The following is a 60,948-nucleotide window of genomic DNA, read 5'->3' as shown; positions in this document are numbered from 1 at the left end:
TATGCTGAAAGGTTAATATGGTATTTTTGACCAATAACGCCAAAGAACATTCTGCCTACTGCAGGTTTTATGGTGAACAAAGTCTGCTGTATTGTTTCATTAGATTCTTCTGTAGTGAATTGGTATTTTAGTAGTGCGAAAAAGCAAATGGATACTCACTCTAGTGACAGGGAAGCCAATGGAAGGCATTGAGGAAAAGAAGCACACAGTTGTCAAGTGGAACACAAACACACAGTGCGAACAAACCCAAAAAAACATGCTTTTAGATTTCACACATGGGGAAATTTCCACACAAAGTAATGCTTAAGATTAGTGCATTTGACTGTATAATCTAACATGTATACACTACCACAAAGTGTGGTTAGTCCAGCACAAAACTAAGACCTCTAAATATTAAAGCCTGTAAGAGTCAAATATACACAAGATCTGTTCCTGTGCTGTGAATACCTCCTGCCCGTCATGTTGTGCCAAGGACACCGAAGCATTCATATGTCTGAAATGATTTGTATTCAAGTATTATATGCACATAGAAGAAAAGAAAAAAAAACACTGGATATGAATAATGTTGATGACCAATGGCCTGAATCATATTAAATAAAAACAGAAAACACTTTGATTCAAAGGGTTTATGAGTGTATTTTTTCCTTGAAGTAAAAAAAAAACAACATTTTGGGTTTCTTATTTGCAATCCAAGTTCAGTGTTGGAGTATTAGTATTTTATTTTCTTAGGATTTTTTTAATTATTACTGTCCTTTGAATCAAACGCCATGGAGATGATTAACGTACAAATCATCCCCACTCGGTTCCGTCTCCAAAGCAAAACACAAATAAAGTTAATGAAAGTCAAAACAAAAAAAAATCAATACAAACATATATATCCTTAAAAATGTTAGAGGAAAAATGTTGTTTTTATATTTTCTGCACAAGCAAATAGTGGGCACACCTCGGATGTTACGCTTCAGCAAGACCGTTTAGGAAAAGCATCTAGAGATGAGCAAAAAAAAATATCTTTTTATCATATTGAGGTAGCTGTGCTCCGCCCAGTGCAGACAAACTGGCTTATTTTCAAATCATTATAGTGTAAAAAAACAAAAACATCCATGAGGTTAATTTATACTCTAACATTGGAAGGGGTTGGGGGGGACATACACAATTAAATTAGGAATGAGAACCCACATACAGTTCATGCTTGGTCACAGGACATGCGGCTTTTTGTTTTTCAAGATTTCTTTTTTTTGTTTGTTTTTAAGCGGAGCATTCAAAACGTTCACTCCCAAACCTTTCCCCGGTTCTCATTCTGCCACACGGAGCTGCTTGTCCTCTCTGAAAGAGTTCTGAGTTTTTATACTGAAGACACAATGGTAAACATGAGAAAATAATAAATGAAGGCGGTATGTCTAAGCCACACTGGTCAAAGAATTGACGAAGCCGTTTAAAAAAAAAAAAAAATTCAGTTGCATAAAATTCAATCTCTGTACAGATCAATGGATTTATGATATCTTAAATTGCTTTTCATGAAGAGGGAAGCTAAACAAAACAGTGTGCTGTTGTTACTGTAGTGATGTAAGACAACTGAGGTTCCCAAAATTATTAAAAAATATAAACCTTAAAAAGGCAATATTGACAATAATAATAATAATAATAATAATAATAAAAAAAAACTGGCAACAGTATATTTTCTTTCAAACCAGCAACAAAATCCACAGCTACGGGGAGTGATGCTCTTCTCATTTAAAGCCTCACCCATTCCAAAAATCCTATCCCAACTCAAACCAGGTGACTTCTCAATGTTAACATTTTTAAATTATTTGTTACGTTTTCATGTGTTAAAGTTGGTCCTTCTCGAAACACCCGCGGTAGGCACGCACAAGTACACACTAACTCTACAAACACGCACGCACGCAAGCTATGCACATGTGGGAAGGCGAGAGAGGGGAGGGGAAAGAGGGAGAGGACAGAGGGAGGTGGTGGTGGTGGTGGGAGGAGGGGGAGTGGAGGTGGGGGGGAGGAAATGGAAAGAAGTCGAGGTTGTGCTCAAGTCAGTCAGGACCAGAACATGTCGGCCATGTTAGTGTCGGTGCTGTAGATCCAGAGGACCAGAGGGAGGGAAACGGCCACGAAGGGCCAGGAGATGCCCTCCACGCATGCAGACAGCCAGCAGCCTTTGCTGCTGTCGGGCTTCTCCAGTTCTTTACCGGGCTCCAGGTAGTTCCTGGCCGCGAACTTGAGTATCTCGTCGAGTAGGATGACGGGCAGAGAGATCTTGAGCACCATCAGCCATTGTGTCAGATTCAGAGGAGTGATCTGGAAGATGATCTGAAGAGAGAAGCACACGAGAGGAAAAAAGTCATGCATTTCAAATTTGAGAGACAGATTCTGCATTCAATCTGTAGGCAACGGGACAAGATTTTGGAATAAGAAGCGTTCTGGTTTCCGTTTGTAGTATGAGCAGTATTGACCAATCACGTTCGGGCAAAATGCAATCTTGGGAACCCACCGACTTCATCTGAAGATGATTTAGCTTTTTATTGGTTTAAAATTAGCTTGTGAACTGGCTACTTGTGAAGCAATCCAATCATACACGTCGTCTCTGAACTCCCAACTCCAGTCTTACATTTAAAGTTGCTAATTGGACTGGAAAGTGAGGCTTATCCATCGTCAGCCCAATCTCCGATGGGCTCCGAGATCGGAGAAAACAGCGGACGTGACTTTTGTTACTCATTTCACAGTATCTTACTGTTGTGTCAAACTAAAAAGAAATGTTTCTTACTGGAAGTGGCTCCACATAGAGGATGAGGAAGTGAAGGGACATGGAGAGGCAGATGGCTCCCAGCAGCCACACGTTCTCCCAGGGAGGCATCCTCAGCAGCGACTGGTTCTCTGACACACTGAGCAATAACAAAGACAAACGGACATGCTTGTTAAAAACTCACTCGCTGAATTCAGAGCCTGTACTTAAAAAATACTTCATTGTATGTTTATTAGTCCATATAAAACACAGGGTCAGTGTATGAAAGTGGAAATTGAGCGTAGTCACTGAGAAATACTAGTAAAACAACAGTTAAGCAGCCGACACGAATGTACCTGTTCGGTTTCAGTTAGAATCTGCTTCTTGAGCTCAGTGGGTGTGCTTTGCGCTACTGCGTTAGCGCCCTGAGCAGAGGTCATCAGAGCTATGTCTCGTTCTCTGGCTGAGTGGGCGTGTGCTCATGAACAAGTTAACTTCTGGACTTCACTGTCGGTCTATTTGTCCGTGTTTTCTTCCATTTATTTTGTTATGAACTGTTGTCTGTGTTTAGTGTTGTCTGTTGTTTACACGGCTACCGTTTTTTTTTTATATTTTAAGATTATTTTTTGAGCTTATTATTTTTTCTTTCTTCTCTTTCTTGTTTTTAATTAATAGAGACAGTGATAGTTATGAAAGGGGAAGAGAGAGGGGATGAAGTGCAGCAAAGGGCCAGGGGTCGGATTCCAGCTGCAGGGGTAAGAACTGAACCTTGGTACATGGTGCGCACGCTCTACCAGGTGAGCTATCAGGGCACCCCGGCTACAGGGGTTTTAAAAAATGGCAGTTGCCGGTGCTGCATTGGCTCATGTGTTCGCCCAATCACGGTACACGTGTGTCACTCACAGATCCTCTTGTGCTGGGAGAGTACCTACTCTGAAATAGGAGCTAAAAATAGTCCCTCAAAACGGCGTTCTAAGAACTACAATCGTTCCTAGTTCTTGTGGTGCGGACACAATAAAAAAGAGGGGTTCTTAGAACTATGAAAAAGTTCCTCTGGTCCGAAAACATCAATTGAGCATCATCTTGGGAAAAATATTTTTTTTATGTTTCTATTGACTAAAAAAAAATATTCTGAAACATGTTGGACCTACTAATGAATTGGTAATAGCAGTTGGGAGGATTCCTTGCTCAGACTAACCTGTTCAGGGCATTGCACATCTCAATGGTGACCAGCACAGACAGGGCCATGGTCATAGGGTAAGGGGACTCAAACACCTTACAGTCCAGATCCATGAAATCTGGATTTTCTGGACCACACTGCAAGAAGTGGCTCTGTAAGAAGTGATAGGGGGGAAAAAAACAAATTAAAGCAGCAGAACAGCAGATTAAATTCAAAGTGTTTTTGTTTAAGTGTGCATAATTAGCATGATATTGGCTGGAATTCATACCAGTTGGTAAAAGGTGATCCTTGGACCATCCTCAGCAGCAACAAACCACCAGGCAGCAGCACCAACAGTGGCAGCTCCTACATAACCTGGTGATGCAAACCAAAAATGACATCATTCACACACACGCGATGACACAGACGCCTGGCTACTTAAATCCACGACAATTAGATGACATGGCGAGGAAAGGGAAAACACTACATATACAGCAACCACTTACATCCAATGGTGAGGTATCTGAAGAAGAGCCATCCAGAGATGAGGGGCTCGCGGGCGTTGCGTGGCGGCTTGCTCATGATGTCCAGGTCGGGTGGGTTGAAGCCTAAAGCGGTGGCAGGCAGACCGTCGGTCACCAGGTTGACCCAGAGCAGCTGAACGGGGATGAGGGCTTCAGGGAACCCCACGGCTGCGGTCAGGAAGATGCTACACACAAAAGGCAGCGTGATTATGAAAGAGTAAAAGAAACTGTGATGTTACAGGTATGACGTGTACGGAGGAATGTAGTGCGTCTTTGTATAAAACCAGCCATCCTTACCAAACAACTTCGCCCACGTTTGAAGAGATGAGGTATCTGATGAACTGTTTCATGTTGTTGTAAATGGCTCTGCCTTCCTCGACCGCAGCTACAATGGTGGAGAAGTTGTCGTCGGCCAGCACCATCTCAGAGGCGGTCTTGGCCACAGCTGTGCCTGAGCCCATGGCAATACCGATTTCAGCCTTCTTTAGAGCAGGAGCGTCGTTTACTCCGTCACCAGTCTGAAGGGAGAGGGAAAACAAGGAAATTCTTAAGAGCTATTTTACAGTGTATTATAAACTTTCCACTTTATCTGGTTCATTTTGTTTTGGAAGAAAGTGTGCATGTTTAAAAAAACAACTACTAAACTAACTTATGGTAGATAGTAATGTTTTATTAGAATGCCAGAGGTCTGTGAATAGGTTATTAGGCTTACCATAGCTGTAATCTCATCATGGGATTGCAGGAACTCAATAATCTTGGATTTATGTGAAGGCTCAACACGGGCAAAGCAGCGGGCCTTGATCACAGCGTCTCTTTGTGCAGCAGGCGACAGATCGTCGAACTCTCGGCCGGTGTATGCCATGCTGGAAACATCGTCGTCCTCTCCGAAAATACCGATACGTCTGCAGATAGCCACTGCCGTCCCTGAGATGCAAATGAGAGCACATTTACTTCTTAAGGCTTCCTGGAAATTTTGTGTAGTTTAATGTTCTCTTGAAAGAAGTTATAAGGATTTGTGCGAGTCAGATTTTCTCTCCAAGTAGATATGACTTTCTCTACGTACCCTTGTTGTCTCCGGTGATCATAATTACTCGGATGCCTGCAAGGCGGCAGAGTCTAATAGAGGCTGCTACCTCTGCCCTGGGAGGATCCAGCATGCCAACGCAGCCAACAAACGTCAGGTCAGTCTGGATGATAAAAGAAAAAAATGGTGCAACATTCAGATTATTTTGCTTATTCTCACTTATAACCGTCAGACGCTGACAGCCAACAACGTCACACCTGAAAAGGAACCCAGACACCAAAAAGTGAGACGAACCTCGTATTCGACAAAGCGGGTGCAGTCCTCCAGCTTCAGCTCTTCTTTGACCATGCGGTGGTCTCGCGTGGCGAGAGCCAGACAGCGCAGGGTGTCCCTGCCGGTTCCATATTCCCTGATCACAGACATCAGTTTGTCCTTGATGCCAGGGGTCAAGGGCACCTTGTTGCTGCCTACACGGATGTGTGTGCACCTGTCGATCACTCCCTCAGGGGCACCCTATGAGCAGGAACGGACAGGACAATGAGGATACAAAGGGAAGGACAAAACAGTATCTAAGAGAAACACTTACAATAAGCAAAACATTTTATTTTGTAACATTTTTAGGGAAAAAAATAGGCTACTCAAAATGCACATTATCCTTTAATGATAAAGACATATTCGAACATGATTATAGTACTATCAAAAGCATTTATTTTAATAGCATAAGCCCCGTTTCTACTGCAGGAACTTTCCCTTGGAAATAAGAACCTTTTGAGGATCTCATTGAGTTTCAACTGCAGGGACCAGGGTCTAAATTAAGTTCTGGGGACATTTTACGGGGCCTTTTTACCCCCCAAAAAAAGCTCTGTTTGAGGGGGGAGTACTTTCTGAAAGTACCAGAACTTTCCGGGTAGAGTTCGCAGGGATGATCATCACTGATTGGTGAAACTCAAACGCAGCGCCGCTGCTTCAACTGTACCGTTTCATTCATAAAACAAGGAAGTACTGAAGACCATTTTAGGATGAGGGGAGAGCATTTCTCTTTTATGATAACATTAAAAGTTAAGTTAGGCTCTGCTGTCGGCTTCCGGACTCATTTAAAAAAAAGATGGAGAGAAAAAGAGTGAGTGAGCTAAAAAAGAGAGAAACGTAGCGCGGCGGTGCTGTGAATGAGAGACGGAAAAGTTATTTTCTGATTGTTTCACGCCGTCAACGTTCTAAAGTACTTAATAAATAACCCTCAAACATTCAACAGATGATTTACTGTGGAGGCAGACGCTCTTAGTTTAATTTTCCTCTGCTGCATTTCATTCATTACATCCAACGTGCATCAGCAAATATATACAGCAGTAAAAATTGTCGCAGTGAGACAAAACCTAAAGTTTTTTCCCCAGTGTTTTAAGGTGAAATGTGCAGACACACTGAACTGCTGTTTACCGTCGAGACCATCAGCAGCCCTCGTCCCACGTCATGTTGCTTTTTCATACGTCAGCAGACTAATTTGACTAATCTTCGCAGGTCTTTAGACCACGGTGGAAACACAGACAACAATGCGCTAAAGGAACCTTTTAATTCCTTGAAAAGTAGTTCCAGTGAATAAAAGTCCTGGGAACCTTTGGTGGAAACTCAGCTATAGATAGACTTCCAGAAAAAAAGCTGGTCAACATTATCTAGACACCAGCAATGTCATGTTTTGTATGTCACCACCATTCAAATCCTAGCAGTAATACTCAATTTGTCTATTTCTTACCTTTACAAACATCTTGCCAACAGAGGAGCGGGCCTTGTTAGCAGTGCAATACACAGACATAGACTTCCTGTCTCTGGAAAATTCCAACGTAAACTCTTTCTTCATCAGCTGCTTGATCACCTAAAGATTTGATAAAAACACAACGGTAGTTTGTTAGTCTCTCTGCATTTTGCTCTGTTTCAGCTTATTTGATAAAAGTACAGAACATGGTTTCTAATGAAACTGGAAATGACTTTGAAGAACAAGAGGGTTACGTACGGAATTACAGGCGTTGGCTCTCTCGATCTTGGACAGGCCTTTAACATCTGTGTCAAACACGTTCATTTTCTCCACGAGGCATGTGAGAGCCGTCTCTGTGGCCTCACCCACCTTCTCGTACACACCTTTGGTCTGGAAACACACACACACACACACAGACAAAAGGAAAATGGTCAATATAATCAGAGAATGTCACACAAAACATGTAAGGCATTGTTAACAGAGCCACATTGGTTCTTAAGGAATTAATGAGCCATATAACATGCAAAAAGATTCACCACCAACCTCATTATAGTCCAATGAGGAATCATTACAGAGAGCACAGATAGAGGCCAGCTCCACCAAGCCATCATACTGGGAACATCTGACTGGTTTGCCATCTTGGAACCTAAAGAAAAACAGATGGAGACAGGAAGCAACAAGTGAGAAACAAGGAGGGGGAAGGGGTTTGTATTTGTAACCAGTTGAGACCCCACATGATCCCTTTCCAAGTAGTGGGATTCATTTTGTTATACATTCATTAGTTTCATCTTATAGCACACAGGCGTATGAGACTGAATACTTACACTTCTCCAACCGGGGCATATGTGGAGCCAGTAATAGTGAATTCCTTTAATGAACAGTTATCGCCCTCTGCCTGATCAATGATAACCATCTGGAAAACACAAATATGGTAGAGACAAACTATTAGTACTTAATACTCACACAAAGCATCTGTTGACTTGGTGGGTAAATAGCCAAAAAATGAGAGTTGCAAAAATATTTTTGTGCAACATTTTAAGTCGTGTATCCATTCCGTTGTATATTTAGGTCTAAATTCAGAAATGAAAAGATGGGACAGAAAAAAAGCTGAGATCGTGTTGGACACACTGCAATCCAGCAGGTGGCAGCAGACTACCATCCACAGGAAAGAAAGCTTTATATCATGAGTCCGCTTGAAACTCAGAGCAGCAGAGGATAATAATGAAATGCTGAGCCAAAGCAGACACGGAGCACTCTGGTGGGAAGGGTCCATAAATGTCATCTTGCAGCAAGGCAGACGCAGAATTCCTCTGTGTGCACTCACACTACGTGAATACGTTGTATAAAAGTGAATCACTCTAAGGCGGAAATAGTTTGACCTTGAGTATCCAAACCTTTGGGTAAGGAGACTGGTTTCAGTGTCTGGTTTATTGAATTCAGTTTTTCAATTGAAAGTGCAAGGGGAGGAGTTTTATTACCCACAAAAAATAGTCATATTATATTCATATTTTGTTCCCCATCCAAATATAAGAGATGGCGGGGGGGGCATTTTGATATCAGCAACACTTGGAACGGGTACCATAGATGTCAAGGTTATGCATTCACTCGTTACACATTCTTACACACAAAGCATCACATTTGCCAAAATTTGAAAGGGGCAGGACAGAGATACACGAGGGATGAAAATAGAAATATTTGAATAAAACGATGAGCTGGCATAATGGCTAAGGCACCAGCAAGACTACAAAAAGCAGTGATGTCAGTGGCAAAACACAAGAGCAAGTAAGGGACTGATTTGAGGAGAAACATCCAGTCACTCGGGGCACCGCATTTTGGTACTGCTCTATTCGGACAGGAGTGGTTTGCATGCCTCAAGCACACGCTTCTCTGTCTCTGTCAGCGAGTGGCTACCAAATAACCAGGAATAGCATTTTATGGTTTCCAAAAATGAGGCCTTTCAACAACACATTATTGACTTAAAGAAAATTGTGCAGGATGAGCAAGGGAAGAGGAAATAGACGGGGGAGAGACAGAGAGAGAATCTTTCAACACAAGGTCAGTTATGCAACTCTACTGCCGGTTCTGCTGCAAGTGACTAACTACTGCATACTGATCAGCATGCTGCCTGAACAAGAAGGGGGGAGGAGAGAAGAATGGGGAGGGAAGAAAGGAGGAGGGGAAACAGAAGATCGGCGAGATAAAAGAGCTGAGGAATAGCACTGAGAAAGATGGAGGGACGGAGCAGGAAGGAGAAATACAATGTCAAAAAATGAGCTAGGAAGGAACACGCAAATCATACACGCTTTGTGAGACTAAAATAGACAGTAAATGGATAATAGTTCATTTAGCTTTAAGTTGTTCATGCACATAAGGGATGGGAAAATAAATATACACATAACATGTCATTTTGAATCTAATTTCATCTCTACTGGTGTACAACTAAATCCTTCATTATCCGTTATTAGCCATTCAACGTCAGCACTGCTTAGCGCTCAATAAATCCCGACTATCAACAACAGGTCGTCTTTTTTTCTCAAATAAGTTTAAATGTGAAAGGTTCTCAGATGTCAGGAAAGTAGCCAGCTTTTGCTCTTAAAATTCTACTTATTTTTGGACTTTTCTCCCGTTTTCCTTCTAGTTCCTATGCACGGCAGACCTCCTCACGGTACTGTTGCCCTGGTGAGGATGTAGACAGCCATACATTGCCTTCACGGCCATACTCCGTTTCACTGAAGCTCTTGAATACTAATTGTTGTTTCATGCAAATTTGGGTACTTAAAAATGTTAGGAGACAAAGCTTTTTAAGAAACGGATAACTCTATTTAAACACTGGCAGCTTCAACTCAAAGGGCCAACTGTGTCTTCTGTTTGAATATTATGATGTGCCACTTAAAGATTTTCCCCTGATGCAGCCCTTTTCTACGGTACAAAAAAGAACACTCACTTGCCCCATCTGCAATTTACTTTCAATCAACTCATCCACTGAGACTGAGCGTGAGTGCTCATTTATCATACTCTGCTGGTAGGGATTTAACTTAGTGGAGTAATTATTACGACCATTGCTGCTCTATTCTTTTTTTGTCTGATAATTGATAATTTCTTTCATGACGCAAGATTTTTGTTATGCTTATATAATGAGAACTAGTTAGTAGTCGGGCACTCTCACCTGTTGACATTCTGACGTACACAGCAGCTATTTACATAGTTACACTGGTTACTATGAAACCAGCGTAAATGTTGTTAGATAAGCCGACAATGTCAACATCACTTTAAAAGAACTGAGCTGACAGTTGAAGGTTAATGAGCCGACTTTAAATCACTGCTTTCATTAGCAACAAACAGTGTGCGAGGTAAAGATTGGAAACAGTGGAGTAAATATTGGATTTCTGATTCACAGTTAAATCAAATGCGTAGAAATCTTTAGATTTATTAGGTGACCCCCTCAGTTGACTTTGAGCCGTCGTTTGCTTGTTTTTGTCAGTCAGTGTGCATTACATTATATTTTTATATTCTAGTAGGGCAAGTGTGCTTGTTTAAATGAACACTGTTTCCAACGGGTGGTTGTAGGCTAATAGAGATGAATGGTGATGACACGGCAAAAAAGGTTTTTACTTCAATTGTCTATGAGAAGGCTAAGACGGACTGGGCGGACAACATCTTTGTTGTTAGAACATTAATCAAGTCAAGAGGTAATGACAAATGTTCTTTAACACTACATATTATTTTCTGTCTCTTTTTTATGGAAATTTGCATCTCCAACCATAATTTGTTGAAGCTTTGAATTATTGTTTAACATTATTTAATGGCAGATTTCTAACTGTTTAACCGACAGACTATGATTGCCAAAGATAGCTGGCTGGGTTGTCCCTCCTTTAAAAGCATTCCAATCAAAAATGCAATTCTTTCTGTATCTAGATCATGGTGTTTTGTTCTCTCCGTCTCTGCCAGTGTTTACTCTGCTCTTACCCTGCACACGGACATCTGATTGGTGGTCAGCGTGCCGGTCTTGTCGGAGCAGATGACAGATGTACAGCCAAGGGTCTCCACAGACGGCAAACTGCGGACAATTGCATTCTTCTTGGCCATGCGCCGAGTTCCCAAAGCCAGGCAAGTAGTGATGACAGCAGGCAGACCTGGAGAGAAACAGCAACAGAACCACAGAGGAAAAAGAGGATTAACACATACGGGAGAGGAGATAAGCAGTTACAGAAAGAAATGGAGACATTCATTTATATTCATTTATTTACACAAGTGAGGAAAATAATATTCTTTGTCCCTGTATCATGAAGTATTAAAAAACAGCCCGTAAAATAGGATTTTCCAACCAACTGTTCCTGCGGTCTGAATAACGGCACAGCATTGGGACCTCTCAGAACAATAAGCGTGTCAAGGGCATCGCTGCATGTGTGTAGCTCTCCAGCTTACCCTCAGGGATAGCAGCAACTGCCAGTGCCACGGCAATCTTGAAGTAGTAGACGGCACCTCGGATCCAGGATCCTCCGTGGACGGGATCATTGAAATGTCCAATATTGATGAGCCACACAGCAATGCAGATCAATGTAATCACCTTGAATTATAAAAAGGTCATATTAATAGCAAACAATTAACCGTAACTGAAATCAACATTATACATCTTGATCGAACAGGAATAGATGTTTTTATTAACATTTTAACGTACAAAAAGGCAAAAAACAACAGAGTGAGAGAATAGTGCAACTTAACAAATTACCTTGGACAGTTGCTGTCCGAACTCATCCAGCTTTTGCTGCAGCGGTGTGCGCTCCTGCTCCGTTGCTGCCATCTCATCACGGATCTTGCCAATCTCCGTATTGCCACCTGTGGCCACCACCACGCCGACAGCCTTACCAGCTGCGATGTTGGTGCCCTGTGGGGGAAGAAGTGAAAAAGCAGAACGTAGATAAAAAGAACAAAAAAAAAAGAAAACACATTACACATTAGGCTTCTGGGCATAGGGGTTAAACTAGTTTGACAACTATTCTGAGATGTGTGTCACAAAGACACAGAGGGGGGAGGTTCAATACGCGGCAAGCGTCAACATGCAGCGAGTCAATACACTGCGTTCCTGAATGCATTTTAGAAACAGTTGTAGCTGCCATGGAAGCAAATGTGACAATTTATTTTGTAGATGAATGGACATGCACAAATGGATAATTATATATTTTCCAAAAGTGATGTCACTCTCAACACAATGGATGTGAAGAGGGATGGTGGGATTAAAACAATAAAGAACATTGTTGTCTTTATAGGTGTAGTCAGACAAGACAAACAAAGTGTAAATAATACTGAACAGACTAAAACGGTCCTCTGAGTCACTCACAGAGAAGAGCATGTTCTTCTTGTCCTGGTTGACAGCACGCGGGTCAGGCACAGGATCGGTGTGTTTGATCACAGACACAGACTCTCCTGCAGGAAGTGGAAACAAAGGATATGAGACAGGGAAGCAGTGAGAAAGTTTCTACGCAGCAGAGAAAATTGGTAGTTGTGATGCTTGGTTGACACTTCGGAGCAGAAATGTGTGGAGAAGGCTTTGCAGCTGACTGAGCAGGCCTGACAATTATCAAACAATGCATTGCCATTGCCTTTCAAACCCCATATCTGATGTGTGTGTCTGTGCGTGTAATCAACTGTGCGAGGTCTGCGCTGCTCTGATACAGTAAGGCAGGCAGTGTTTGACAAGTGGTATTGCCATGAATGGGGAAGGAAAAGAGGAGAAAAATAGCTGAAACACTAAAATATCCCATGGAATTTGCTACCAATTAAGGCAGCGGAGGAGGACAAGCAACTTAAGGACTTGATTCACATAAACCTCTTCTCTCGTGCATTGTCCGTCCTTCAATATTCTCCCCTTCTCTCTCGTCTTTTCCATCTACACCGTCGTCCAATTATCCATCTACAGAATCACCCGTTTACTGTTCCGCTCATCCGCATCACGCTCACTTCTTTTTGTTCTGCTATTGACTGAGCAGCCATGACGACAGGGTGTAATGAGGGCATGTGCGTCAAGAGGAAGAGGAAAATCGCTGTCTAGGCTGATCAAAAGAGGCGAGTCGGTTGCGGAGGCAGGCCAAGACATGCACAAGTAATGCATGTCTAAATATTTATTTTTAAGCTATACAGGGAAACATATAAAATGTATAATCATGTGTAATGGGTAGGGCTGGGACGATTCACCTATCTGCCGATTCTATATGTATTGTGATTTTTAAGTATTCGATATTATGATTTATTGCAATATGTTAACTTTTTTTTTAGGACTACACCATGGGAAAAAGTTGAATCATACACTTCTAGGGATTTGACTTTGGAAAATATCTTAATTAATACAGTATGAATGTTTGATTTTCACCATGTATGTAGTCAGAGATATCCTGAAGTCAAAGAGATCAGACATTGTCAGGATTTTTTTTTTTTTAAATTTCCAGCAACCCAAAAATCAAAGAATAAAGACATTTCCCTCACAAATTAGAGGTATTTTCTTTTTTAATTTATAAGGGACATGTAATGTTTTTATACGGTCATGGTCAGCTTCATCGGGGCTGTTTGAATGTATTTAACGTAAATGTCAGTGTATGGGTGCTCTACAGTTGTAGCGCCGACCGATTTGACGTCGGAGATGAGAGTGATGGCTGGCTTGACCGCACGTTACCACAATACGATAACGTTTCCCGTCCATGACAGAGTTAGCATGTGTGAAACCCAAAGTGTTTCCATAATTTACCGTAGGTGTAGTGTTTACCACTTTGGATTTAAAACGTGAGGGTGCAGGTCGTATCTACGCGGACCCTCCGCCGTTTTCTACTTTTTCGTTTCGGCTCGCTGCGGCCGGCTGCTGTTCGTTTTGGTTGACGGATTCGTAACGGATATGACGTCATGTTACTCTGACTACAACAATAAAAGCGGTAACATCCTTCTACCTCTGCATGGACTCAAATGAAGCAAATATATTGATTCTGACATTAAAAAATGTATTTCAAAATCGTAAAAAAAAAAAAAATTGAAAATGCGATACATAGGTGAATTGATTTTTCCCCCCAGCCCTAGTAATGGGTCAGGGCACAGAGACACGAACATGTACAGATAGAAGTTCACACAGACAAAAAGGGGGTTAAACAATTAGGTGGTTTTACCTGTAAGAATTGACTGGTCTACCCTCAGTGTTGTTGACTTGATAGAAGTCAGCCTGATGTCTGCAGGCACTTTATCACCAACTGTGGAAAGAGACAACAAAGCACAGGAGACACTGAAGTACCTCTTCACAATTTAAAAGGCATCTGTAAATGGCATGTCTACAGGTGGATTTGTACTTTGCACAATACGAACGATAAAAGCAGATGAGTGGTGTACAGATTTGATCAAACACTATACAGCCGTGTGAAAAGACATGTTCTCATGAAATAAGTAAATACTTTAAGATAAGCACAATAAAACAAACAACTATCACCACACACAGACACTAAAGTCTTGGGATTAAAATCAACTGCTGTGTTATCCCACCTCGTGCTCCTTGGGAGTGATAAAATAATCAAACTCAAGTTATTTGTTGGAGGGAGAGGCTGAGGGAAAGTCATGCATTCAAAATTATTAATGTTCCACTCATCTCCTGCACAGGACGCAAATAGATTGCTGCTCATTCTTTCCACTAACACATGGCTTTAGCGATCGCCAGTAAAACAGATGTAAAATGTAAATATGCACCAAATTCCAAACAAGTGTTTCCTCTGCAGAAAGCGGATAAGTACCATTAAAGCCACTGACGTTTATTAGCATTACTTAAAAGGGTATCAAACAGTTTTACTCCTCTGTATGGTTTCACATGCAGTTTGGGTCTGATACAAAGTGCTGATAATGAACCTTTCAGCTTTGTGGTTTGATTGAAGAGAAAAGCGCTTAAAAGTTAGACCATGTTCGGCATTCAGATGCGCTATGGAATGATATTTTCTTTGAGTTTTCCATTACAAAGCCCTTCTATGGGATGGGAATGGAAATACAAACATGCAATATATTATCTCTTAAGGTCAGATCTATGATCAAGAAATATAACCTGAGAGGCCGTCTGCAAATACATTAAATTCTTAAATCTACAATATTATGTTTAGAGCTGCAACGAGTAATCAATTAGTTGTGAACTATTAAATTAATCGTCAACTATTTTGATAATCGATTAATCGGCTCGAGTCATTTTTTAAGAAAAAAAAAAGTAAAAATTCTGATTCCAGCTTCTCAAATGTGAATATTTTCTGGTTTCTTTACGCCTCTATGACAGTAAACTGAATATCTTTGAGTCATGGACAAAACACGACATTTAAGAATGTCGTCAACACTGACATTTTTCACCATTTTCTGACATTTTATTGACCAAACAACTAATCGATTAATCGAGAAAATAATCAACAATGTAAATAATTGTTAGTTGCGGCCCTAATTGTGTTCCTGTATAATACTGTACCATTACAATAAGGCTGTGGGCCAGGGTCCCCATAGCACCCCAAATTGATGACTGACGTTTTAATGAAATTCTAAAGCACAATGGAAAATGCCCCTGTTGCACCGAAGTGAAATATTACTTTCAGCTTACAGTAAGTCATCACACACGTTGGAAGGGTGATGGTAAAAGCAATATAAAGCAATGACCCAGAGGCTCTTAAGAGATCCCTCTGTGGACACTGGTGACAGACACGTAAACCAACCCTTGGGCCTCTGCAGTGCCCTTCTTCTGAGTAGAGAGAGGAAGAGAGGGGGGGGGATGGGAAGGAGGGATGGGAAGGGGGGATTAGATGAGTCCGGCAAAACACACGTCCAAAAATGGGAAAACTATTTTGATCAGTTGCAAACATGTGCTGCTGGATTTGGGGGAGGAGGGGGGGAATGATAAAAAAACTTCTGTTTTAAGCAAGGAGAACCCGCTCCACACGGCATATGAGCTGAAATAGAAAGTGTGACGTCTTTTCGTACAAACTGTTCATTCATTATCATCATTCTCATGAGTTTGTGACAGATTTATGTAACTCATTCAGAGACTCAAGTGAGGAAATTCTACTAAAGAACTAAACACACATCACTGCATTGTGGTTACACTATACCAATAATCCAAAAATCCGTGTTATTACTGTAAATTAACTAACATGTGGTAACGCTAAAGTCATGGTGAGTGATAATGCTCCTTGACTGTACTAGCTGCACTACCAAATTTGGTCCTCCACTTGACTAGAGGCTGTCAGAGCCACTTCATCATCACCTGCTTGCCTTCGAACTCGATCCCCCTTAACAGACAGGAGATCGTGAAGGAGATGGACAAGCATAGCATGAGGGAGGACACAAGGGAGACAAGGAACTGCAGTTAATGGAAATATTTAAGACCCAAAGCCCTGTGGGAAGGTTCCCACAAAAAAGTCACTAATTAGAAAACCTCCTACGTCAAAGTAATAGTGACCCTACTTACCACTCATTGGTGGATACGGGTAATGAGGTCACAGCAAGCAGATTAATCCACTTTCACAGGCAGAGAATAGTTTGGCAGCAAGAGGACCTAATAATTTTGAAGGCCTTTTAAATTAAATCCTTATCAATAAAAAAACACAGGTTTTTAAGGCTGACCCGAATCCTTCCAAGCTTCGTAGCTTCGACCATTGCCATGGTAATCAAACTACAAATACCTTCGAATATTTCTTACAGAAGTTTCAAAGTAGGGATCCGACGGTGAGGAAACTCCACCGCGCACACTGGCTGTGAACGCTCCGTCCTCCTCACAGCGGTTGCCGTTAATTAACGTTATGGTTCCCTTATAGCATGGGGTTTACATCTGAAATATTGCCAATTGACGCTTTTGCTTTTTCGCTTCGACACCAAATCCTACGCCATCATCTAATCTGTCAATTTTCTCTTGTGTCGTGTGTGTGAAATATGACACCTGCTTAGTCTATTGATCTATTGATTAACATGCCGCTGATACGCGAAAATGAACTAAATGGGTTTTATTTCTGTAAGCAAAACGTCGGTCGGTACGTAATGTATGTGTGGAGTGCCCGACCACTGTGTAACACCGGTAACAACAGCCCTAGTATGTTGTTATCTTAACTTCCACAAATAGATTGTGTTCATCGTCATGGCAAACCCATTTCTCCTGGGAATAATGACCCTATTTCATTTCAAAGAACAAATCATGCATTGGTCAATGATAAGTACATAGATAAGCAGAATCTACAATTATGAATGCCTCCGAAAATAGTTACTGTTTATTAATGTTTCTTCAAGTCATATTGCACACAACGAATACAGTTGTTTTGCAATTATCTACAGAAATTTGCTGCAGTGCCCCAAAACATGCAGCTGTCTCATTATCCAACATCATCTTTCCTTTCGTCTTACATCACATGCTTTTATTTTTTCTTATTTTTCTGGGAAAGAGTGCACAGCCTCCGGGATGGGGACCTTTCTTTCTCCCATGTGAACAAAGGCTTTTATCTGTTTTATCTGTTCCCCAGAGAGGGGGACAAATGTCAGTCTGCATCCACTTAAAGTGATAACACCCCATCAGCTTGTAGAGACCCAAGTAGTTCTCAGCACCGATCCAGGGTCTGTATCTTCACCTTTCCTCCCTTGTACTAACCATGGTCGAAACCCCTACTCCATTTGACTGATAGGATAAGCCTTGACTCGATGCGAATATAAGAAGATTTTGCAAAAGACAACCATACAAATTAGGCTTACCACGGTAGTCGGTGTTACCGGTGTTACACGGTGGTCGGGGACACACCAATTGCATCGCTAGCCCACCGTCATTTTGCTTTTTTTTTCAATATAGAGAAGACCCTTTTAGTTCCTTTTGGCGTATCAGCGGCGTGTTATCAATACATAGTTGGACAACGGACGGTATAATCTGAAAGTGAAAGTGTCTGTACAGAGTCTCAGCTCAGAGTAGCAGGAGTCAGATTTCACACACATGGGATGAGAGAGAGTTGACAGACAAGACGATGGCGGAGGATTTGGTGTCAAAGCGATAAGCAAAAGCAACTATTTGGTAATAGTTTTGGATTTAAACCCAATGCTATAAGGGAACCATAACGTTAATGAGGCAATCACCGTGCGGAGGACGAAGCGTTCACAGCCGGTGTGCACGGCACAGCGGCTCCAGATGGAAACCTGCAGCCTTGCAGCGAAAGCTGGACTGGAGAGGCCAGACACACAGCCATCCAACGATATAGATCATAGTAAGCGCTCTACAGATATTGAGCGCCGTCTTTTCTTGTAAAAGGTCCGGTGTAATCGGAAACACCGGCGTTGTCACCAGTTTATTAACCGGTGGGAAAATGTCCTCACCGTCGCATCCCTAATACAAATATAACAAAGTCTCATAGTGCAGATTACACAGTATCCCACTATTCATCATGGGGGGTCCAGTGAAACTTTAAAGGCCTTAAGGGAGTTGTATATTTTCTCTCACAGTGACTGGGGCACCCTTATGTGCTTGCACGTAGTGTGCAGCCTTCTGAGACCTTTCATGGGGTCCTGTAGCCCTCAAGGGACTCTTCCACTCCTCTTATGAATGGAAAACTTTAGATCAAACCATAACATACACAAACACACATAACACTGTGCATCCCATATCATCTCTGTGTTCGAATAATGAAGCAATCACAAGGAAAAAGCAAAGAGCATGGAAGAGCGGAATAGACATTCAGCAGAGGACGAGCAGAGACAAATGGCTCTGGTGATGACAATAGACAGACTATCCTACACTCTTAAACACAAGAGAGGAAATCTGGCCATGTGGCCATCTGGAGAGCAAATTATTTATCAAACTGAATCTGTACCCTTTCTAAACATTACATCCTGTCGTGCCGTCTCTGACAACATTAATGGGAACGCCCCCGCCTCAGACTGTGGTTAAGATAAAACCACAAGTCAGGAGAACAAAGGTGATCAGTCTCAGATATATACACATCCGAGTCACACACAGCCAGAAAGCCTTAATCGGGGGACGAGAAAGAAAAGTGGGAAGAAAAGGGCACTCTTTTATTCTTTATGCACAGGATGTTGTTGCTACAAGGGTCAAGGCCATCACTCTGGCAACAGTATAAGAACATCTTGTCCAATAAGGAATTGCACGGTAAAAACAAAAGCCACCTGACAGCAAAGAATTGTCACCGTTGCTTCAGTAGAGTGCCGGCAATAATAAAAGCCAGTAGACACGCATTTGGGTTTTTAATGAAACCATGCCATACTCAGGAGACCAAACATTGTATGAATGGCTCAACTGAGTGACAGTGAGTCGTTGATGTGGGAAACACAAGCCAACAACTGAGGGCACAACTGCAGATAACCAGGGAAACTAAGAACCCTCCCTGTAAAATGAGGTGATATGAAACAAATGGTAAAATCTAAAACTGAAAAATAAATCTTTGGCTTTTGCGAGCAACTTAAGAGCACACAAACATTGACACCTTACTGTCATGCTACCTATTATGGTCCTGTATTGAAAATACGTACACAAGAGGGAAGGGGAACTTATCAAAGACAGTTCAGGACTTCTCACGTTGATGTTATATGCATATATTAAGTGACAAAAAGATAACCTACACTGATGGAATTAAAATTGGCCTAAATGGAATTCACCCATGCTCCAAGACTATTACATAATTTCTTACCCACTCACAGACACAGTGCTGCTGCCAAGCAGCAATGCACTCAATGCTGCCAATAATAGTGTATTCCTTTTGATGTTAACAAGGCGACCCATAATTCAGCAGAAGTAGCCCACTTCCACTATTGGAAAAGACAGGAAACCCTGCTGTTTTCGACTGACAGTGTACAGTAATGCCTAGTACACACCACACAACTTTACCCCTCATTTTTCAATTGGCAATTTTTATTTTTTGGAGCTCCTCGACAAAAGCCCCACATCAGATGCAAATCCGTATTGGCTTGGTGCTTGCAAATCGGTGCGTGGCTTAAAAAAAGCCCTCTGTGTCCTGTGCTCACTCGGTTTTATAGCTAGAGTGATCATATGAAGCTAGAGAGCCTAAGGAATCCATTGGTACCAACCATGTCATACTAGCTTCTCACCAAGGAGGCTAAATAATGCTCCAAACTTGCGCAACATTTTGGCGTGGTATAACTTGCATGGCAAGAGTCTCCCATTTACAGACATGCCAACTTTCTAATAATCCCATGCAGTTTTGGGCAAGTCATAGTCAAGTCAGCACAGTGACACACTGACAGCTGTTGTTGCCTGTTGGGCTTCAGTTTGCCATGTTATGATTTGAGCATATTTTTTATGCTAAATGCAGTACCTGTGAGGGTTTCTGGACAATATTTGTCATTGTTTTCTGTTAATTGATTTCCAGTAATACATACTGTATATATATATACATACACATTTGTATAAAGCAAGCATATTTGCCCACTCCCATGTTGATAAGAGTCTTAAATACTTCACAACTCTCCCTTTAAGGTATGTTTTGAACAGACATAAATGTGCGATTAATCGCAATTAAATATTTTTATCAGCCCTACTCTAAAAACATTTTCTCTGAGACGTGACTGCGCTAGGTGACCCTAGCAAGATCCTTTCCCATTAAGCTGGCAGCTCAGAACTATGCTACTGACGCACAAGAGGGCAGGTGTGACACTCAATGCTGTGCCCAGAAAGACGGACAAAAGCAAGCTGTGGTCAATGATGCCCAATTCATAGCACTGCAGCAAAACAAACTGTTTGCTCAACACAGCAAAACACTGAACTGTGACAGTTAAGCAAGCACTGTATGAAAAACATGTTTAGAGGAACATCTTTGCTAGCTTGTAAGACAAGAAAGTGGATGTCCGCTGGATAGTTGAGACAGCAGTTCTTAAGATCTCAATCACTCTTCGGGAGGGGAAGGGAGTATATGTGTGACTGGGAGAGGAGGAGTGGGCATAACCCTTACTGTGCATCCAAAAAAGGACTGAAAAAAAAACATGTGATCGACACAGAGCAAGACACATAGCCGTAGTATTTCACACACTCCGAACACAGAGTTCAACTAACCACTTAACAACAATTGCTCTGACTGAGCATCTGAGCTTGTGATGGCAAAATCATCACAGCTCTAGATCTAATAGTACTCAAAGGACATAAACCATATGCCTGGTCTGACAAGACACTTTGCAGCCTGGCATTACACTCATAAATCATCAACCATCACGCTGCAACTTCCTGGTCGACTAGTTGGTTTCCCTGCCGCTGCAAACTCAAACACGTGCACTAAGAGCTCTCTGGTTACGTAAACTATGGTAGATTTCCGCAGATACTTTGCAACTAAAACATTTTCATCACCTCCATCCTCATTACTTATGTCACCTCAGAGGCTCATGTATTGGATTTAGGACCATATTTATGTGAACAGCTTGCTGCCGCAGACAGAAAATCACATGGCCCTAACTGTGTATATAAAGCACGCAGACCGACTTGTTTGATTGAGCTACTGTCCCACTATAACCATAAAGTCGGTAAGTTGAATGATCCAGATGACTCTGAATATGAGATAATAGTTGCAGCAACACAAACATTGGTTCTACTTGGATTATAACAGACGACAATGTCAAGTACAGCAGTCCAAGCTGAGATCTTCTCCTTTCAAATAGGAACAAGATGAAGAAGCTATAGAGGCCACATAATCAGAGATTGTAAAGTTGCAGCATTAAAAAAACTGAGCATTATCTGAAGCTGGTGTCAGTACATGACAGTAGGGTTGGGTACTGTTCTTAATTGATTCAGACTCCAATTCCAATTAGTCTTACTGTAGTTATGATATTGGGAGTAAGAAAATAAACCAAAATATGTTGAATGCAAAAAAGAAAATATTTTGAGCAGATCAAGGCTGCCAAAAACTGGTACTTTGTGAGTCTTTTTGACAAAAACTATACATATTCCCTATTTCCCCCATGCATAAGTTAATTATTTAGTGCTTTACATTTGTTTTTACTTAAGCTGAGAGTGCGGTTGATTCTAAGGCATTATGAAGTACAACTCAGTACATCAATGATGCTGCAATGTTATACCATGCTTCGATAAATGCTTTGCCTATTTCTCTCCTCAGATGTTTTCAGAAACATCTTGTAGTGTACCGTTTAGCTGTTAAAATGAGAAAGTGTGTGACCTGGCAGCCATGTTGAGATCAGCTGAGGAAATACCAAACACCGCCCACCTGCCGGAGCAAACTTTCTCATTTTACAGCTAAACAGTACACTACAAGATGTTTATGAAAACATTTGAGATGAGAAATAGGCATTACAGTAACAGAATATTGATTCATATTTGATCAGCGCTGCCTAGTTTGACCGGAGTTTGCGAGTGATTGACAGCTGCCTCCGTTGAATGAACAGCCAATAGGAACACACTCTCTCTCTAAAAAATTCCTGTGATTGGCCAAAGTCTCCCGTCACTGGCTAGATTTTTTAAAGCCTGAAAACAGAGCCATGAGGAGGTGCAGAAGTCTAATTATCCCTCAGGGCACTTGAAATACAATATGCTGAATGGTTATTGTGGAATGTTTGTCCAATGATGCCAAAAACAATCTGCCTATTGCAGGTTTAACTAAAGCTGAGTGCTAGCTCCAATAATGTAAACACTATCACAGTCAGTATGAGAATTAACAAGATCATTTTATTTCAGCTCACTCAAGTTAGACTGAAATACTTGTTTAAGTACATTTATGCCACAGAGTGTAATGCGGCGTTGACTCTGAAAGGCATTGGAGGGAGTCAATTCAAAACCCTTTCTTTTAGCTTCTGACAAGATTATAAACAGACAGTAAAGAAATCTTTTTTGTAACTCTACTCCACTAACCTTTTGCTTTGGAACAAAGAAAAGAAGTATTTTTATGGGAAGCTACATAATTAACAGAAACCGAATAAAAGAAAAGAGGACCAAAGATAGACAAAAAGGAAAGATAACAGACTGAAAGAGGCCCACTGACAAAGACTGATCAGTAAGAAAACACAGGGAGGAGGAGCAGTGACGCAAAAGGCATAAACATATGTGGCCCTGTTCAAGTTGAGGTTAGCCAAGAAAAGGAGATGTTGGAGAACAGATTGGGCCTCTGCTCTTGTATTGCGTAACCGCTTTACTTACTCGGTACTGCCATTATTCGGAAATTGTCAAGGGGGTTAAACAGGATGAGGGATCAGATGTGTGTGTGTGTGCGTTTAAAACTGTGTAAAGCGTACGTCATAACACAGTTCATAATGTTTACAGAGCTGATGACCAATGTTATTTCTGCATCTCTTACATACACCAAAAGCATCTGTGGGTTGAATAACAGCCACCGATTCATCACCTCTTTATTTTTTAGATATAAAAACACCACCCAGATACGCTGCACAACAGTGTCTTATCAGATGAAACAAATGGATCCTATTTCAATAACAACAAAGCCCTGTACGTGCAGGGGGCGCTTAGTCTAATGAATTTGGAGGTGCGCGACCGTGCGGAGCTCGGCTCAATGGCGTCACTTTTAGCGCACACACACACTTGCTTAAACAAAGCATAATACAATTTAACCTTACCTGCCACCTCCACGATGTCCCCAGGGCATATGTCCCTGGCCTTGATTCTCTGGACACTTTTCCTGTCCTGGCGGTACACCTTCCCCATCTCTGGCTCATACTCCTTAAGCGCTTCAATGGCATTTTCTGCATTTCGCTCCTGAACAGTGGAAATAGGAGGAACATTTTTTTTTTAAAACAAGTAGATTTCTCACCAACACAGAGCATTTCACGGGAACTGGATGAAGATAGATACAAAGCGACGTCTCAGGTATGCCGTTAGAGCACCATTATTAAAAATTGACTAATTAGGGTCTATCTAATCTTCACATAAGCAAAGCAGCAAATAAAATAAACTAAGTGCACATGATGGGTGGTCTAGGAAAGACAGCGGAGCAGAATTATGTCAACAATGGGACACGTTTGAAAAGAAAGCTTTTGCCTCAGTCACATGGTTTTCTTTTCAGATGTGAACGACACACCTTAGGGTTACCTTAACAATGGGGATTTTTCTATTCCAAAAATATATTTGAAAGTGTAACATTCAGTTCCCTCAAATGTTTTCTTATTGCCTGCTCAGTTCCTTCCTGATCATTCTTTACTTGCACTTTTCTAATAGTGCTGACTTTATCGTGTCTGACAGATTGCTCTCAGACTGGACACTTTTAGTGCCAGCTCCCAGGCAGCACTCAACGAGACATGGCAAGACAGGGCACACACAACCCAAGGACATTAAGATCTTTTGTAAGGAATAGCAACGGGGACACAGGATCATTAAAATGTCTGCCAGTAAAGGTGAGGTCTTACAAGGTTGCATACAAAACATCAACTGATTTGAATTCACAGGAAAACTATCCTAAACAGCCGACTCGGCCTCCTCCACCTCTACATCATACAGAGGCCTTGTTTGCATAAACAAAGTCAAACAACCAGCCACTTACTGTTAACAACTCCCCATTTGCACACAAGCCCCAGCAGGACCTTCAACGAGCATTTCATTTACATGACAATCCAGCAGGGACCCACCCAACCTGCCAACTGTCTTCTTTGACCTAGTGTGGTGTGTCATAGCGTCTGTTCTTCAACTGAGTTTATTAGACATTTTTCCCAGGAAACACACTTTTGATCTATGACAAGTGTAAGAAAAATGGTCTTACTCAAGACCTAAAGCCACTGATATTCCACACCGACCTCAGGGGAGCAGTTATCTCATTTGTAGATATTATCCACAGATGATGATTCAGAGGTTCCCCTACTTGTTCCCGAGATATCTATAAATCTGTATAGGACATGCAAGGTCTTTCTTAAAGTAGGTGAGCTAATGTGTGTGTGTGAAACAAGCAAGAATCTAGTGAAAAATCTAAGGGATGTAGATTTCAATTATTGTTTTATCAGGTATTACCTTCACTTTAAACAAACAGGGATATATCAAACAAATAAAACATCTAAACGTAAGTATTATTTATTTATTAATACTATGTAAAAAAGGTAAGGTATACGATATGTGGCTACTTAAGAGATGTAATTCAATAATTTGATTAATTAGCTTGACGGATGTGTTGCTTAATGTAGTATTGTTAATCATGTCAATTAAAATCGGAACTGTTTTTGGGGTGCATTTACCAAACACTATTATCCACAAGCACGTGAAAGGAGTCAGTGTACATAATCTATCATAACTGACTCCAGAGTAATATGCTGGGCATTTCTAAATTTGATTGAAACAGTGGCAGTTATAAAAAAAAAAAGGATAATTAGTTTTCTGTATGCCCAGAAGAGCGCCTCCATCCATGACTGCTGCTGCATTTGTTTCCTGCTTTATAATTAAGGTATACGTTGACAGATCAATAGTGCTTCTCAAAGGAACCGACACCGTAAATCCTGGGCGAGAGCCAACACTCTGCAGGCACATATAAACAGAGGCATAAAAATACCCCCTTTACAAGCGCCATTAAAAACAATTGCATTTGTTGCATTGTTTCACCCTTTATGACTAAATGTTGCCGAGCTGAGTCAAAAGGTCAAGAGCTAGGATTTCCCTGAAAGGGTAGGTTAATTAATGAGGACCAGAATATACCAAGGGAGGAGGAAGTGGAGCAGGCCAGGTTTCTGGTGTGACTGAGACAAGAACAAGTGTATGAGATTAGTGTTTTTTTACACTGAGGGTCTAATAGGATGTGTGCTGTATCCTTGGCCTGAATGGGAAATGTTGTGTTTTGAATTTCTGTCATGATAAAAATTGTATTATATGCTTTTCCATTGCAAATTTCTCTCTACAGCATTATTTTCCCTCTTCAGTAAGACTCCTATTCAGCTTGAACATCCCCAACACACATTTGGTGACAACTATCAAAGTGGAAAAAACTCTTTTGCTTCAGCTATTGAGCTATTATTACAACATACTAAGCTTGCTATGAAGAATAACCTGCAGGGCAGAGTCAGGTATCTTTTCCGTATTGAAGTGACACTCCATCTGCCGTCACCCTCTCCTGAGCAAAGTTACTTCCTAAGCAAAGCTCAACTAACTATCCACTGTTAGATATCACCACTATCAATGCAACCAAATGTATTCATTTCATAACAATAAACATTTGGCTCAAGGAGACAAGATTTTAAAAACCCATACTTGGGTAGATATGTAAATGTGATGTGTTTACCTGCCAGACTCCTACAATGGCATTTGCTATGAGAATAAGCAGGATAACAAAAGGCTCCACAAAGGCTGTAACGGTTTCTTCTCCCTCTTCAAACCAGGCCAGCACCTACACACAAAACAGGGAAAAAGAAATGAACAGTAATTTAATATACGACAAATAATTAATACTGAAGTGTGAGACACAGAGAGGATTGAAGTCCTGATGGGATAACATTAGCTGCACCCCCAAAGAACAACCAGAAATAAATACTCTGGCGAGCTGGATAACCTTACTAGCGTGGCTCTGTATCCAGTATCCAGTGTGTGTGTGTGTGTGTATATATATATATATATATATAATTTTTTGTTTCTTTTCTTTTCATGCAGCCTTGCTACTAACGTGCTGGACAATGTTAATTATGACGTTCGTTTTGGGATTTCCTCCCGGTGTCTTTTCCAAGCACCTTCCTAGTAGTTGAAGTTGTGCCAGAACCCCACTTTGACTTTTACATATTTGGCACAATGATTTTAAGTATCTAACAATCATTAAATAATTCATTATAAATTCAAAGCCAGCTTCTGCCAGTATTGCAGTAACTGGGCCAAGTGTGTTAGAAAGCCATGGGAGAGAAACTGAGAGTGTAGTAACCACTTTCTCCTCCTTTAAAATCTGTGCCAGCAGTGAAGTGTGTCAATCGAAATGCCAATGGCGCACCTATTTTCAAATCCAACCTATTTAAGCATGGCCAATCAAACGTCAAATTAAATTCTAAGCATCTATCATAAAAAAAAAAAACAGTTTACATTTCAGTTCCAGAACAACTGAACGTTAAGTCCAACAAATGTTTGTATATAACTTTGTAGTCTAAATGTCATGCTGAAATAAAAGTAAATGTGTCTGCATGTGTTTGTGTGATTGGGAGCGAGCTGAGAACTACAGCTGGTGATTTATAAGCGTTGTAACCATAGCTGACCGTCATCGCCATGCCTTGGTGACAGATGATATTCTCAGCCACGAGGCCAACAGCCAATCCTAGCAGGACCAGGGCCACATGATACGTAACCTAACACTGTGCCGCTACCCATAAAGTACACTGGGGATTGCCACTCCACTGGTGACAACAACACAAGCATCACAAGTTATGTCTGTTCATTTATGGAACGATTCACGAGAACAACATGAAACCTGGACATCAAAGTAATGTTTGAGACTTGTGATAGAGTTTCAATCATCGCTAGAGTGTGGTGACATGTTAACATGTTAACACCAGGAAATTCATTCATCAGAGAGACATATGGACATTCAGGTGTCTGTCACTTTCACTCTTTAACAGCCAAACACAAGGCATGCTGCTCATTCCAACAACGTGCCACATAATCAAGTGACATAGCGGTCTGTTCCCAGATTAACATGTCAGCCTTTCTTGTTAACTACGGACTTCTTGACTATTGACGTTTTAACATAATCTCTATGAAACAAGAGGCTGCAATGACTTGATTTTCTTCAGGAGCAAAAGCATAGCTGACTCATAATACCTGAAGACAGAATTGCACAAAAAAAAAACGGTCTCTGTGTTGTGTCACCAGACAGATTCTGGGCTTGTTTCTTCTCCACTCTGAACAGCATTCTTGCTAAACTGATCTGCACTGAATCAATCAGAAAAGCTCTATATACACTTTGTAGGATGAAAACCCACTGAACTCGTCGCTAAAAGGGTGAAGAGAAAGATGAACACAGACAATGTTCAACTGGCAGAATGCCATGTTTTAGTATTTTATTTCCCCCCAAACACTGAATATTCTGTCTTGGAGGAAATGAAGCAGGCTCTGGTAGTTAAGATATCAGCGTGAATTACCCTCTCACTACTTTAGCACCAAAATAGTCAACTCTATCTGGAGTTGTGTGTTGAGCGCACCCCTTTACAAAAGAATGACACAGCCTGCTAGCAGTCTTTTACTTCTACAATATGATAAGACATAGCTCCTGGCTGCAAGTCAAATAGGTAGCTATTGATTACGAGCCATCTGGTCCACATTGTTTGAATGAACACTGCACAAACCACCTGTGCAGCTAACAAAACGCGTGTTATACTTACAAAGGATATGCAGGCAGCAAGTAAAAGGATCCTCACGAGCAAATCTTCAAACTGTTCAACCACTAGTTCCCAAAGGGATTTACCTAGAAAACAAAAACATGAATGTTTCCCTTTCATTGGAAAAATATGAATGACAGATACAGGTACATACATAGAAACATATACAGGGGATTCCTTGCATTTATATACAATTGGTCCACTCACCCTCCTCAGCTGGCAATTCTGCAGATCATCCCAGTCAGACCGCAGGCAAAAGAGAGAGATGGACAAGAAGTTATTTAAATGGCAATATCTATATGGTAAGATCTTCATCCTCCTAAATTCCTCACTAGTAGAGGTACATTTTCGATAAGATTTAGGGGAACTAAATTATGGAGTAGCTTTTCACCTCTATCAATAAACTGTTCATCAGTCAAATGTTTCAAAAGTCGCTTAACGGGTCATTTAATTGCTGTCTTGTAATTGCTTTTCCCCCAATTTATCCATGTATCTGTTTTTATGTTTTTTAATTTTTTCCCACTCACAATGTTGTTTGGTTACAATTGCCCAGAAGTCATTATAGATATTCAAATCAATATCCTCATCACAAACACTAACCATACACTTCCACGCAACACACATCTTTTTTTTAAATATATTTACTGTATTGTTATATATATATATATATATCTTGTCCTAATTGTTTTTTATAACTATTATGTAGTCATATTATTTATTTATATTAATCTTGTCTCTAGAGGTGGAGGCTTCAGATAAGCCCAGTGTTTTTTTTGCCTCTTCCTGCACTGTATATTAGTCTTTTTTTTTTTGTTATGTTGTATAGTCTTAAATTGTGCAAAACAAATAAACAATAAACAATGTTAAAATCTGTATGTGTGGTAAATTGCCCGAATGTGCAATAAAACAAACCCCAAAATCATGCAGTAAAATAAGGAAAAAGGATTTTCCAGAATAATAAGGTCTAGGCTGCTTAAGCAAAATACTCTTTAAGACATTAAAATAATAACAGTTAAATGTAATATATCCCATAAAACTCTGCTCTGTTATGTTGTATAGTCTTAAATTGTGCAAAACAAATAAACAATACTTGATATACAACATTAGCATACTGTTGTAGTCCAGTAGTTAAACAAAATGACACAGTTGCATAGTATAATAGAGGATGACGTTGCTGTTTACTAAGTGAGTCACAGAAAAAAAAAAGAAAAAGATGATTGCCAGTATTTCAACATACAGCTCGTGACGTCACAACCTCTCTAAAGTCCGGTATGTCGCCCGTGAACAGCCACATACATGACACCTACCGGTTACAATGTTATATAGCTAATATAACGCTATACTTGTCTTTTTATAACAAACCGGTTTCCTTACCGTTTGGTCCAAATCGTTCCCGTTGTTTCTTCACTTGCTCTAAACTCAAACCAGTGCTTTCGTTGACGTTAAAAAAGCTGTAAACTTCTTCCACCGTCTTTGTGTGTGGTGCGTTGTCCATGATGATGGTTGTTGAAACGGCCACTTGAGGACACACAGTTCGGTCACCAGCCTCTCAAAACCCCCCCGTCACGGTTCCTCTTTCCTCCTTTGACTTTAAACTACTTGAATATTACAGTAGGACCTCCACGGTGTTGACTTGTTACTGAATAATAAGCGATATAACACCGGGCAGCAGCGCGGCATGCAGGTTGCCTTGCTGAAGAGTGGACGAAATAGCGGCTCCTGTGTGCTAACGGAGAAGCTAACAGGCTAAAGCACGCCGGCTGTAACACCGCTAGGTTTTCCGTGAGACCTTGAACGAGTAATTCATATCAACACCGCAGTCCCAAATAGGTATGTATTTTAGTATCTTCCTCTTCTCTTAATTCCAGCACAACTCTATCCAAATAGATTACTTAAAACATGTGGCTTTGACACCCGCTCTTCTGCTCTTCTGCTCTTCTGCTGTCTGTGTTGCGGAGGAATCACCAGCAGCAGCGTCCTTCTCATCGACTCCAATCTCGCGTGTGTCCGCTGCAGCTCTCGCGTTATTAGCTTCGAATGCGGCGTTCAGTGTGTCCCGCATGTGGAATCAGCTCATTGGCTGGAGAAACCGGAAGTCCTACTCTCTCTCTCTCTCTCTCTCTCTCTCTCTCTCTCTCTCTCTCTCTCTCTCTCTCTCTCTCTCTCTCTCTCTCTCTCTCTCTCTCCCTGTGCTCCATGCTCTCCATGCTCCATGCCCCTGTCTATCAAACCACCACCACCACCACCACCACCAATATTAACCCATGATTACATTTAACTCCAGTTACAGTCCACACACCACATACAACCACATCATCCTTTTTTATCCATCATTCTCTTTTAAAACATCATTTTTTTATCCATCACCCTATTAAACACCATCCTTTTAGCCATCATTCTCTTTTAAAACATCATCTTTTTATCCATCACCCTATTAAACACCATCCTTTTAGCCATCATCCTTTTACTTCTATCCATCTACCTATTTATATTTATTTTATCTTATTCTTTTTAATCTTGCCTTAATTTGATTTGCACCCTAACTGACATCCAGACACCACCCCCACCCGTCTCAAGCGCACACACACTCAGTTACATGATATTGATCTTGCCCAGTTATGTTGGCTTTTTTGAAGTTTTCTTTCTTTCTTTCTTTATTATTTATTCATTTGTTTCTTTATTTACTTTGTTTCTTTCTTTAATTTATTTTTCTGTCCTTTTTTGTTTTATCCATATTTCACTTTATTTTATTTTGTTATGAGGAAAAGGAAGAAAAGAAGAAAAAAAAGAAAAGAAAAAAAAAAAAAAATCCTCAACTGGCCTGGCATTGGCCAGCTCATTGGTTGGAGAAACCGGAAATCCTACTCTCTCTCTCTCTCCTGCTCCATACTCCATGCCCCTGCTCTCAATGCAATTCAATTCAATATGCTTCATTGGCATGATGAACAATATTGCCAAAGCGTCATTTCCATAATAAATAAAAATGAAAAAAAAAGAACAAAATAAAAACAAAAACATATATATACATATATACAATTTATTAAGCAAATTACAATATATAGATATTTAAAAAGAACATGCATGTAAATGGAAGAAAACAATAAAAAAGTAATTAATGTTTGTTGTGTCAATAAATCAAACAAACAAATAAAAGAAAACAATTAATAACAATATATTGTAATTTCTTCATATGTGCTACATTGTAGCAGGAAATGTTGCTCTCTCTCTCTCTCTCTCCACGACTACGGTGCCTGAGTTGGGTGGCAGTCCACATTACATTTATTTTTTTTTTTTTTTTTTAAACTTTGATATTTATTTTGCATTTTCAGCTCTGGGTTGAACATCATGAGCATCCATACAGAATTCAACAAACAATACAACACTTGATTTTTGTGGAAATTAACAATGTAACAGACTCCAAAATTATGTTTCCCTCATCATCAAAGTAGTACTGCTCTGCTCTTATCAATGAATTTGTATATACCCTTACCAAAAATAAGTTTATTCAAGTGTGCTATTAGTATACTTCTTTTGAACTTAAATTAAGAGTGTACTTTCAGTTTACTTTTTATGTACTCATCAGAGCTATATATTAGCAAAAGTATATATAAGTATACTTGGCTCATACTGACAACTGTAGAGAAAAGTCTAAGTACATTTGGCTTATACTGACAAGTAGGCCATACAGAAAAGTCTACCTATACTTGGCTTATACTGACAAGTATACAGAAAAGTCTAAGTGCACTTGGCTTATACTGACAATACTGTATACAGAAAAGTCTACTTGGCTTATACTGACAAGTATACAGAAAAGTCTAAGTGCACTTGGCTTATACTGACAATACTGTATACAGAAAAGTCTAATTGGCTTATACTGACAAAGTATACAGAAAAGTCTAAGTATACTTGGCTCATACTGACAAGTATACAGAAAAGTCTAAGTATACTTGGCTCATACTGACAAGTATAAAGAAAGTCTAAGTACATTTGGCTCATACTGACAACTATACAGAAAAGTATACTTGGCTCATACTGACAAGTATACAAAAAAGGCTAAGTATACTTGGCTTATAGGCCGACTTGAACTTAATCTTTTGATCGAGATATACTTAAGAAAAGTATAATTAAGTATTCTTACCTTATAGGCCTACAGGAAGGTATACTTGGCTTGTGCTTACTTTTTGATAGAGTAACCAAGTGTGTGAGCTGATATAAATAGACTACATTTGTGATCAGGTCATAGCTAAAGAATCTATCCAGTGAAAAGTGTACTTGAAAGAAATGCTTCCAGCACCAACCCTGATAATACTGTAGAGTTTTATTATCTCATATTTGTCAGTGTTATTGGAGTTGCCTGGGAAGAATCCCATTCTCCGTCAGACTGAAAGCACAGCAGTGTCAGTGACATAACACAGTCGACCTTATCAATTGCTCTGTGGACTTTCATCATAGTGTGATAGCATCATAGTGTTAAAGTCATCTTAAAATTGTCTTTGAAATGATACCATAGGGTCAAATTGGGCAGTGACACGTCTAACCTTTTTGCACCTGGACATTACCATGGTTTCAAGAAAAAAAAGACTATAGATATAATGTACATTGAAAGCAGTCAGAAATATTTTATCTTAGTAGTGTAGAGGTTTCTCACTTGGCTATAATGCTGACCTCATAGGTAACACAAATAATTCTTAAAATCCCTAAAGACAATGATATAGCTCATGTGTGAGATGGTTTCTGTCTTTTGCAGCTTACAGTATCTGCTGTCTATCAGAGAGATAAGTTATTTTAAGACGCTGTGATTAATGTGTGCTGCCACAATCAGGCTCCTGTTACATGAGGAGGAAAGACTAAATCTGTGCAGCTGTATAGTGACAATTGGGAACAGTTGAGATAGCCTGATTAAAAAAATTAAATTAAATAATTATTCATATGCAACTATGCAGTACTATCAGTTGTTATGCTTAATTAACAAGAAACATGCTGAATTTGAAAATGAAAGATACTGAAGACATTTAAAAATGCAGAACATTAGTGTTATTATTATTGTTATTATTATTTTCTCTCTGTTTTTCTCAAAGCTTTTCTTTTTTCTTTTTCTTTTTTGATTACTTTGTCATTAATTCTAAACTTTGATACTAAACTTGTTAAGCTGCATATATGAAAGTGTTATTGGAAAAAAAAAAAAGAATTGCAATAAAATGTACAAATACAATCAAAAATGTTAGTCACAAAAATGGCTATTTCATCTCTTAAGGCATTGATATATTTTCGGAAGCACACGATAAAAATGTTTAAATCTAAAACAATATCATATTTTATACACTATGATGTGAATAAAGAATTAACTGCATTGTGCAAAATGTATACTGAAGTTATAGCAAGTACTGTGGTTAACCATAGGCCTACAGACTTCAACCTAAATAGAGGCAAGGTCATGGTCACTTCTGTTGTCACTGCAGCAACCTTTCAAAATGAAACAATTGGGTATAATGACATAATTGATCAATTTTGAAACAAAGTGGCATTCCATCATTTCAAGATGAGTAGACACTTAACATCCCATTCACATTTCACGCAGCGCTGAACACAGTGTCTCAAATAGCAGGATGACAGTTATCACAAGGCAGACTCACAGTGCATCTCAAATTCCTAGTTGGTTGCATTAAATGCGATTAACTTTACAATAATAATAAAAAAAGTGTCGCTTTAAAGCCTGCATTCAGTTATATTATCCTGTATGCAGCATTGTTGCTTGAGTAAATCATGATGTTTAAGATGTAAATTGAATTATTATTTGCTAAGTTGCAAATAATGTCACTCTTTTTCACATTTTCACATTTGACAAATAATGATGCTTGTTTTGTTTTTCAGGTTATGTAACTCAGCCAGCAGTGCAACACCTTCAACAGCTATGGATTTCTTTGCTGACAATGAGGATGGTTTTTGATTATTATTTTTTTGTTATTATGTGTGGGCAGTGCAGACTGCAGAGACGGTGAGTTACAGTCCAATCTGATCACAGGTTCTGCTGTGGCAGTATAGACTGTGGCCAGCTCACACTATGTAGGAGTACAGGTGAGCTCTGCAGCGGAAAAGGTTGAGGTCTGTTTGGACAGCTTGTTCAGTGGCTCACTGTGACACCAGTTCCCTCTCTTTCTTAAGAGGCTGGAGAATCTTTCTTCGCGGTCAGATGTCTTTCTATCAGATTTCAGGTGACATCTCAGGACACCGAAGTTAACAACAATGCCGGCTCTGTTTATGTTTGACTGTAGGGGATAGATGAACATTTCTGCTAGTTTGCAAAAGACATGATTCACACAATGTTTTGTTTGGTGATCGATGAAATGTGGGGTTATTTAGCCTGCTAAAAAGAAAATTATTGTTTTTTATCTACCAAGTTAAGAGACTCTTTTTTCATTTAAACCTCACACTTGGGGGTTATTTTTGGATATGAATTTACCACTTGCCAACTGAAAAAATATTCTTGCTACACTCACAGCTGTGATTTCACAGCTTTTTAATTTAACACTCACCCATGCCCCTGTTTGCTACTGTAGAGAGGGCTCTAAAGCAATGATTATTTAGCTAAAAATACTCCTACTCGGAGCTGTTTCCTACCGCAAAACCTTATCAGCTGCATTACCAGTCTTGAAGAATCTCCTGTTTCACATTTAGAATCACAGTGTGCAGTAAGTAACTTCAGCATTTGTGAGAAAATTGCCGTTTGATATAGGATTGTGGCTATACCGGGGCCCTTTTCCCATCGCATGCCTATGTTTGGCTTTGGGTTTTCAGCAAAGAACTACTTGATCACCTTATAAGGTGCTATGAAAAAGTGCAAGTGGGCAAAATAACTAAGGCCATCCCAAGATGATGATGAAGGTTAAAGGTTTAGCCTCTTGGCAACCAGTATCCCTCGTTGTTGTGGTGTCCTTGAGAAAGACACATGGTTACATGAGTCAAAGCACATTATGATGAGTGGCTACTGTAAACGAATATATAGTAAGACTTCTTTATATGGACTAGAATGTTGAAGGAAGGCTTATGCTGTGCATCATGTAAAAACCCATATTTATCATCATGAATGCTAAATTATATGAAGAGTTCAGGTGAAGTGGAATATGGTGATTTGAGCAAAGGTGAGGGGGAGTATTTGTACACCTCTAGACACAAGCAGCATTATTGAGTATTACAATATAACACAATACATTGTAGTCTATACCCTATATGGAAATTATAAAGATTATTAATAATAAAGCTATAAAGGTGTTTAACAACATGTATAACAACATGATATTTACAATGGGAGCCAGACAAGATTGCAAAACATAACTTCAAATACAACTTGGTGCATTTACACAACATAATATTTTCCATAGCAGTTGGATGACTCCTCCATTTATGTGATTTTGCTGCACTCAAGCGGACAAAAATATTACTACATGTGGATTTATGGTTAAATTCTCTGTAAACTGTATTTGGCTAAATGTGCTGTGCTTTGTTCTTTATGTTATGTCCTCTACTAAATGTAAACACATGAAACCATTATTATGCAAAAGTTGTCTTAGATTCACATTCCTTTTTTTTTAATTTATTGCACTTTACAATACATGCACAATACATGCACTTTGTTCTCCAAGATACAAAATAACTCCATCACACAATACCAATAACCAAGATGAAGTGCATGCCACAACACATCATGAATCCAAAAGCAATATTTTTATGAGAGGGGAAAGAAAATAAATAAATAAAAAATAAATAAATAAATAAATAAAATAAAATAAAATAAAATAAAAAATAGAAAAAATAAGTAATGAAATAAAATAAAATAAAAGCAAGAAGAAAACAAACAAACAGACAAAATAGTAGTAGTAGTAGTAGTGGTGGTGGTAGTAGTAGTAGTAATAATAATAATAATAATAATAATAATAATAATTAGTAAGTGAGTGAAAAAAGAGACCTTATAAAAGCTCAAATTAATAAGTTGAAAGGTTTGAATTTTTCATATATTTGGATGTAAATCATATGGTTTGAAATGAAATGAACATGGACAACACTGCAATTAAAGAGGATCATTACATTTGACATGACAGAGAGGCTTATAGAAGCTACATTTAATTACCTTGTTCCTTTTTTTGTTTCCTTTTTTCATATGACGTATGCAACAGTGAGAACAAGGCAAATCTCGCGATACTTACATCCGGGTTCAAAGTTGACGTTGGCCATGTGTGTATGTTGCCGCATCTACTCACTACAGGACTAGATGCAGCTAAAGTTTGCGCTTTATTCATAAATATTTATGTATATACGCATTCAAATTTGGTTTTAAAAGCTGACATAAGCTTTTAGGAGACTGTATATTTCGTCCACGGGAGTTAGTTGAATGTAAATAGTCTGCTCTGCTCTGCTTCGCGTTAGCTTCAGCTGATTATGGTCAGTTGTTCATCCTTTAGCTGCATGATGGCTTAGCGGGACATGTTTAAAACCCGACCACTGTTGAGTGCCTTAGTGAACCACAGACTGACGCTGGAGAGAAACGGTAAGCAAACCTAACAAAGTGTGAAATGTGACGGCTGAATGTATTCAACCTGCAAGCTGTGTGCTGTTTTTAAATACCCTTTATGTTAGCAAGACTTATCTAGCTACTTATGTTGTTTGTGTGCAGAATGTGAGGCAAGGCAGCTTTATCTGTAGAGCACATTTCAGCAACAGGGCAATTCAAAGTGCTTTACATAAACATTCAAGAACATGGCGACAAAGTGCAAAAGAACATTAAGACATAATTAAAACAGTTATAAAAACATTCAAGATTAGAAAATAAAAACAAGCTGAAAATAAAAGCTAAAATAGAATATAACACACAAGAGTAAAAGCTCTAATGCAATATAAGATCATTATCTGGTTTCATAAAAGGCAGCAGCAAACAGAAAGGAACTCAGAGTTGGAGTTGGTCCTGCAGGTTTCTGGGAGCTTGGTCCAAATATTTGGTGCATAAAAACTGAAAGCTGCTTCTGGATGTTTAGTTCTGACTCTGGGGGACACTAAGCAGACCTGATCCAGATGACCTGAGAGGTCTGGATGGTTCAGAACATAGCAGAAGATCAGAAATGTATTTTGTCCCTAAACCATTTAGTGCTTTGAAAACCAGCAGGAGTATTTTGAAATCAATTCTCTGAGGGGACAGTGTAGAGACCTCAGAACTGGACTGATATGATCCACATATCAGTGGATCATATCCACAGTCATATTGACATTGAGTCACAGTCACATAGAAGCTTACAGGACATGACATGACGCACCACAGAATGTCTATGTAAAGAGGTGAGCATGATTATCACGGAATATTTCCTTTTTATCTCTTCACAGGTGGCCCTCTTAGTAAGTTATTTTGCATAATGAGTGAAGCATCCAGAGATGAGCCGACAGCCAAGCTGCTGAAAAGAGCCAACGAGGAGAATGAGGACTCTGCTGAGAAGGTGCAGGCTACAAAAAAGTTAAAAGCGGAGGGGGAACAAACTGAAGATGAAAAGAAATATCCCAAAAAGAAAGTGGTCCTCCTCCTGGCATACTCTGGAAAGGGATACTATGGGATGCAGGTATCTGATTTTCCTCTCTCTCAGTTCCAAACACTTTGTTTTTTCTTACGTCTTGCTAAATGTATTATAATGTCTGTGTTATCAGAGAAATCCCGGAACCTCTCAGTTTAGGACCATCGAGGATGAACTGGTCACTGCACTTATTAAATCAGGTTGCATTCCTGAAAACCACGGCGATGACATGAAGAAGATGTCTTTCCAAAGATGTGCCAGAACAGATAAGGTATGGCTTTATACCATAGATTGTATAAGAAAAGATGGCGTCGCCACTTCCTCCCACTGTACAGATTTTGACATCATTTGGAACCAGATTCTGCGTAGTAGTGATTGGGTGGCGGTGGAGCCGTAGTATTGAGCCGAGCAGGGGGGGCAGCTTACTAGAGAGAGAAAATCACAGCTGTCAATCATGACGTCTCAGCCCCTCTTTATAGCATCAAATAACTACTTAAAACAGAAAAATGAACACTGGAACATACATCAGGGTGATAAGAACTACCTAAAATGACAGAAACCATCTTTGGGAAAAAAATTGATTTGATATGTGCTTTAACTTTTTAGTTTGACCCATGTTCCATCCACTAACATGGAGGGAGTGGGCTTTATGACCTATACTGCAACCAGTCCATCTTTATATACAGTCTATGCTTTGTACAGATATCACAGCAGGAGTTGCTTTCATAGCACTGGGCCAATATGTCCACCGTATTGTGTAACTGTTAGGTATGTTGTCGGTTTTAATGTGTAACAAGTGTACTGGGTGGTGTTATCCTATTTTAACAAGCCATGATATGAGTTTGCATTCATCATTATTATTATTGGTATGTCATCATGACAAACTGTGCTGGTGTTTTGTCTATTTGAATTTGTTCAGGGCGTGTCTGCAGCTGGCCAAGCTGTGTCTCTAAAGATACGATTGATTGAAGACACCATTGAAAAGATCAATGAGCATCTGCCGCCACAGATCAGCGTGCTCGGTGAGATATTGGTCCTAATGATCCACATTTATTGATTGGAACTGAGGAGGAGGGGTTTTTAACATTTTTACTTTTGTTCCCAACAGGTCTTAAACGGGTGACCCAGGGTTTCAATTCCAAAAACAACTGTGATGCTCGTACATACGCCTACATGCTTCCAACAGTGGCCTTTTCCCCAAAAGACTATGATACTGGCAACATAGCAGCCTTTCGCCTCGAGCCAGAGACACTTCAGAGGGTGAACCGTCTGTTCGCTCTCTACAAAGGCACCCACAACTTCCACAACTTCACCTCCCAGAAGGCTCCGAGTGACCCCAGCGCCCGTCGCTACATCACAGAGATGTCCTGCGGAGAGCCTTTTATCAACAGCAATACTCAGTTCGCAGTGATCACTGTACGAGGCCAGAGCTTCATGCTGCACCAGATCCGGAAGATGATCGGCCTGGTGATTGCGGTGATAAAGGGCTACGCGAAAGAGGACGTGATGGAGCGGAGCTGGGGGCAGGATAAGGTGGACGTGCCCAAAGCTCCAGGGCTGGGGTTGGTCCTGGAAAAGGTTCACTTTGACCGGTACAACAAACGATTCGGAGGAGACGGGCTGCACGAGCGTCTGGATTGGGAAAGCGAGGAGGAGGGGATCAAAGCCTTCAAGGAGGCTCACATCTACCCCACCATTGTTGAGACAGAGTGTAAGGAGGGCTCCATGGTCAGCTGGATGTCCACGCTTCCTATTCATGACTTTGAAGCTACAGCCACAGCTACCGACACACCCGACGATAAGGACCAGAAACAGGTATCTGGAAGCCATAATTGAGTAACGATATTCATTTAAAACCATAATTAAAAATTAATTTTGTTTCATATTCTTATTCATTGTCACTCTCGTTTTCCCCCCAGGACAATGCAGACGTAGGAAACGACTCGGATTAGGTCGCCCTGCCTGCTGAAAGAAGAGACGCTTTCTCACCAAAACATTCTCTTTAGCTTTCTTTTTAGTATATCTTCCAAGATTTACTTTTTTTTTCAGTGGGATTCAATTCTGCTTCTCTTATACAAATGTTATTAAACAAACAACAAGATAATAAAAAATCGCTCCGTTCTTTATTGTACCCTGATTGTTTCTTTATGTTAATTTCACCCTGTAACAAATGTCGATGTCCTATGCCAACCTGTGTCTCAGCCTCTTTGTCTTTTAAGCAGAACCTTAATGATAGGTTTCGACATACTTACTGGTTGCTGTAATCATTCTTCCTGTCTGTATTGGCTGTGAAGCAATTGCACCTCACCACAACTCCATTATAAGTTTGGGGACAAAATCCACTGCCCAGCTTCCATGCAAGAATGCATGTTAAAGGTCAGCTGCTAGCTTATATGAGGCTTCCACACTCAGTTATCTAGTGATAAGTTATTTGTTAGCCATATGTCAGGCTTTTTGAATGCCTTTTTTGTTTAAGATGTTCATGAAAGAGCATAATGTTCGTGCCATGTGTCTTCAAATTTGTATTGTATAACCAGTTAATGCCCTTTTTTAAAAAATATATATATTGGCAAGATCATTGACGAACCCCCTGACACAAACCTTAGATCATGCTGATTTAAAAACTAAATAAATAAATAAAATGAGGAATGAGAAACTTAAAGTAAACCTTTTATTTTCAGTCCATTTTTACTGGCATGTATTGAACTAGGAAAGTCAATATCACTATTATAACAAGTCACTATAGCTGCAGTAGTGAAGATGGGGGTTCACCTGGGACAGAATCTATTTTATTATATCATGAAGTTATTGACTGCTTTAAATTCATGTTTTCATCAGAAAGTAATGTGTTGACAAAACTCAGCTGAGATGCACTCTGTATTTTTTATTTTTTTTATTTATAAAATGTCTCATCTGTACCCTAGTAGTGATTATGAACTCTCAGGTGGTGAAAGCAAAAGCCGGAAGTTCACCCTCCAGCCACTAGGAGGCGACACAACAGGTGACTGTTTAGGACTAATGTTGCATTCACTGACCTTTGGATTTACATTGAAATAGCACTACAACTATGATTGCCGCACTTCCACGGCCGTGAAAGATAATACAAGTAAACAAGTATATGCATTATGTAAAGCGGGGATATTTAATATAGTATTCTCAATTTTTTTTATATTATCCACAAACAAAATGTCCAGTTTATATTTGTAATAACTTTGTTTCCGTATTTCCTCAAATGTCACTTGAACGCACCATCCCTCAGTAATCATGGCGCCGGCCAGAAAGCGCAACGTGAGTTCGGCAAAAACAACAGAGCAACGTGTTAAAACAGCTAAAATTGACCTCAATACCAAAGTGGAGAGTATACTAGAGAGTAGGAAAAATGCCAACGACGTGTTTGACATCCTCGAGTTCCTTGAGGTAAATATACACAACTAATATACACTGTTTGAGCACTCACACTGTACACATGCTGGTTAGCTACAGCTTAGGATGTCACTTCTCTGGGTTACCAAAACAAACATGTGTTTGTTACTCTCCATGTCTGTTTGCAGTCAGAGAAGGAGAAGGATGTTGTCAATGGTGTCAATGCGTGCAGCAAGTTGTTCTGCACCTTGTTGGAGAAGAAGGAGCTGTTCCTGGGGAAACTGCCCGGAGAGGAGGAGGAGGAGGCGTCGAGTGGTGAGTACAGATGATAATAATGCATTATAATGAACAATAGTTATGAGGGAGATGTTAGCGAGTGTCACACCGGTGTTGTGTCCAATACTGTTTCCCCGTCGATATGTGTTTCCCCCCTTACCTAAACCACACTATTGCACGTGGGAACAGACTTCAACATAACATAGCCCATGAGCCAGGGGGTTGGTCGTGCTACTTTGGAGGGACCAGGTCTCATAGTGATTTTTTTTTAAAGGTCTATGTCCCTAGTGTTGGAAAAGGCATGATAGCATTGCAGCAATGGTAGCTTTCTATGTGCTATCACTTCTTTTTTCATCCCTCCATCATTAAAATGTTTCCATCTTTTTGCCATTTTACACATAAATCCAGTATAAAAGAGGTTAACCTACACAGAATATCACGAAGTCGTATATCATTGTAAAGCTCAGACTATAACTTATCCATCAGTCACATTGTCATGACACTGAGGTCAAGAGAATTTGACCTTTGACCTCTAATACTGTAATGGGGCAAATTCTGAATGCCACTCCAAATGCCCTTATAACTAACTTCATATTGATCTGATGTGCCCATGGATAGTTCCAGCATAAAGAGCACAAAAAACAGCTTTTTTGTGCTCTTGGTGGCCTCATGTGTTGCTGGCATAGATCTAGTCATAGATCTCGGTGGTTACAGATTTTGGTGTAACACCGGCACTGCTTTGCCTACTGCTCATGAGACTAATGGGATATGAAATGAAACCATGTGGCCTGAAAATGACCTTGTCATATACTTTTACATTTAACAAATATCACACATTTCAGCCCTGATTATATCAGCTTCTATAAAAGAGACCGTTTCCACTCCTCTGGGTTCCACTTTGTTGCACATCATCAGACAAGATGAACATGGTTACAAACTCTCACCAGGGTTGCACATCATACCATCACCCCTGTTTGTCTGTCTGTATCTTTTCTGGTTCAGGAGGGTACAGTGCTGAAGAGAAGTACCGCATGTTCATGCGACACCGTTACAACAGCTGCGTGGAGATGCTGCTGGAACACCTCAGCCACGAACTTCACAGTGTCAAGGTGAGTTGACCGAAAACTTGAATGGAAATGGTGCTCACACACACACATTTGACAAAGAATCTCTAAATGTAGAAATGTGTTTAAACAGGGACTGTAGGATGGAATCATCACGATTTCTGTTAATTTCTTTAGTCACACATTTACGTAAGACTATAGCATAAGAGAAGGATCACATCGAAGTGAGTTTGCAAGACTAAACGTGTAGTATTTATTTATTTTATTAATTTATTTGACATGAACAATACATGTAGGCATTGTTACACTTAATTAAAGTGCAACCAATGCAATGTTTATATGACTTCTAACCATAGCTAATTTGCAGACCATGTCCATGGTTAGGCTTTTAAGAAAAAATTAAAATACATAACACCACATCATACATAACATCACATAATACAACAAGAAAGCTTTGTTCTTTCAGTCCACATGATTCTTTTCCTATACGTCTCACTAAGACAGTATATGTGTGTATTGTGCATGGGGCTTTTCACTTTTGAAAATGAGGTACACTAACATCCTGGAGGCAACATCCTCTTTGAGGATAACACCTTGTTCTCTTTGGTCCTGTTAGACTAACCACTGTCTGCAAGCTGGTTTATTATTACTGCTGAAAGTCATGTAAATAATAGTAGATGACAAAGGGAATCAAGTATTATGTGGTAGATTATTGCCTTGTATCTTGTGTATTGTCATGGCATACCAGCTCAGGTCTGCCAATAATCATTTGTTGCATTTAAAGAAAAGAAATGTAATTAATAACCGTCATGCTGCACTTGGTGACTTGAGAAAGGAAATATATATATATTTTTAATAATAACTCTGAATGCAGGAGAGTGCCCTGTGCTGCCTGATGAAGTTCGCTGCAGGAGAAGGACAGCATCCCCTCGAGGACCTGGACTGGAGCGAACACTACAGCTTCCCAAGAGAACTCATCCTGGTAAGATGTAGTGTCGCACAACCCGTCTATCATCAGTGGTTGGGAATATTAATGTCCTTTATCTGTTCCTTTTGTGTGACTTAAATAATCCCCCCCTTGTTATTTAGCCAAGACAAGAAATTAAGCCGTTATCAACCTTTTTGTCATTCGTGGCGCAGACGCCTTCTGATGTTTCTGTTATTATTTCATATTATTTTTTCATATTATTTCAGGCAGTGGTGGAGAGACTGCTGTCCAAAACTACAGACAACTCCCTGCTGATCTCCAGATTCCAGGAGTTCCTCGAGATGGAGGACGTACGCTATTATGTCATGAGCTCCATCCGGGAGAGCGTGGGCAAAGTCATGGACAAAAGCAAAGGGGTAGGAGAACCATTCAGTGTTTAGTTCAGCTGCTGTAGCTGTGCTTGTTTTATTGCTTTCATTGTTACGTTTAAAAAAAAATATGACTTGGTTTGCTGAAAGCTGATGGCTTGTCTTGGTCTTCTTAGGCTTTGGTGCCCGTATTTCAGAACAATGTGCTCATCCTCATGGCCAACATCAGCATACCAAGCAAGGAGTCCGAGCTCACCAACTTTATGGTCAAACAGGAAGGTGAGACCTGCTTTTTTTGTGATGATGTCATAGTGTGAGTTTCTTCTGTGTGGGGAGAAAAAGGCTGTTTTTGTTAGTTTTGTACATGAGTGCAATTTTTTTTTTATAAATCGTTAAACTGATGTCTTTTTTTTTCAGACAAGCATGAGGACTCGAAAGCTGCTAAACTGAATGTAAGTAAAATATATATATTTTTTTTTTATTGCAACACCAACAAATTACAGACAATACATCAGGTTGCTGATTACATTCTGATCATCTGACCGACCCACCCCCCTCTCCCCTCCACCAACCAACAGTATAGTGATATGTACACAGACAGAACATCCTTATTTAGACATTAAGATCTTTTAAGTTAGAAGTTTGTCCACATTAAAAATTGTGTTTGGTCGTTGCATCATTGGCTCTTGCTGATGATAGTTCCAGGCAAGAAATGTCCAAAAAAGCTCCGAAGCCAGTGAATACTTGAAATATCAAGAGGTTTTCCAACGCTTGGACCACAATCTTCTTTTAGAAGATGTACTGCAGGGTCCATTGATAATAGTACAACTGTTAGTTCCACAAAAACCTCTGGACATTCCAATGCAACATGTATAAAAGAGCCTAATTTTCTGAATACGATTTTTAAATGTTCTACTTCATTACAGGAACACAAGCGTGTCTTTGAGAAGATGTGGCTGGGCTTTCTCAAGTATAAGGTATTATAAAAAATCTTGACTGCACTATAATGTCTTTTTTTTAATTATTATTCTTGAATCAAAATGTATTCCCTGCACACATCTATGACACCGTGCCATCTCATCTCTCTGTTGTAGTTGCCAAGCAACATGTATAAAAAGGTCTTGGTGATCCTCCATGACTCCATTTTGCCTCACATGAGTAAACCCACGCTGATGATTGACTTCTTGACCGCTGCCTATGAAGTCGGTAAGTTGTGCAATGTGGCTTTAGTAGCGACGGTACACCCCAACAACTTCACTTGACAATGAATGAAAAATAACCATAGTGGCATTTTTTACACGTGGTCTCTGGGATGTGTTAACTTCTATGCTGGTTGTCATGATATGGTATTTTGTTATGTTTTTATTGAACAGGTGGAGCTATCAGCCTGCTGGCCCTCAATGGCCTTTTTGTCCTCATACATCAACACAACCTGTGAGTATTACATGAAAAATTAATTCATGTTGCCAGACTTTTAAAGCTGCAGTGGGTAGAAATGGAACAAATATGATTTTAAAAAAAAAAGTTACTTTTTATAAAACGGTCACCATATCCTGACGGTAGCGAATCAATATTCTGTTGCTGTAATGCCTATTTCTTGCCTCAAATGTTTTCAGAAACATCTTGAAGTGTACTGTTTAGCTGTAAAATGAGAAAGTTTGTTGATCTGGCAGCCTGATGAGATCAGTTGAGGAAAAAAACCAAGCACCGCCCAACAGCCGGAGCACAGCCAATAGGAACGCTTTCTCTCTGAAATGACCTGTGATTGGCTAAAGTCTCCCGTCACGGGCTAGATTTTCTAAAGCCTGAAAACAGAGCCATGAGGAGGTGCAGAACACTTAAATTACAATATGCTGAAAGGTTATTATGGAATTTTTGCACCAACGACTCCAAAAACATTCTGCCTTTTTGAAGCTTCAATAGTCACAAAAATTACAGTAATATGTTGAAGAGAATTTGAGTCTCCATCCTGAATCTATAAAGCACAACAGTAGACTGAAGATGTTTTTGAATTGCATAAATATCATGCTATATGTTGTGTGTGTTTTTTTGCAGAGATTACCCAGATTTCTACAAGAAGTTGTATAATCTGCTTGAGCCTTCTGTTTTCCACGTGAAGTACAGAGCACGCTTTTTCCACCTAGCTAACCTCTTCCTTAGCTCCAGGTAAGATCATTCATGCTTCACTAAAAGTTTTTTTTTTAACCCTCATTTTTATCCAGTTATAGCTGTCTGCATCTGTCCTCTTGGAGCACAGTTGTAGTAAAATACTATTTGTAGTCGACCTGCAGTGGCCGGGTTACAGATCGTCAGCAATTTACCATCATAACCACACCTTTTGATTGTTGGCCGCTGTTGAGCCCCACTGATCTCAATGGAGTTTCTGGGGAGAATGTGTTTCTGTATATGGGATATTTAAACTGTTAAATTCCCCCTATTCACGAAAACAACCATCACAATTCCAAAAGCATATATGCATTAGTTACATCTATGCTGTGTTTGTGCCTTCCTCCAGTCACTTGCCAGTGTACCTAGTGGCTGCGTTCGCCAAACGCCTGGCTCGTTTGGCTCTCACAGCGCCGCCCACGGCCCTCCTCCTAGTGCTGCCCTTCATCTACAACCTGATCCGTCGCCACCCATCCTGCAGAGTCCTCATTCACAAGCCGAGCACAGAAGACGGTGAGTGTCAGCCACTCTCCCGTTTTATAGTCATCAGTTTCTAACCACTCAAAATGTCAGGGGTTTTTTAGATTCCCAGTGCAATTCTTTGTATTTAAGACAGCTTGTAAGGATTTGTATTGTGATGTACAATCATCCAAGGAAGCATTTTTAGGAAAGATGTTTGTTTCTGTTCATAACGACAGAGCCTTTGGAGGACCCGTATCTAATGGATGAAGAGGATCCTGCTCAGTGCCGTGCCTTAGAGAGCAGCTTGTGGGAGATTAAGGTGTGTTTACAGCATGGTTTTGGATTGACAAATGAATCATCCTTGACACAGACTTCGCACCGAGCTGTGCAAACGTTTTTTTGTTGTTGTCATGTTGATCGGAAAACGAGATGGAGGAATATCGTATACATTAAGGAGTCTAACTGAGTGAAAGCATACTTAATGTCCAACTAAAGTTTACATTCTTTTCTTCTTGCTTTTTTTTTGCAGACACTGCAGAAGCATTACCATCCAGATGTGGCCAAAGCTGCTGCGTTGATCAACGCACCTCTGTCAGGACAGGAGGAGGACATCAGCGGAGTGCTGGAGATAACAACATTTGAGGTGATATGACACTCAAACTTAAGATAACAATTACACAACGTTGTCTATAAGGGCAGAGAAGCTAAATGGAAGCCAACTCGTGACACACATTTTACAAACACAGACAATAGACAAATATGATTTAAAAAAAATGCTCAAGGCTCCAGTGATCACTTAAACCACTAATATACAATGAATAAATAAATAAACAAGTATAGCATCTGTCTATAGCTATTTGTCTATAGCTCCTATAGCATCTGTACTGTGTTGCTACAACTTGTTCATCTGAGTGATGGCTGCTGGAACAAAGCTGTTTTTATACCGCTTTGTTCCACACCTTGGGACGCTAAACCTCCGTCCAGAAGGAAGAAGCGGAGCTTCACCGTGCAAAGGATGGGAGTCATCATTTTAAAATGGAGCCGGTAATCGGCTGTAACTGTCTGGTTTACAGGGACCCTGGGTTAAGCTGTGACTCACCAATCCTCCTACTAGACAATCTGATTCAGACAATTTCTGTTCTATAAAGATACGTTTCCAAACCATAGTAGCATGAATAATGTGTCCCATTTTCTTATCCCACAGCTGATGGAGAGAGACCTGAAGCAGTCTCAGACCAAGAGTGTCCCTCTGGAGTTTGAAACTGCCACCCAGTTACTAAAAGGAGGGGGAGATGTGTTAGGACAGCACTTCTGTCTGGATTAAAACCAAAAACAAGGAGCTGCATTCACACTGTGGTATACATTTTTTGGGACCAGTTCATCTGTCAAGGTGAATGTTTCCTGTATAGCTGTTTGGCCTGGACAGGAAGTGTGGACAGACCTCTCTATTTTGAGACCAGCTACAGCAACAACAAGAACAACAGAAATGCATTTGATCTGGAGTTGTATTGTCTTTGATATGTAACTGTTGTACATCAGTAAAAACCTTTTTTCCAAAGCTCATGGTGAATAAATCTTTGTTTTTATTAGGCACCTTTTTTGGGACAGTTAAATTAAATCAGTTACAAATTAATTTATATAAAATTTAGCTGAAGGTTTTACTCCATTTTCATTTATGCACTAGTTTGAGTACTGTATGGCCAAAATCGTCGTTGATGATCGCACAGTTTTTCTTCTCCTTATCCGAATTAAGGGTCAGTGGATGAAGGGGTGTTATATGCCGCACAGATTATAAAGCCCCTTGATGCAAATTTGTGACTTGACTTGACATAGAGACTTACAAACAATGCAGCTCTACGGTGCTTAGTACCCTGCTTTAGATGATTTTATGGCACTTTTACTGTTGATTTCAGTCTCTTTACAGCAGCAGTTAGCCATTCAGATAAAACGCTCAACTAAACCCAGTATAGGCTACCTAAAGAACCACATTTTCTCAGCGGTTGAAGACTCCAGTGATGAAATCAAGGATCAATATTGGATTTCTACACATCAGGTGTACTCTTAGTCAACACATGCATGGTATAGGTTCTGAAATTGTCCCAACATTAAGGAACAAAACATTCTCACTGTGTACTGAATCAAAGCTCAAAGTTTATTTAGTTTAAGTTACGATCATTCCTGTGTTATTTTAACCCAAACCATGATCTTTTCCTAAGCCTAACTAAGTAGTTTGTTACGACGGAGTATTACGGCCACATTGAGGAAAAAATAAATAAATCTGGGATTTCGAGAATTAAGTCATAATATTATAAGAATTGTAAAAAAAGTTGTATTATTATGAGAATAAAGTCATAATAATATAAAGTAGTAATTTCACATGCCTATAACAAACCTATAACTCGATCTATTCCAAAGCCTCACTAAGTGGTTTTATTTTGAAAAGACTGGAGCGGAAATGAACAGGTGCATCACGTGTTGCTGGAAAAAGTACGAAAAATTGTTGAATGTCTTGCTGAGCGTCACAAAAAAAAATGGAAATTTGTGTCTATGTACACAGATAGATTAAATTTCGTGACTATTTCACACACTGCAGTGAGAATGTGTTGTTGTACCACAGGTGAGAGGTTATAGACTTAAATGCGCTCTTCCATCTTCCCAGCTCATGTTTCCTCCTCTCGTTAAAGAGTGCCATATGGTCACTCAGCAGGCAGCCTCTGTGAGGCAAGAACGCCTCGAGAGAAAATCCTGAATCATAACTGACTTGTGTTTGAAAAGAGCAAGTCATATCAGGGAAAAGCTGTCCAAAACACGACGCGCCAAGGAACAAAACACACACTGCTTCTGTAGCTAGTGCAGTGATACACAGTATCCATGCAGACAGTTCTTCCCTTTTGAGTAGGTTTATGCATTTTTTCTTTTCTTTTGAGGATTGCAAGACAGACACATGGCACCAGACTCCGGGAAGGTGAGAGAAGCCAGCAGCACCACAGAAGATCACTGTGTAGAGGATGAGCGAAGCAGACGAGCTCACTTGGATGGGTAGGCCTGACAATCTTTCAGTATTTTATCCAAAAATATTTGAGCCTACAGTATGCATGTTTTTGATGATTGTTGTGAACATTTAAAGTTGGCAGTCTCTCAGGTGCAGCATCACATCCTTTACATCTACTTTCTTTTCCTCCGTTTTAAGGATATGCAAACTGCAAGTTTTACAAAGTTTTTCTCCAGTTGTTGAAACTCTTCCACTGCAGACAGTGCATGCATTAAAAGCTTTAGACACATACAGAGCTTATTGGTGCATGGCTGCAAAACCATTTACAGCTGCTTTTATACAAAAATGTGGAACTTTTTCTTTAGTTTAAAATAATGTAGCAGCCCCATAACTGAACTCCACTTGTTCCTGTGACATCTAAAATTATCTTTCTTTAAATTGGGTATGTGCGCAAGTGTAAACAATGCAACAATAAAACTTGCTCAGAATTAAGTTGAGTTATCAACATGGTGTCACATAAGTTCTGTCTGGGCGATATGGCCAAAATCTTTTATGACAATAATATAGGTAATTTCATATCTTGATAACGATATATATCGCAATATAGCATGTTTTCTGGTAATTCGATAATCTATAATATGAAATAACCACATAGTAAAGCCTATTGTATACACCTGTGTGAATTTCCCAATTTCTAAAATCTATAAAATATTTCTGATTCTGATTCTGAATATAAAAACATGACAAATGAAATTATTTTCTCATTTTAAGAACTTTGAAATGAGAAAATAATGAACATAACTATTTTAAGTTAAATTATAGAGAAAAACATAAATAAATAAAGCCTATATATACAGAAAAATATATACAATAGATATTTTTATATCGTTTTGACTGTATGTATCGTCATATTGCCCAGCCCAATAGTAATGCACTACTGTCTCCTTCAGAGGGAGTTGACATAACTTCAAAAACGCAGCGATATCCGGGAAATCAATCATATTAATGGGATGATAGAATAATTAATAGATAGATGGCAAATGAAAAACCCCATTCAGGCCTGGATAATGACGTTATACAGTACGCACAGCACCCTCCTCTTACCTTGATAAATCTGTAAGCGAGAGATGCTTACCCACTGCCGGTTCAGAGACGGCCTGGCAGGATGGGACATTTCTGCATAAATCTACAGGACTCGGAGTGTCGTGTGTTGTTGTTGTTGTTGTTGTTGTTTTGTCTGTCCTCCTACAGTCCCCTGCAAGGAAATAGAAGCTGTCCAAGGTGAGTCAGCACGGAGAAGCTGTTTGAGCAGTTGGCAGAGAGACGGGGGGAAGAGGGAGCTGATTCATTTAGTTTTTTTTGTCTATTACCTCTGAGGAAAAAGCAAGTATGAAAACAAATCACTCCTATTTTTGTCCATTAGTTATGAACACTTTGACGAAGACAGTATCCCAAAAAAAAGCACTTTTTGAGTATCCCTAATACAATTTGGAATGTGATCTTGTTCTGCAGTTTTTGTTTATTACAAAAGAAATTGTCTAAAAGACAGATGAGTGAAATCAGCATGTTTTGAGTATTTATTCTGATGCAGCAGTGGAGCCAGATTAAGTCAAATCTCCTGAGCTATGAGCAGCATTAACCTTCTTAACCTTTCATGTGTCGGTGTAGTAGTTTCTGTGAATACGGTATCCCTGTGTTTGTGTGTGTGTGTGCGTGCAAAGGTAAAACACAGGACAACATAGATGGGGATTTAGCACCGGCTGATAAAATTGGATGTTTTCTGCACCCTCCCCACCCTGTCATTGTGCTGCTGTGATACCGTAATCCTCTCTTATGTAACTGAGTGGCACTCTCTCTCTCTCTCTCTCTTACTTACTCACTGAACACACTCACACTCTTGCACATGGGCACACACATGTATATAAATCAATCCCACCAGACAGCACCTAGTGATGCAGGGGGCAGTGATGATAACATTGGAAATAGATGCTGTTATAGAGATTGATGATATACTTTACAGTAACAAACAAGTTATGTGATTTTTAATGAAAGAAGATGAAGGAATTGTACAGTAAGTGCCAGAAAACTCTTTGCTGGATTCGTTAGTGCAATATGCCATGTATTCTTCTCTATGTGTTTATGTTTTCTAAGTTCACATTTTGTATTTGCTTCATTAAAATTAATTTGTTTTAGGTGAATTGTTCTGCTATTAGCAGAAAACTCTACTCAACTAACAAAACGTATGTGTAAATTTAGTGGAACTAAAGTATAAATCTTAACTAGAAACACTCAAATACAAAAGTTAAGTTCCTGTCAAAATGCCAAGGTACTTGATATGAATACTGAGTGTATGCATGTTTTTCCTGTGTGTACATCTGCTTACAGTGCATTTATTATGTACACACTCAGTTTGTTTTTGGTGTGAGGTTTGCAGCGTGTGTAATCTGTGGTTGTGTGTTTTTTTTTGCAGGTGATAATGCGGGATCACACGTCCGGCGCTAACGTGGAGGAGCTGCTGAGGCGGTCTCAGATGGAGTTACAGTGGATGCAGAGACAGCTGGCCATGATCGCTGCCAGAAACCTGCACCATCACCACCTGCACACCAAGGGCAAGGTACACACACTGTAGGCCTGTGTTACTACTACTGTTGCTACATGATAAAACTTCCCCCTCTCATAGGCTACTCATTTTGTCTGTCCTTACTAGCCATGATAACATTTATCCTGTTACTAACATAAAACAGACCTCCTCTGTTATTAGTCCACTTGAGAGGAGGACATCTGGAAATAAAGCACCGCATTTATGGACTGTCCTTCGAAAAAAGGGAACATCTGCTTAACCTAATCTGACAGATCTCCATTACACGTCATTATGACGTAACATTAGATGATGATGATCAACTTCCCTCCGCTCGTGATGATGGAGTTGCTTTCCTGTACCTTTTTAATTTAACAACTAAAATTTTTAGCCCTGCATATGTAGTAAAAAAAAAAGAAAAATTGCATGCATTAGTAGAAAGAATTTAAAATGTTGTGAGAATTACACCTCACTGGGAAGGTATATTTGCTGTATTTTCCGATCTGTAGAGCACACAAGCAGAACAAGAAGTTCATTTAAGGTTTTTCCAAACCACACTTGGACAAGTGCAACAAAATTATGATGTCATTCTCAGCATCTATTTTTGTTCTCCGGCACGATCTGAATGTTATTATTGTGAATCTCATTCCAGATCATTTGTAAAGTTTTGTGTTTTTGACCTCAAATCCATTGTTTCCAATAATCTTTTATCTCATCCGACCCTGACAAACACACACCTGTCTGCTGTTGTGTTTTTAAATCTTCCAACACTGCAACGTTTATGGGAGCTTTGATTCAGATTCACTGCCCAACACAGTAGATTGTAATAGACTTTTCTATCCTTGACCGATATTCTTTATGGGGATGAAAACAGAAGCACTGCCATGGCTCGACGGGAACACTCAGGCCTTGAATTGAAATATAAAATAACTTTTTTTATGTTGTTGGTGAATTGCCTATTTTGTAATATACACACAGATGCTGCAGTTGGTAACTTTGAGCAAGCTATTTTTATAAAACCGACTATATCCTGACAATAGTTCATGAGACAGATAATCTGAGAATTAAATCATTTTCTGTGTCCTCCCAACACATTCTCATCCCAACTCATAACATAGTCACTTTATTTTCGGCAACAAAACCACTATAGTTCCCCTTGGCGTCACTTTAGGATTAGGCAACAAAACCACTATAGTTAGATTTAGGAAAGAAATACATGGTTGGGCTTAAAACTGCTACGTTTGTACAGTGAAAATTAAACTGAACGTTGTGAACACGAACAAACAGCTGATTGTAACGCGACGCACAGGACACAAACAGCGGTCTCCTGGATGAAAGCCTTGTGTTTGTTGGACCTGCCTGCCTGGTGCGTCTTTTTTCCCTCTTTAAACTACAGTACGACACTTTCAGCGCACTTTCTTGGAACGTTTACTATCGCCGCAGATGGGTTTACATTGTAGTTAATGGAAAGCCCGGTACGTTTCATACCGGCGGTACCGAACGCCGACGGCCGTGACAAAGCCTCGGTATTTAACGCCCTGGGAATGAGGATGGGCTGGTCCTCCTGTGATCATAATGGCATTTACAAGTTTCTATACCGCGCCCAAACAAAAACAACCAATCAAAGCCAAGTTGGAACCGACCAGTCTCATGATGCCTTCAAATGGGGTCGTGTTTACCGGGTTCAAAAGAAGAGTCACCGTCTTGATGTATTCACGACCTCGTAAGGGGAAAGTTTCTCAAAGCTACAAGTTCACGTGTTGTGACGTGTTTGTTGACGTTGTCAGAAATGGCAGAGGCCTTGGAAGTTAATTTTTCGGTGTATAATAAGTTAATATATTGTCATTTTAGTTGTATATTGTTTTTCATCGTAATTTTATAATATGTCTGAGGAAAATGTTGATTTTCCCAACCACCTAATCTTTTTCCCTTTTGTCATTATGCCTTTGCATTTCCTGCATTATGTTACCCACTTACTAGCTTGCTAAATTTTTAGCCTCTGTGGCTTCTAGACGCCGACAGTAACGTTAATATTCCCGTTGCTTCGCAGCAGTGTTCTCACGACTTAAACACTTGAACGCTGAGCATATCGTATGCACGACTTCCCATGTTGTAAACACAAGCTCACGAGTTTCATTTGAAGGCACCATGAGTCTCTGGTCAGTCACTACTCGCAAACTCCGATCAAACTGTCAAATTAGGCAGCGCTGATCCAATATGAATCAATATTCTGTTAATGTAATGCTCATTTCTCACCTCATGTTTTCAGAAACATCTTGTAGTGTACTATTTAAAGTTGTAAAATGAGAAAGTTGAGCCAAAAGCAAGCACCACCCACCGTCCGTCCGGAGCACAATTTCTCATTGTCGGCTAAACTGTACACTAGTAACTCTTTCTGCCATTACTTTTTATTCCATATGGCCAGAAGAGGGCAGCATTTCAGTGTTAAAAATCCACCAAGTTGAGAAAGAGGCCCGGCCCTGCCATGCTCCAAAGGTAGCAGCTTGTTTTAAGCAGTTAAATGACACATTGCCTAATTTGCTTTCAGCTATTTGCATATTTAAAGAGGTCATTGCATATTTCTGCCTAATCCAGTTTCCATCTGTTCCTGAACCCTGGTCTCGCAGGGCTTCATGTCATCGTGCTCACTACGAGAGTAATGCGTCTACACAGTGAGGATGGGAACAGACAGCGAGCAAGGGTTGCTAGGCAACAGAGTGGAACAGAGCGTTCGTTCTGCTTTCTCTTCTCACTCACGCACACTTAGTGTCTCTTTCTTTCTTTCTTTCTTTCTTTCTTTCTGTCTTTCTGTCCTCTCCTCCTCTGTCCTGTGCCTCCGTCCCTCCGGTATTAAACGGAGAACGTGCCTGATGCTGATGCAACATCACTAAAACCCACCGCGCTGATTCAATTGGAGTCGTCTGATCGGGGATTTAGAGGAGGTGAAGAGAGTATCCGAGGTCTATCCAGGAACATGACAGTGTAGATTTGATTTGATGCTAGAGGAAAGTTACAAGCGGTAATGCAAAAGAGATACTAATGCCTGAAACATAGTGAGATACATGTGTATAAATGAGGGCTGTCAAAGTTAACGTGTTAATGCAGATTCGTTTTAATGCAACTAATTACTCTAACGCTTTAATACAATCGATCTTTCAGAGGTTGCACCGGGCTCGGTTTTAAAGCTAGAGTGAAGATACTGACATCATATGAAACTAGAAAACCCAAGAAATTCCATTAGTCATACTAGTTCATCGCAAAGGAGTTTAAATAACGCTCCAAACTTATGCTAAATTTTGGAGAGGAAAAAAACTGTCATGGCCATTTTCAACGGTGTCCCTTGACCTCTGACCTCAAGATATGTGAATGATAATGTGTTCTATGGGTACCCACGAGTCTCCCCTTTACAGACATGCCCACTTTATGATAATCACATGCAGTTTGGGGCAAGTCATAGTCAAGTCAGCACACTGACACACTGACAGCTGTTGTTGCCTGTTGGGCTTGAATTTGCCATGTTATGATTTGAGCATATTTTTTATGCTAAATGCAGTACCTGTGAGGGTTTCTGGACAATATTTGTCACTGTTTTGTGTTGTTAATTGATTTCCAATAATACATATATGCATACATTTGCATAAAGCAAGCATATTTGCCCACCCCCATGTTGATTAGAGTATTAAATGCTTGACAAATCTCCTTTAAGGTACAATTTGAAAAGATAAAATATGTGCGATTCATTTGCGATTAATCACGATTAAATATTTGAATCGAATGACAGCCCTAGTATAAATGTGAAGCGGAAGGAGTTATGTATGCAACGTTGCAGAAACCATTATCTTATGTCAGTTAGAAAGCAAGATACAGAGGAGAGACGGGATGCTGGACCATGATCTGTTCTGCTCGGAGGAAGAAAAAAAAAGCTCATCTATGATGTAATGATTTAGACATCACTGCTCAACAGATTTACACAGTCCATTTAAATGAAGGCTGCCTCGCATGTCTTTTTTTTTTTTTTTTTTTGGCGTGTGTGACGTTGGTTTTTGGTCAGTTGAACAGGGGCGTGCGTATGTCTGCATTTGAGCGAGACAGAAAGAAGGGAGGGGGGGATTTTTTTAAAGGAGGAGGATGGAGCAGAGAGCGCGAGAGGATGCGTTGACACCACACTCAGGGGTGGGACTCAGGAGGGAGTGTGAGTGTGCCAATCTACTGTAGCTTATTTTTTTTTGTTGCTTTCACTGCCTGTTACAGCGGCGCACAGACCAGGCGAGCTATTAAAGCTGCAGATCGGGGAAAACGCTCGTTGCAACTGCTGCACACACAGCAGGCACTCATGCACCGACATACACGTGCGGACGCGTCACCTCCGCCTCCACCGCCGGCTCGTGATGTAACGGGAAGGGAAGAGAGTCATTTTGGGACAAAGGGGGTGCTGCCTTTAAGGTAGGGGCATTGTCACTATCTGTATCAGCAAAAACATACATGTCTGCTCTCTCAGTCCCCTTTTTTTTAAGACCGTCTGTTGATTTTCTTAATGTCAAAAACACTACAAGTGATGCACTGGATGCTGCTATAGATGATGATTCTCAGAGATGTAATGCATTCTGGGAAACACAAGATGTATTCTTTTTTAGTGTTGGTGAATGATAGTGAATTATTTCTCTCCTGAGTAGTTGACGCTAGATTTATAACGGTCTGTCTAAAATCCCACTCCAAGTGAAACAACATTCATAACAACACATGCTGGACAAGAGTAGCTTGATAGGCTTGAAAAGACTTGATGAAAAATCTGTCTAATAGGCAGGTCAATAGCTGTACATCCACGGCTGACTGCATCAGGCGGCACTGATGCAAGTTTATCACTCACACACCAGATGGCGATGTGGCAATCTAATTTAAATCAGCCCTAGTCAAAATAAGATTACCTTGGGGTATCCTGGTGGGGTCGGTTGGCTGAGCACACGCCACTTAACCACAATGCCCTTATTGGTTCGAAGCCAGCCACCACATGCTGCTTTCCTGATCCATTCTCCTGTGTCTCTCCACCATCCCAACAAAGCAGAAATGCCATAAAAACCTTAGAAAATGCTGGTTTTATTAAGTGAAACATTAGATGAATACACACATAAAATGTATTGGTGTCCATGATGAGTTAAAATCGTTAATTACTGCAACAAAAAAAAAAGTGGAGGAAAGCCGAACTGTGCACGGCATAAAGCACTAAAAAGCCTCTATTACATAATTATATGCTGTAACATCTTAATAGCTACCCACATTATCTGCTTTGCTTAATGAACAGTTACCCCAGCCTCCAGTTGTTCATCAGGTTTAAATGGATAATCCATTCGCAGTGTACTCATCTTTCCCGAATGTTATTTTTCCTGCTTAGTGAGAAATATGTTTCTACAGATGTTGCTTTCATAGGGGATAAATAATTTGGCGCAGAACACAATGTTTTTGTAGTATCTTTAGCTAGTTGTTTTTCCAGGAATGTGTCCATGAACTTCTCATTGAATCGCGGCTTGTAAACTGTGCCCCTGTGTACTTAAAGGGGCCATATTATAGTCATTTTTTTAGGTTCATACTTGTTTTTGGTTTCTACTAGAACATGTTTACACGCTTTAATGTTCAAAAAACACTTTATTTTTCTCATACCATCTGTTTGAATATACCTGTATTCACCCTCTGTCTGAAACGCTCAATTTTCGCACCTGTCTCTTTAAGACCCCTTCCTGAAAAAGCCCAATCTGCTCTGATTGGCTTCAGCCTGCGAGTGACATAGGAATGGGAGCCCAATCTGAATGGCTTGTTGGATCACATGCTTTCAAAAAACTGACGGGGTTGTCTTATTTCACAGTTTGTGGGTTAGTTGGCAATCCAGACACCCAAATGTATGTGCACAAGCACTGAAAAAGTGAGTTTTGTCCCCTTTAACTTAAAGTTAAACCCCCTTTTGACCTCCGGTTTCTGCTCTGCTGACATGCCTTTGAGCCGTACCCTTTTGGTGCTGTTCCATAACTTTGATCTTTGTATTGTGGTTGGTAAACATAAAAATAATTTCTCTCTTTGTAAGAAGGAAAAAAAAAATACCGTGCATATAATATAGCATCTGAAGTGGTTAAAACATCTTACATTGTGTGTCACTGAAATCAAATCATCAACATAGAATACTGAACAATGGTGAAGGACGCAGAATAGAGCATTAAATGATACCGGGAAAAACAGACATCACCTTCACCAGTGGTTGTCTAGCTATTCCTGTCTATAGGTTTATTGAGCAACACATGGTTAAAGGGGAACTATGGCCGTTTTCAAAAATCCTACATGTTATTCCTATAGTCTGAGATAGTCCAAAAAATAGTAGTAAACATGAACAACTCTCCAAAATCTAAAAAACTAGAGTGCTAAAACTCAAATTTGTGATGTCATAGGGTATAAAGTGCGGAGCTGCTCCATAGACGATGAATTGAGAGAGATGTTCTAGATGACACTGAGAGCACCCGGGGGAACGTTCTGAGTATACGGGAACATTTTTCTGCTTCACAACTGACAACACTACAATAGAATAAAGTTGTTCTGTGGGTCCCAACAATCAGTCTCCCATTCATTGTCTGTGGAGCAGCTCCAGACTTTATACCCTATGACATCACAAGTATGAGACTTACTTCTCAGGTTTCTGGCTTTGAGAGAGAGAGTAGCTCATGTTCACAAATATTGATTGAACTTTACTAGGCCATGGAAATAACATATTGGAATTGCTAATTTGGGTGGTGTTCCCCTTTAAATTTACATTATTGTAGACTTCCTCTGAGCGTTGTATGCCTGAATCGTGAGATAGGACAGAGGGGGCATGTTCAATAGAGGTTACTGCTGACATTTTTTTTTATACATGGCTTCATTTGGGAGCACTAGTAGAGCTTGGAAGTCAGTTTACATTAGAGCAGTCAAAACTTCATAGCTTAAGTAATCTTTTGCCTGTGACTGACCCCTTGAGATGGACTAGCTTTATTCAATAAGATTAAAAGACACAAAGCAGGAAACAAGCAATGTTTAACACAGTGCTTGGCTTGGATAAGAGCAACTTATTAGATATTGTAACAGATGTAGACAAACACTTGAAAAATATTATTATTTGTTTGTGAGTGGTTGTCCCATTGTGATGAATATGAAAAGGAAGAGAGCAAAACCTAATATTAAACACAAAACACAAAGGACAATTCTTTGTTTGATGTTTGGAGTCTCAAGGTGACTGCCTTCTCTCAAACTCTCATTCTTTCTGCCTAGTGTGCAGTCTCTTCTCTACTAATGAATGCTATCTCATCCTTCCACACATTCTCAATCTACTTATTCATACACAATTTTATATTTATATTTTTGGTATCTTATCTTATGGGTCATCCATAGTGGTGTAATGTTGTGGACCTACTTACCAGACATGACAAAGCCTATATGGAAAACAAACAGAAAATACAACAATGTAACTAATAACCGCTGTTCCATCACCTAATGACTGGATGAATGAATACCAAATTGTGTACATATTTGAAACAATCATACATTGTATATAAGAAGTGGATATTGTCATTGGTTTGTGGACTGCCATGTTGAATCCTCGAGTTCGGCATTTTGGACATCGCTATTTTGGTTTTTGGCTGTCACCATCTTGGCTTTTTGCAACCAGAAGTAACACAAAAGGGTGGAGCTCAGTACAACCGAACGCTGAATACGATTTTTAGTTACTGATGATTAACTGTTAATTAAGGCTTATTAATGCATTAATAATGTATTTTAAAGCATTAAATAATGTATAAATTAATACCTTAGTTAACATGAACACCGTTAGTAAATGCTTAATAGACACTTTAGTTACTTTTAATTAACCGATAATTAAGGCCTATTAATGCATTAACTAATGTTAATTAATGTACCCACTTTAGTTACTGTTAATTAACTGTTAATTAAGGCTTATTAATGCATTAATAATGTCTTTTAAAACATTAAATAATGTATAAATGAATACCTTAGTTAACATGAACACCATTAGTAAATGCTTATTAGACACTTTAGTTACTGTTAATTAACTGTTAATTAAGGCTTATTAATGCAGTAACTAATGTTAACTAATGTACACTTATTGTAAAGTGTTACCAAATGGTACAATTAACTCTCATGAACAGAAAACACGCTGTGAAAGGGTTAAAGTTGTAAGACGAAAACACGGACAACTCCCAGACCGGACAACGCCGTGGTAGCAACCTGTCAATCACAAGGTAGCCACGCCCTAAAGCATACCCTGCTTTATGGTCTATTTGACTCTAAATGGGACCATAATTTACTAAATGAACATCATGCTGTACTGAAGACTTGAAACTAGTGATTGACACCATAAACTCATGTTTACAATGTTTACTGAGGTAATAAATGAAGTGAGAAGTAGGCTCATTTTCTCATAGACTTCTATACAATCAGACTTCTTTTTGCAATCAGAGGAGTCGCCCCCTGCTGGCTATTAGAAAGAATGCAAGTTTAAGACACTTCAGCATTGGCTTCACTTTTCAGAACTGGAGGTTGCCCACTGTGTAACAATGCATTACTGCATCACTGTTATCCAGTGAGCCATTTGCTCATCCAGACTGAATTGAAATGCTTGCATTCAGAGCTTGTGTGAAAGACGACTCACCTTCAGGAGTGGATGCAAGGCTGAAACAGGATGCTTCTCTGTACCTTTCACCCTCCCGGCTCACATTT

General features: G+C 39.8%; 4 protein-coding genes across 12 annotated transcripts in view; 3 read left to right on the top strand and 1 right to left on the bottom strand.

The window, feature by feature from the left end:
- Positions 1-611: 611 nt before the first annotated feature.
- On the bottom strand, positions 612-30,516 carry atp2a2b (ATPase sarcoplasmic/endoplasmic reticulum Ca2+ transporting 2b). Of its 2 annotated transcripts, XM_074617424.1 has the most exons (23): positions 29,827-30,516; positions 28,660-28,677; positions 28,456-28,538; positions 26,382-26,486; positions 23,746-23,884; positions 14,331-14,411; positions 12,521-12,606; positions 11,912-12,067; positions 11,608-11,749; positions 11,149-11,315; positions 8,007-8,095; positions 7,726-7,828; positions 7,441-7,572; positions 7,183-7,302; positions 5,730-5,948; positions 5,475-5,598; positions 5,124-5,335; positions 4,709-4,929; positions 4,394-4,596; positions 4,177-4,262; positions 3,927-4,060; positions 2,771-2,888; positions 612-2,316 (listed from the first exon to the last, which is right to left on the bottom strand). In XM_074617424.1, the coding sequence occupies exons 1-23, from the start codon at positions 29,945-29,947 to the stop codon at positions 2,044-2,046; spliced, it is 3,132 nt and encodes a 1,043-aa protein (XP_074473525.1). In that variant the 5' UTR covers positions 29,948-30,516; the 3' UTR covers positions 612-2,043. The 2 variants fall into 2 exon arrangements, with proteins under 2 accessions (XP_074473525.1, XP_074473526.1); XM_074617425.1 differs by lacking the exon at positions 28,660-28,677 and having other exon boundaries at positions 29,815-30,516.
- A 6,120-nt stretch (positions 30,517-36,636) lies between these two features.
- On the top strand, positions 36,637-40,124 carry pus1 (pseudouridine synthase 1). The gene is made up of 6 exons (XM_074617861.1): positions 36,637-36,994; positions 37,822-38,051; positions 38,137-38,274; positions 38,923-39,025; positions 39,112-39,818; positions 39,923-40,124. Exons 1-6 carry the CDS (start codon positions 36,931-36,933, stop codon positions 39,953-39,955), a joined length of 1,275 nt encoding a protein of 424 aa, XP_074473962.1. The 5' UTR covers positions 36,637-36,930; the 3' UTR covers positions 39,956-40,124.
- Positions 40,125-41,061: 937 nt separating this feature from the next.
- Positions 41,062-48,181, top strand: noc4l (nucleolar complex associated 4 homolog). The gene is made up of 15 exons (XM_074618690.1): positions 41,062-41,420; positions 41,555-41,681; positions 42,645-42,751; positions 43,581-43,688; positions 43,901-44,050; positions 44,179-44,281; positions 44,420-44,454; positions 44,929-44,979; positions 45,097-45,208; positions 45,376-45,436; positions 46,058-46,168; positions 46,518-46,681; positions 46,867-46,949; positions 47,160-47,273; positions 47,835-48,181. The coding sequence occupies exons 1-15, from the start codon at positions 41,268-41,270 to the stop codon at positions 47,952-47,954; spliced, it is 1,599 nt and encodes a 532-aa protein (XP_074474791.1). The 5' UTR covers positions 41,062-41,267; the 3' UTR covers positions 47,955-48,181.
- A 1,098-nt stretch (positions 48,182-49,279) lies between these two features.
- Positions 49,280-60,948, top strand: part of rimbp2a (RIMS binding protein 2a) — an 84,531-nt gene continuing 72,862 nt past the window's right edge. For 2 of the 8 annotated variants that reach the window (XM_074618684.1, XM_074618683.1), the window contains exons 1-2: positions 49,284-49,669; positions 52,093-52,236. In XM_074618684.1, the coding sequence (XP_074474785.1) occupies positions 52,099-52,236 (138 nt within the window). In that variant the 5' untranslated portion in view covers positions 49,284-49,669; positions 52,093-52,098. Of the gene's footprint in view, positions 49,670-50,873; positions 51,010-51,343; positions 51,458-52,092; positions 52,237-60,948 lie in introns of those variants that run through there. The other 6 variants (XM_074618679.1, XM_074618681.1, XM_074618687.1 and 3 more) reach the window with 6 other exon arrangements.

Source organism: Sebastes fasciatus, chromosome 19 (genome assembly GCF_043250625.1).
Source record: "Sebastes fasciatus isolate fSebFas1 chromosome 19, fSebFas1.pri, whole genome shotgun sequence".
NCBI classification, from domain to species: Eukaryota; Metazoa; Chordata; class Actinopteri; order Perciformes; family Sebastidae; genus Sebastes; species Sebastes fasciatus.
The sequence above is the reverse complement of the archived record's forward strand: the minus strand, read 5'-3'. Positions and strand labels throughout refer to the sequence as shown.

Excerpts from the sequence above, each read along its gene's own strand:
- atp2a2b (XM_074617424.1), bottom strand. The coding sequence starts at position 29,947 with ATGGACAACGCACCACACACAAAGACGGTGGAAGAAGTTTACAGCTTT. Across the intron at positions 11,316-11,607 it reads AGTTGCTGCTATCCCTGAGG|GTCTGCCTGCTGTCATCACT; the intron begins GTAAGCTGGAGA and ends GTTTCTCTCCAG. Across the intron at positions 2,889-3,926 it reads ATGTGCAATGCCCTGAACAG|TGTGTCAGAGAACCAGTCGC; the intron begins GTTAGTCTGAGC and ends GTTATTGCTCAG.
- noc4l (XM_074618690.1), top strand. The coding sequence starts at position 41,268 with ATGGCGCCGGCCAGAAAGCGCAACGTGAGTTCGGCAAAAACAACAGAG. Across the intron at positions 44,282-44,419 it reads CTTTATGGTCAAACAGGAAG|ACAAGCATGAGGACTCGAAA; the intron begins GTGAGACCTGCT and ends TTTTTTTTTCAG. Across the intron at positions 44,980-45,096 it reads TGGGCTTTCTCAAGTATAAG|TTGCCAAGCAACATGTATAA; the intron begins GTATTATAAAAA and ends TCTCTGTTGTAG.
- pus1 (XM_074617861.1), top strand. The coding sequence starts at position 36,931 with ATGTTTAAAACCCGACCACTGTTGAGTGCCTTAGTGAACCACAGACTG. Across the intron at positions 38,275-38,922 it reads GATGTGCCAGAACAGATAAG|GGCGTGTCTGCAGCTGGCCA; the intron begins GTATGGCTTTAT and ends GAATTTGTTCAG. Across the intron at positions 39,819-39,922 it reads ACGATAAGGACCAGAAACAG|GACAATGCAGACGTAGGAAA; the intron begins GTATCTGGAAGC and ends TTTTCCCCCCAG.